Consider the following 52632-nt stretch of genomic DNA (forward strand, 5'->3'; position numbering starts at 1 on the left):
TTCAGTGGGAACCTGTGACCTCGGAGCCGAGTGCCACAGACAGTGGGAAGTCAGACTCAGTGTGAAGTCTTTGGAATTTTCATGGGATTTGTTGAGAAGATTGAAGAATAAAAACACAAAAACACCTGTTTGAGCTGAGGGAGCAGAGTCGGCGTCAGAACCAATCTAATGGGGGGGCATAGGCTCACAGCGAAGGGGCATAAATTCCCATTCAATTGACTGACATAAAACGAATTTTCCGCAAACCAGCACACAAAACACACTAACCTCCAATCTCAAAACATGAGTGCATGCAAGACAGTCTCTCTCTCTCACTCACACACGCATCGGCGAAACCACACACTGAGTAGCCTACTGTGCACCGTGCGCATCATAGCATCGCCGAAACCACAAGTGACAAGCCTACGAATAATTAAGTAGGTAATGTTACAGTACAACTATCACTGTTACGTTCTCCAAACTGTCTAGGGTGGGGGAACAAACAGTTATAAAATAAAACAGAGCACCAAACAAGGAAGCAGGGAACTTAGGTTTAACACGGATCAAATATTTATTAAACAAACGGTTAGTTAACAAAAAACACCCTTCCCACACCGGAAGGGGAAAAAGAACAATGCAAAACACTACTATAGGTCAACCACCAGCCCGTCTGCGCAGCCCGTCTGCGCAGCCCGTCATCACACAGCCCGTCTGCACACCACGTCTGGTCCAACTGTTGCACACTCCGCTCTCTGGTCCACTGACTCTCTAGTTCACGGGCTCTCTGGTTCACTGGCGTTTCCCCTGACGCTCACCCCAGAGTTCTAATGGCCACACGCTAATGGCAGAGTGGCCTCAGCTGCGCCAGTGAAGGTGCCTCTCGCACACACACACACCTGGTGGAGACGAGAGAGAGGGGGAGAGAGAGAAGAAAAACACGGCACGTAACAATCACCATTGGATCAATAAATATATGATCACAGTCAATGCATCATTTTGTGTTTTAACGTCCCTGACCCTCGTTGCTTATGCTTATCGCTCTAACTTCCGCTCTGACTACAGCCGTCAACTCAACCGTGACGCAATTGTAATAATAAATTCAAACACACCAATCAACAATCACACACACACACACTTCTTTTAAGATTATTTTTGTTTGATTTCGTTTAATAATAGCCTATATAGCCTATTTATAAAGGAAAACGTCTGACTTTTACTATAATAAAAATAATTAATTAATACAACACAGGGCATGACTTGGGGGGGCACAGTAAGGCTGTCGGGGGGGCGTGGCCCGCGAATGCCCCCCCCCCATAGCGCCGATACTGAGGGAGTGACAGAGAGCAGAGGAGCAGTGGGGTGATCGGTGACACAGCAGCAGCAGCAGAGTGAAACTAAAGTGATGGAAACACTGATTCAAAGCAGCAACTTTAACATGTATTGATCTTATGACTGAAAAAGGTGAGAACATCTGAACATAAACGTTAACTTGTGACCTCAGTGGTTCACTGACATTTGCAAAACTCAGAATGTGAGCAACTAAAGACATTCTTACACCTGTGCACAGTGAATCTTCAAATATTTACAACAACACGAGGAACAGAGAGGAAGCCTGAAAACAAATGAGTCACTTCAAAAGTAAGCATTTAAGAATATATGACCTATAATAATAAATAAACACAAAACCCCTTCCTGGTCTGAGTTAAATCCAACGTGTTGAGCTCTGATATGTTAAAGAAAAATAAAATGAAGTTTCCTCCAAAAACCACGTTGTGCTGGTGTGAAACAGTCGTGAAGCTTCCTGTGATGTGCAGGAGATGAAGTTGCTTTAAAATCATATACATGAGAGCAAGTTTTATAAATGTATCCAAAGCAAGGTTTTTTTTAATTAAAAGAGAAGCACAGACACCGTAACGGTTTGGTATTTACAATAGCAAAAAGGTAACGTTATGCAAATATTACAAAAAATTATAATCAAAAGCAGAGAGTCTGAATTTTCTGTTTGTCTGGTATTTGCTGAGCTTACAAAGTAATGCACACTACTGTAGTACCATGGAAACCGGGTGTTGTTTTGAATTGTAATGTTGACTGATTTGTAGAACAGACTCGTGTTTGGTGGCAAACGGATGAGTAAGAGATACTTTTAGACGCATTTGTGAAGGTCGTGGGCGTCCTTCACAAATGTTGTTATTCAGGCATATCGAAACCTTTTTTGGTCGTTCCATGGTATTTAACATGATGGCCCACGACGTAAAAAAAACGATCATCATTTCATTTGTAAACTGATTCCTGGAAGACAATTTCTGCGACTGTCAGGAAGAAAATAAAAACCTTGTATCTCATAATTAAGATTTAACATCTCATTATTATGACTTAGTATCTCATAATTATAAAATACTGACTGTGGACGGAGTGCACAGAATAAAATAACTCATTCATGTTTTGTGCTACGTTCATTGTCTTAGCGATGTGCTGCTGCTGCATAATTATAGGCAGCGGTTCTCCAGGATCAGAACAGACGCTCATTCAAGATCCGGTCGTCCTGGATACTGGAGATGATGCTGTTCAGGGTGCAGGGTCCAGGGTCCGATGCAGACTCACCTGGAAGTTGGCGACCATGCAGATCCCGAGGAAGCGCGACGCGGTTCAGTCTGTGGAGCGTGATCTTGTCTCCACCCGTCAGAGCCTCCACCTGTTTGTAACGCACGTAGACCGTGGCCATACGTTTTGCAGGGCATGTGTCGCGATATTGATCAAGATGTGGCATCTGTTTGCTTATTTTACAGTGTGTTTGCGTCTCTCGGCCACCGTGTCTTCTATTGCCCCCCCAAACTCAAATATCACACTTATTATGAAATCACGTCACTGCTGTCACTTTTCTCTGCTGTGAACCTCTCAATATCAGTTATTTCCCAGCATTCTTCTCTTCTCAGACGCCTGCTATTGGTTGTTCTGTAGGTGGTCGAGAACATACAAACACAGATTTGCATCATTGTTTTAGAAAATAAACCATTTAAAAACTGGACAGCAAAATAATCTTCATCCACGTTTGTGTAAAACTTTCTTGGGTAAGTTTTCTATTAAATATCGTAAAATATGTATTGAACAGACTCCTCTGACTTAAAAATGCTCTGATCTTTATAGACTCTTCTTCATACAGTAAATATCACAATTCTGTTTCTACTGGTTGTTTCCACTATGTCCAGTAGTGCTAATTGTTAATTTACCTTCACCAAGGAGGAGAGGTTTTCACCTGTTTGTTGGTTTGTTTGCAAGATTAAAGAAAAACAAGAGTAATGATTTGCAGCAGGTCGGTGGAAGGATGTTTATTGTGCATTAAAGCAGAGATAAGTAGAAACAACAGAACTTTTATTTTACTGTTATGTTACATCTGGTTTTTGTCACAGAGGAAATGATCCATGTATTTGACTCATAGACTGAAAATAAAGACTTTGACTGGGATGATCTACTGTTATACAACAGCGCCACCTGTGGGTCAAAAAGAAGAAAAGCAACCACTCTCTTCACCTGATACAGAAATAAAAACGTCAAATTTTAAGTCCAGAGTTTTGATCTTTTGTCAAAAACAAAAATCTGATTTTTAACTCGAAGTGATTAAAATGTGTTTAACTTTGTGTTGAACTAAATAAATTTGTGACGTGAATCCAGGAACCTTAAGCACATAAACAATCAGATACACAGAATGTGGTTATACACACATAGAGATATACTGAGAAAGGTGAGAATAATAAAGGCAAACTAAAAAACACTATGTGAGTGTTTATATATTCTGCCTGGTGTTATATCATTTCAATAAACTGATTCTTCATGAATGAACACAATCAGTAGCAAGAGGAAAGATTCTGCGGCTGCGTGGTGGTTTGCAATGTTGCCTCACAGCCAGGGGGTTACTGGTTTGAATCCTGGTTCAGATGGGGTCTTTCTGTGGGGAGTTTACATTTTCTCCCTTGTTTTCTCCAGGTGCTCTGGCTTCATCTCACTACGGTGGCCCTGATGGCACAATGCACTGCAACTTAATAAAACACATGCAGGTGGACAAAACACAGGCAAAGTGAGAGCACAATGCACTGCAACTTAATAAAACACATGCCCAAATAGACAAAACACAAGCAAAGCAAGAAAACATCTTCATCAATTTAAAAACACAACACATTACAGAAACGCTCTGCAATTACAGAAAAAGACAACAGAAGTGGTTCCAGGGGACAACTGAAAGTGATGGACACGTCCGGTGGTTTAATTGTGTGTATTTCGTTGTATTGCATTTTTGAATTGGCAGGCTAATAATAGTAAGCAAAACATCAATGGGAACACACAGGGAGGATGGTGGACTGGACACTTTGTGACGGTGGAGCTGATCTCAGAGCAGTGCACCTCCTCTGATTCTTCTGGAGCTCCGTCTCCTCTCTTCCTCCCAGCAACAAGGCCCAGTCAGAGCTGCTCTACACACAAGCTGCTGCTGCTTCAGCCTCTGGACAAAGATCACTCAATCTGTTGAGAAAAGAAGTGTTTACAGATGCAGCACATCCAGTAGAAAGAGCAGCAGGGTGAGGCTGTCAGCTGTGGTCCAGCATCATTTCCTGTTCACAAGAAAACAACAACAACTGTTGTCTTCACATCAACTCAATCAAATGATCACAAGCAGCTTCTGGCTACTGTGATTGGCCGACTGTTCTCTCTCTTTGTTTCTGTCCAATCCTGACGTCTGTCCTCATTGTCCTCTCACAGCTTCACTGAGGAAACACTGAGGCCTGAACTACGAAGACACTTCAACATAGCCAGGAGATCTTTCTGAGATCCAGATCAACTTGACCTGACAAACACAGTCAGGCTAAGTGGTCACATGACGCTGGTTATCAACTCGTTAAGTTAACTCAGGTTTTCCTGAACAAGGTCTGAGCGTACACATAAAAGGGGCGGAGTTTACTGTGCATGACCAGTCACAGACATCGACAGTTTGACTGACAGCAGAGCCTCATATTTCACAACGAGGATCAAACTGTTCTATAATAAAAATCAGAGGAGAACAAACTGTCTCTAAGGACACACACCGTCTCTAAAGACACTGTGGTGGGAACCTCAGTGTCCTCAGAGACATTTGATGTTTTGGTGACAGGATGAGTCAGGAGAGATTGAGATGTTCTGGGTGAGTTAGAGATCAACTTTACCAACCAGAAGTTGATTTCCCTTATCCTTCCCTTTAAGGAGAGTGTGCACCACACAACAGTGTAGAGTCACTGTGGTCAGTGGGCGGAGCTTTTATACGGGTTGATCTCCGACTTAAAAAAACTATACCTGAAATTAACCTGATAACCACAAATCATGCTTCTTAGTACAAACCCCTTGATTTGTATTGTGATACTGACTGTTTAGTAAAATACTGATGAAAGCAGCGTGGACTGACTCCAACCATCTACTGACCTCACAGTCTCCAGTCGACAAGTTGGAATCTGCTTTAGATAAAGCAGCTCCATCACTCCTGAGTCCTGCAGGTCATTTCCTCTCAGATCCAGTTCTCTCAGATGAGAGGGGTTTGAACTCAGGGCTGAAGCCAGAGAAGAACAGCTGATCTCTGACAGACTGCAGCTCTCCAACCTGAATAAAGAATAAAACTTAACTGTAAATTAAACTGAGTTCATGTGTGAAAATAAACGACTAAAAACGAGTCCTGATTCAGTAGAAATTGATTATTTGGACCCGGTCTGTCCTGCAAATCAGTTTAGGAAGTCCAGAACTTAACTCACACGTGTTTAAACAAGTAGGTGAATATTTAAAATGTCACAGATTAGTTAATTAAGCAATTCAGGCTTTGTATGAAGGATAATTATGTTAAATTAGAATTAAATTAGATAAATTGAGTATGAATGCTGTATTATAGATATGAGATCTACAAAAGTCAGTTAATGAACTGACCTCAGAGTCACCAGTTGACAAGTTGGACTCTGTAGAAAACCACACAGCTCCTTCACTCCTGAGTCCAGCAGGTCGTTGTTAGTCAGATCCAGTTCTCTCAGATGAGAGGGGTTTGACCTCAGAGCTGAAGCCAGAGAAGAACAGCTGATCTCTGACAGTCTGCAGCTCTTCAACCTGAATAAAGAATACAACTTAACTGTAATTCAAACTGAGTTCATGTGTGAAAGTAAAGGACTTTGACTAAACATCACTATCGCTGTTTTCCGACCTGAAGTGTGAGTGAAGTTGTTCTGAACATGTTCAACAGTTCATGTGTGAGAAGAGCAGTTATATGATCCTGTTTTCTTCAAGTGGAGTTGATCTGAGAAGCAGTTTTTTTTTGCCAGTTGAAAGTTGTGCAGGGAGCCTGAGTAACACAAGTACAGGGCAGTACAGAGATCTATTGGTGAAAAGATAAAGGCATGGACTCCATGTAAGTCCTGTAACCATAGGACCATGGTCACGCTGTCATGTGGTCAGTCCACAGGACCACCAGGACAGATCCTGGTTAGCTTCCACAGAAACATCTCTCAGCTCAGTATCAGAGTTCACTGTCAGGAACACATGTTCTGCACTTTGACCTGGAAGCTCCAGTGTGGAAGATTCAGGTGAAAGGATCCATTGTTAGAAACTGAATATAAAATAATCCTGGAGATGTTTTCTCCTGTTTCATCTAAATGTACAAATTGTTGTTTTCTTTACTTTAGAATGAGCCTTTTATATTTACATACTTTATATTTACATACTCTATATTTATATACTTTAGATGTACATACTTTATATATAAATACTTCACATCTCTACAGAAGCAGCCGTGTTTTTTTACAGTAGTCCAGACTGGACATACTAAACCTTTTGAATTTCTATGACAACTGAAGCTACAATAGGTTCTCTTTCGTGTTTGGAAGGGGAGGGTGAGGTGGGGGGTGTTCAACTGCAACATGAAACTTCACCACTATATGTCCCTAAATTCTACACACTTAACCTTAAACATTAAAACATGATATCTGACCTCAGAGTCTCCAGTAGACAGGTTGGACACTGTAGAAAACCACACAGCTTCTTAACTCCTGAGTCCTGCAGCTTGTTTAAACTCAGATCCAGTTCTCTCAGATGAGAGGAGTTTGAGCTCAGAGCTGAAGCCAGAGAAGAACAGCTGATCTCTGACAGACTGCAGTGATACAACCTGGATAAAGAAATATGAATATTTGAATGTGTCCTCTTGTTGTTATGGTCATCATGTCAACACAGACTCTCAACATGCTGCTGACCTCAGTCCAGTCTTGACCTGAAGATAAATATCAGATCAGACATGTTGGACCATTGTTTCATTCATCACCTTCTTCTCTGTATGTTTGGTCACTGAGCAGGTTTGTGTAATTGAACAATGTTTAAAGTAAAGATGGCTCCTGACAGTGACTTTCTGTTTGTTTCCATATCTATCAACTGTCCAACGTGTTTCAATATGAATGTGTTTTATTTTGAAAACCTAAGGAGGACGAGTGCTCGGCCTCAGTCCACATGTTATTTACTGACACTTTCTCAGTGATCAGGAGCAGGTGAGTGCAGGTGAATGGAGTTGATGAGGTGGACGTGACTGACAGGCTGGGTGAGACAGTTGACTAAGGGACAGTGAGCAGAGCGGAACTGTGACAATTTATATAAATAATGACAAGATAAGAAAGAAAGTTTTAAAATTGAACAAGGATTTAAGGACCTCAGAGTCTCCAGTTGACAGTTTGGACTCTCCAGTCTAGAACACAGCAGCTTCACTCCTGAATCCTGCAGCTTGTTTCCTCTCAGATCCAGTTCTCTCAGATGTGAGGGGTCTGACTTCAGAGCTGAGGCCACGACTTCACAGTGAGTCTCTGAGAGTCGACAACCACCGAGTCTGTAATTAAAAAAAATGTAGACAAACAGATGATCTCATTAGATTCGAGTGGTCAAGATCAAACTCAAACTACCACACAATGATCACATTGGATTTCACTCTTCACATCTGATTTAATTGATCTTATGAGAAAAATGAAAATGTATAAATATGTGTATATATGTAGACATACATTTAAGTATCTACTCTCGCTCTCTCTCTCGCGAGTAGCCACATATCCTTTAGCTGTCACAGTTGATTTGAGCCAATCTCAGCTGACACTGAGTCTCCAATCAACCTAACTCTGATCTTCATGTGTTTGGGTTTGTGGAGGAAGCTGGAGAACCCAGAGAAAACCCTGCAGACACAAGGAGAACCTCCTCCTCACAGAAAGGCTGCACTAACAGAGTTGACCACTGCAACACCATGCTTCCCAAAACAATGAGAACCATTTAACACTGAGTGTATTGGAAGAACGACTCATCTCCACTGACTGAACATGTTATTGATCATGTCTGTACTCACCGAGCCTTTCTACAGTTCCTCACAGCTGGGATCAGTAGCCTTCGACCCTGGTCTGATGTGTTGAACTTCTTCAGGTCCAACTCATCCAGAACCTTCTCTGACATCTGCAGCATATAGGCCAGAGATGAGCAGTGGATCTCAGAGAGTTCCTCCTCTGATCTGTTCTCTGATGTCAGGAACTGTTTCATCTGCTCATGAACTGAGTGGTCGTTCATCTCAGTCAGACAGTGGAAGATGTTGATGCTTCTGTCAGGAGAAATATCATCAGTATTCATCTCCTTCAGGTTGTTGATGACTCTCTGGATGATCTTTGGATTGTTCCTTGTCCAACCCAGCAGGCCTCCTAAGACTCTCTGGTTGGGCTCCAGACTGAGGCCATGAAGGAAGCGAACAAACAGGTCCAGATGACCATTTGTACTGGTGAAGGATTTCTCCATGGTTCTCTTCAGGAGGTCATCAAGGAAGAAGGTACTCCTTGTGTTCCTATATGTTCCCAAGAAGTTGTTAAGTTCTTTTGTGTTCCTCTTGGTGTAACAGTGGAACATGTAGACTGCAGCCAGAAACTCCTGAACGCTCAGATGAACAAAGCAGTAGACTGATTTCTGGAAGATCACACACTCTCTTCTGAAGATCTCAGTACAAACTCCTGAGTACACTGAGGCCTCTGTGACATTAAGACCACACCGCTCCAGGTCTTCTTGGTAGAACATGATGCTTCCTTCCTCCATATGTTTAAGCGCCAGCCTCCCCAGCTTCAGGAGAACGTCCCTGTCAGCCTCCGTCAGCTGCTGTGGAGTCGTCTCATGTCCCTCACCGTACTTGTTGTTCTTCCTCTTTGTCTGAACCAGCAGGAAGTGTGAGTACAGGTCAGTCAGGGTCTTGGGCAGCTCTCCTCTCTGGTCTGTGGTCAGCATGTGCTCCAGAACTGTAGCAGTGATCCAGCAGAAGACTGGGATTTGACACATGATGTGGAGGCTCCTGGACGTCTTGATGTGGGAGATGATTCTGCTGCACAGCTTTTCATCACTGAATCTCCTCCTGAAGTAATCCTCCTTCTGGGCGTCAGTGAAGCCTCGTACTTCTGTGACCCTGTCAACACATGCAGGAGGGATCTGATTGGCCGCCGCAGGTCTGGAGGTTATCCAGACGAGAGCAGAGGGAAGCAGATTCCCCCGGATGAGGTTTGTCAGCAGCACGTTGACTGATGACCTCTGTGTGACCTCAGACACAAGCTCCCTGTGGTTGAAGTCCAGAGAAGGTCTGCTTTCATCCAGGCCGTCAAAGATGAACAAAGGTTTACAGACAGCGAGCGTCTCTGCCGTGAGCTTCTGTAACGCTGGATGGAAAACACGGAGCAGCGTGAGGAGACTGTGCTGCTGGTCCTTCACCAGGTTCAGCTCCCTGAACGAAAGCACAGTCAGCAGACCCACATCCTGGTTCTCTAAACCCTCTGCCCAGTCCAGAGTGAACTTCTGCACCGAGAAGGTTTTTCCGACACCAGCGACTCCGTTGGTCAGGACGACTCTGATGCTGCTCTGCTGGTCAGGTGAGGCTTTAAAGATGTCGTGGCACTTGATGGGAGTGTCGTGGAGGATCTTCCTCTTGGAAGCCGTCTCAAGCTGCCTCACCTCATGTTGAGAATTAACCTCTTCACTCTGTCCCTCTGTGATGTAGAGCTCAGTGTAGATCCTGCTGAGGAGGGTTCTACTTCCTGTTTCATCACTTCCTTCAGTCACATGTCCACATCTCCTCCTCAGACTTAGCTTATGTTCATCTGAAACCTCCTGCAGACCAGGATCTGCTGAAAGACAAGAAACAATGTCAGAGATAGAGAATCTGAGAATCTGCTGATTGTTTTCATCAGATACAGAAAAACTACATAAAATAAAAGCTTTTTAACTTTGTGCTTTTATAACGATGTTGAATGTTGATGCTGTATGAAGGAACAAAATAAAATTGCTGATGTCAGATGTGAAGACATCAGCAGACACATGTACAGTGCTGCTCTGACCGGCTGTCTGAGCTTCATCTCCTGTTATCGATCTTTGTCCACACTGGGGACAGGAGGAGTCTCCTGAAGAGCCAGACTGGTCCCAGTATGAGGTGATGCACTGTCTGCAGAACCAGTGTCCACAGCTGGTGGAGACTGGATCCTTCAGGACGTTCTGACACGAAGCACAGCAGGACGACTGCTCCTCCTCAGAAACATGCCTCCTCTTCCTCTCCCTGTGAAGACATTTCCTGTTAAGTCAAATGTCACAGTCACAGGTTGTCATTACTTCTGTCAAGGAGGTTTTGTTGTCAGCTTGTATGTTTCTGTTTGGTTGGTTCGTTAGTGGGATTATAAAAAACTACAGATTACGGATAAATTTGGTGGAAGGTTGTGGTCTGTGAACCAGATCAGGGAGATTAAAAAGAGTCATAGGGGAGAAAAGGGTAATAACGTTAGATGTAAAAAGTCTTGTGAAAGAGGTTCAAATGTTTTAAAACGCGGTAACCAGGTCAAAACTCATTACAAAGAATAAGGATACGCTCCCGACAGTGAAGTTAATCTACGATGTACTGATTGAGTCTTTTTCGAAAGATGAGTCTTGTGATTGTTTAGTCATGCCTGCTGAGTCAGAAGGGGGAGCTCTTAGCCATGACGCACTATTCTCAATGAAGCTGCCTGAGAGAAAGCGTCTTTATTGCTATCTCCCCTTTTCAGGTACGAAATTAGTATTTATGCTCTTAAACTTTGGAATGTGTTTGTTAAGTCGTTGTGTTAGTGTTCTTTCTTAAGTTGCACACTAAATATTAAGTGTTTTGGAAGCTATGATTATGTGTGTAACGAATTACTAATACATTTGTGTGTTCATTACTAAAGTAACTGCCTATGATAAGGAGCAAGGAATATAACAAATAGAAGACACAAATGGTTACTTATGTTTTACCCAATGTCTTAATGTATCACCTTACCTGTACATTTAAGTTTGATCTCTTAAGGTTAAGTTTATATTGATAGACAATTTTCATAAATATTCACCTGTTACATCTGATTTGACATGTTTAAGAAAGAGTGAGAAATTATACTATACTTCCTCTTTTACTTGCCTGTAAAACAAAAGTGAAAGAAAACTATATCGGAAAGTTGATATTGAAATTGAGAGCAAATACTGCTGGAAATAATATGATTCTCAATGAGGCTGCCTGAGAGAAAGCATCGTGTCTGAGCGTCTTTATTGATATCTTCCCTCTTCGGGGGCGTAACAGTTTCATAAGGAGCGTGTTGGTTTCTTGGTGGAGGTCTGAGCTCTTTGAATGATTCTGAGGGATCAGTCACCAACTTCACTGAAGCTGTGTCTAATGTAGGGGCCACACTAGAGCAGGGGTTCCCAAAGCCGGAGGGTCGCGAGACACAGAGGGGAGGTCGCGAGATGAAAAATGGTCAACTACATAAAAACACGTCCACTCAATATTAGACTTGCTCTTGCGGGGAAATGTGCTGAGCCGCCTGTATGAGCTGCGGGACGAGGTGCGCACATTTCAGATGGAGCATGGATCCCAGCTCGCTCACCACCTCACTGACCCTGACTGGTGAACAAGGCTGGCGGACTTGTGCGAAAAGACTTCCTCAGCCCTGACGTACATAAAGAATAAATACAGAGCGCAGCTAAACGTGGAGATGATCTCCGAGTCGACGTCTCCAAAATAAAGCCAAGAATGGACTTGCTCTGCTCCATGCATATTGCCCACCTATCTCATTAGTGAGTTTCAGAAAAATAAGTAATGTGTAGGCTAAATAAATAACCCTAAAGTTTTTGCACATGGCAGCAATAAGGTGTCTGCTGCTCGTTATGCACACAGACGCACACATACATCACCTGCGAACTTTTTTATACTTACAGTATATGCTCACTCAGCCCTGCTGTTTATACAGGGAGATTCCCTTTATTCTGGTTATATTCTATTTCTTAAATTACTATAAAATAATATCATGGCTGTAAGGCTGTTGTTCTTTTGTGTTGTAGTAATGCCCATGTTTGCAGAGGCCTAAAAGTGCGTGTGTGTGTGGCTGTGCGCAACATTATATAACACATCCAGGGTCGGTGGGGGCTGCCAGTATCTGGCAACGTTATTTTGGGAGTCGCAGGCTTTTTGGGAACCCCTGCACTAGAGGGAACTAGATCCTCTTCAGATCAGTTCACAGTAGAAACAGTCTCTTACTTTGTGTGTGAGGGTCCAGGTTCATTACTGAAGAGTATAGGAGGTTCCATGGACATGTCACTCTTCAGAGACACACAGCTGGACCCTGGAGACTCTGCTCTCAGGCTGTGGTCCTGACCTCTGCAAACACAAACATGTTTTTATTCAGAACACATCATTCACTGGTTCATTATATGAGGATCACTGGAGGTATAACAGGTCTTTTACTTTGTGTGTGAGGGTCCAGGTTCATTACTGAAGAGTATAGGAGGTTCCATGGACATGTCACTCTTCAGAGACACACAGCTGAACACTGGAGACTCTGCTCTGTCCTCTTCTTCCTTATAACCACTCATCTTCAGTCTGAGAGGAAAGACGCTGACACAGACTGTGAGCTGAAACACACACACACACACGCACACACGCACACACACACACAGCCTCATTTACTAACAGTGCAGACACACAACTATGTGCCTTAAATCAATCCATAAGTTCGTACCTAAATTTGTTCGTACTCTGAGAACAAATTAGAACTTCCTCCGATCATGTGTACAAGGCAAGGCTGCCCTAGAAAATGTAAACATACCCTTTGACTAAATGCATAGTATATTGAAACTCCATTTATTTAAATAAAATTGTAGATAGACAGCAATAATTACATTTTCTGATGAATTTACCAAAATAACTAAAAAACTGTCAAATTGACGCCCTTTCATCCTCATCAACTTTATAAAAAACCTTCAGAATTCATATGAATGTTTCTGGATAAACGGGGCGTCGCTTATTCTGCAACAATGAAGTTAAAACACCGCGTTAAGTCGTAATCTGCGGGAGGAACTCTTCTGTCTGCGGGAGCCTGAGTGCGTATTCGTCTCTGTCCCTCTTCACACGAATTGATGAGCACATGTCTTCAGGTATTAATCATGATGTCGGATCATGACTCTGGATCTTTCCGGTCACTTTAACCCTGATGTCCTGACCGTGCACGTCACGTCATGTCTCGCAGGTTTAAACATGTGTCTCATAAACTCTAAAGCGAATCAAACAAATACAGAGTAAACGTCAGTCCTGTACGTGTCCTAATAACTTGTGATCAGAGTTTACTGTTGAAGTGTAAAGTGAGCGCAGGTCAGAGGAGGAGTGAGGAGGACGAGCGGACAGTTAAGGTTCGTCTGTCCTGAAGCAACGGCGGATAAACTCCGACCAATGAGAGCAGCTATACGTTAATTCAGTGTTTCTTCAAATATAACAAAGTCAACCTCCTACATTGTTTCCCTTTTGTCACATTAACCTGAGACTCAGGATTTGAACTCAGCCGACCACAGTAAAATGATATTAAAGTTGTTCAAACACTTACCAGCCTCTGACTTCCCCTTTGCTCCGGCTGCTCTGAACACTGATGACGGATAAATAGATTATTCTCCAGCGGGAAAAACACGGGCTGAGCGATGATGTTAATGCGGAAGTGCAAAAAGCTGCAGTTCTGTGGGTGGCCACATTGACTCCCATGTTAAAAAGCCCCACTTTAGAGCAGAATTAAACCTGTTGACAGCCTGGTTCAAAAAACGCTTTTAGTCTCAATCACTAAGTTCCTCCCTCATGAATACTCTGAGGGGGGTACATTTTTTTCATTTTTCTCATTTCACTTGACTACGTTATTGTAAGTTACTTCAGTATTAATGTCATATTAGATTATTGTACAATGAATAACTTTAGTGCAGCTGCTGCAGTGGGAAACTGAAGCTATTATGATCTGATGACCTTTGAAGTAATACACTTTTATTTTTAAAGTGTAAAAAAAATTCTGTTAAGGAGTTAACCTGACATATGTATGACTTTACATATCTGTGTATTTGTGTTGAATGTTCCTTTAGGATGTCCAACATGAGACACAACTGGAATCCAACCAGACTGAACACTAAGTCATCACTTCAGCACTGACTCCAGGTACAGACCTGTTTTCATAACTTACAAACAATCAAAGCAAAGTATTGCACATAATACATAATGCATTAAATTATATATGCAATACCATTAATGTGGAAGAACTCCATACTGTACATTCATTGTCTTGGTAGTGCACTGTTTAATCCAAAACCATATTCAAATACAAAGTTGAATATCCACAGAAAATAAGGATACAAACTTGGTTCATAACTAACACTTCCTCTACAATAATGCCATACTTTTATGTTTCCTGTCATTTTATTAGGGACGGATGGGCCTGAAGGACACAGCTGTGCTGACCGTGTTCTGTCTCTTATGGCAAAGAAGAAAAATAAAACACTGGGGTCTTATCTAAACTGTATCAATTCAGAAAGTAAAGGATGAACATGGTTGTGATAACCATGTTCATTGTTTTTAATAAACATAATGAATATATAGAAATTAACCTTATTATCCATGACACTTAGTAATGACTGCCAACTCTAAACATTTGCAGGCCATCTTTAGTTAAGAGAGGAAAACATGAAGTGTTGTGCAGATGAAGCTGCATTAGTATGACTTAGTATGTCTTAATTATGAAATACTGACTGTGGGCGGGGCGCACAGAATAACATAACTGACTCATGTTTTGTGCTACGTTCATTGTCTTAGCGATGTGCTGCCGCTGCTCCGGGATCAGAACAGACGCTCATCAAAGATCCGGTCGTCCTGGATACTGGAGATGATGCTGGTCAAGGTCCAGACTCCGATGCAGAGGTGGATCAGGTAGATGCTCCTGCTGTGGACGTGAGGTTGCATCTTGAGCGTCAGCAGCGTCTGAACCTCCACCTGTTTGTAACGCACGTAGACCGTGGCCATACTTTTTGCATCGCATGTGTCGTATATTGATCAAGATGCTGCATCCGTTTTCTTAATTTGCAGTGTGTTTGCGTCTCTCGGCCACCGTACCTTCTACTGTTCCCTGTTCCCTCCCCAAACTCAAATATCACACTAATTATAAAATCACTTCACTGCTGCTACTTTTCTCTGCTGTGAACCTCCCATCATAAGTTAGTTATTTACCAGCATGTTGCTGTTCCCAGAGGCCTGCTAGTCCTACCTTGTGGTTGTTCTGTTGGTGGTCGATAACATACACTGATTTGCGTCATTGTGTTGCAAACAAATAATCTTCATCTACGTTTGTATTAAAGGGTTCTTGGGTCAGTTTTCTATTAAATATCGTAGAATATTTATTGAACAGTGTCTGATCTTTATCGGCTCTTCTTCATACTGTAAATATGACAGTTCAGTTTCCACTGGTTGTTTCCACTGTGTCAAATAGTGTAAATTGTTCATTTACCTTCACCAAGGACGAGATGTTTTCACCTGTTTGTTGGTTTGTTTGCAAGATTAAAGTAAAACAAGAGGAATGATTTCCAGCAAAGTCAGTGGAAGGATGTTTATTGTGAATTAAAGCAGAGCTAAGTAGAAACAACATAACTTGTCTTTTACTTTTTTGTTACATCTGGTTTGTCACAGAGGAATTTATCCATGTATTTGACTCATAGACTGAATATAAAGGCTTTGACTGGGATGATCTACTGTTATACTCTACTGACACCTGTGGGTCAAAAAGAAGGAAAGCAACCACTGCTCTGCACCTGATGCAGAAATAAAAACGTCAAATTTTTAAGTCCAGAGTTTGGATCTTTTGTGTCAAAGACAAAACTCAGATTTTTAACTCTAAGTGATTTAAATGTGTTTAACTTTGTGTTGAACTAAATCCATTTGTGACGTGAATACAGGAACTTTAAGCACATAAACAATCAGATACACAGAATGTGGTTATACACACATGGAGATATACTGAGAAAGGTTAGAATAATAAAGGCAAACTTAAAAAGTTTAGAGTGTTTATATATTCTGCCTGGTGTTATATCGTTCCAATAAACTGATTCTTCATGAATGAACACAATCTGTAGCGAGAGGAAAGACTTTGCGTCTGCGTGGTGGCTTGCACTGTTGCCTCACAGCTAGGGGGTTACTGGTTTGAATCCCAGTTCAGATGGGGTCTTTCTGTGGGGAGTTTACATTTTCTCCCTTGTTTTCTCCAGGTGGTCTGGCTTCATCTCACTACGGTGGCCCTGATAGCTCAATGCACTACAACTTAAGAAAACACATGCAGGTGGACAAAACACAGGCAAAGTGAGAGCACAACACACTGCAACTTAATAAAACACATGCAAGTAGACAAAACACAAGCAAAGTAAGAAAACATCTTCATCAATTTGAAAACACAACACATTACGCACAACACAACACAACACAACACATTACAGAAAAGCTCTGCAATTACAGAAAACGACACCGGAAGTGTTTCCAGGGGACAACTGAAAGTGATGGACACGTCCGGTTGTTTAATTGTGTGTATTTCGTTGTATTTCGCATTTTTGAATTGGCAGACTAATAGTAAGCAAAACATCAACCTTGGTTAAAATTAGACATCTGCAGTAATATCTGAATCATACGATCACAATGTTAAAATAAACCAAAAACACTTAAAGTTCAGCTAATTTTCCAATATCAGAAGGACACCGACTTTACCAACTCCGAACTGCCACCGTGTCTCTCAGTCCAAACACATGCAGATTAAGGGTTGGGTAAATTGAGCGTTGGTGTTAATGTGAGTGTGAATGGTTGTTTGTCGGCCCTGTTGTTTGTCGGCCCCCCCCCCTATCACCCAATGTCAGCTGGGATTGGCTCCAGCTTCCCCTGCTACCCTCAAGAGGACAAGCGGTAAAGATCATGAATGAAGGGAAGAGGTCGAAAAAGATGCTGCAAAGTCACTCAAAACAGATTTGGAAAAGTTTTGATCTGCAGTTATGTGGTGTTAAACAGAAATAATCTGCTGCATGTGTTTGTGTTCAGAATATATGACTGAATCGAAGAGTTAGTTTGTCTGCAGCCACTGAGTCAAAGGACAGAGCAGCAGCAGCTCCACTGATGAAGCTGTGTCACATCCACATGAACACACAGGGAGGATGGTGGACTGGACACTGTGTGACAGCTGATCTCAGAGCAGCGCACCTCCTCTGATTCCTCTGGAGCTCCGTCTCCTCTCTGCCTCCCAGCAACAAGGCCCAGTCAGAGCCGCACTACACACGAGCTGCTGCTGCTTCAGCCTCTGTACAAGGATCACTCCATCTGTTGAGAGAAGAAGACATCAGTGTTTACAGATTCAGCACATCCGGTAGAAAGAGCAGCAGGGTGAGGCTGTCAGCTGTGATCCAGCTTCATTTCCTGTTCACATGAAAACAACAACTTTCGTCTTCACATCAACTCAATCAAATGATCACAAGCAGCTTGCGGCTCGTCTGATTGGCCGATTGTTGTCTCTCTGTGTTTCTGTCCAATCCTGACGTCTGTCCTCATTGTCCTCTCACAGCTTCACTGAGGAAACACTGTTTGAAACAGATTGAGATGTTCTGGGTGAGTTAGAGATCAACTGAACCAACCAGACGTTGATTTAAACTTCCCTTATCCGTCCCTTTAAGGAGAGTGTGCACTACACACCAGTGTAGAGTCACTGTGGTCAGTGGGCGGAGCTTTTATACGGGTTGAAAGTGAACAAGCTTCGAGGGACTTCAAAAACTAAACCTGAAGTTAAACTGATGACCATGAATCCTGCTTCTTAGTACAGACCCTGGATCTGTACTGTGATACTGACTGTTTAGTAAAATACTGATGGAAGCAGCATGGACTGACTCCAACCATCTACTGACCTCACAGTCTCCAGTCGACAGGTTGGACTCTGCTTTAGATCAAGCAGCTCCTTCACTGCTGAGTCCTGCAGGTCGTTGTATCTCAGATCCAGCTCTCTCAGATGAGAGGGGTTTAACCTCAGAGCTGAAGCCAGAGAAGAACAGCTGATCTCTGTCAGACTGCTGTGATACAACCTGGATAAGGAATAAAACTGAACTGTAAATTAAACAGAGATCATGTGTGAAAATAACCAACAAACATTCATGTCACACAGACTCTATATGGAAGATAAATATGAAATCAGACATGTTGGACTAAAAACATGTCCTGATTCAGTAAAAATGTATTATTTGGACCTGGTCTCTGTCCTGCAGATCAGTTTAGGAAATCCAGAACTTAACTCAGATGTGTTTTAACAAATAGCTGAATATCTCAAATGTCCCAGATTAGTTAACAAATGGATTCATGTTATGTAAGAAGAAACATTTTGTTAAATTATAATTAAATTAGATTAATTTTGTATAAATGCTGTGTTATAGATATGAAATCTACAAAAGTCAGTCAGTGATCTGACCTCAGAGTCTCCAGTTGACAAGTTGGACTCTGTAGAAAACCACACAGCTCCTTCACTGCTGAGTCCTGCAAGATGTTGTCACTCAGACCCAGTTCTCTCAGATGAGAGGGGTTTGACCTCAGAGCTGAAGCCAGAGAAGAACAGCTGATCTCTGACAGTCTGCAGCTCTGCAACCTGAAGAAAGGATCAAACTTAAATTAAACTGAGTTCATGTGTGAAATTAAAGGACTTTGACTAAACATCACTGTCACTGTTTGCAGACTTGAAGTCTTAGTAAAGTTGTGGTGAACATGTTCCACAGTTCATGTGTGAAAATAGTAGTTATATGATCCTGTTTTTTATTTCAAGTGGCAATGATCTGAGAAGCAGTATTTTTTGACCATCTGAAAGTGGTGAGTAACACGAGTACAGGGCTGTACAGAGATCTAGTGGTGAAAAGATAAAGGCATGGACTCCATGTAAGTCCTGTAAACATAGGACCTTGGTCTAGCTGTCATGTAGTCAGTCCACAGGACCACCAGGACAGATGCTGGTTAGCTTCCACAGAAACATCTCTCAGCTCAGTATCAGAGTTCACTGTCAGGAACACATGTTCTGCTCTCTGACCTTGAAGCTCCAGTGTGGAAGATTCAGGTGAAAGGATCCATTGTTAGAAACTGAATATAAAATAATCCTGGAGATGTTTTCACCTGTTTCATCTAAATTGTACGAATTGTTGTTTCCTTTACTTTAGAATGAGCCTTTCATATTTACATACTTTATATTTACATACTCTATATTTATATACTTCAGATCTACATACTTTATATTTATATACTTCACATCAGGAGCGGGTCCTCTCTACAGAGGCAGCCGTGTTTTTTACAGTAGCCCAGACTTGACAAACTAAACCTTTTGAATTTCTATGTCAACTGAAGCTTCCACAGGTTCTCTCTCATGTTTGGATGGGAATGGTGAAGTGAGGGGTGTTCAGCTGCAACATGCCACTTCACCACTAGATATCACTAAATTCTACACATTGAACCTTTAACATTAAAACATGATGTCTGACCTCAGAGTCTCCAGTCGACAGGTTGGACTCTGTAGAAAACCACACAGCTCCTTCACTCCTGAGTCCTGCAGCTTGTTCAGACTCAGATCCAGTTCTCTCAGATGAGAGGGGTTTGATCTCAGAGCTGAAGCCAGAGAAGAACAGCTGATCTCTGACAGACTGCAGTCCCACAACCTGGATAAAGAAACATGAATATTAGAATGTGTCCTCCTGTTGTTGTGTTGTCATCGTGTCAACACAGATTCTCAACATGCTGCTGACCTCAGTCCAGTCTTTGACCTGAAGATAAATATCAGATCAGACATGTTGGACCATTGTTTCATTCATCAGCTTCTTCTCTGTGTGTTGGTCACTGAGCAGGTTTGTGTAATTAAACAATGTTTAAAGTAGAGATGGCTAACGACAGTCACTTCCTGTATGTTTCTACACTTATCAACTTTCCCACGTGTTTCCATAAGAATGTGTCTTATTTTGAAAACCTGAGGAGAACGAGTGCTCGGCCTCAGTCCACATGTTATTTACTGACACTTTCTTAGTGATCAGGAGCAGGTGAATGGAGTTGATGAGGTGGACACTGGGTGAGTGACAGATGACTGAGGGAGTGAGCAGAGCAGAACTGTGACAAATCAAAAGAATAATGACAGAATAAGAAAGAAAGTTGGAAAAGTAAACAAAGATTTAAGGACCTCAGAGTCTCCAGTCGACAGTTTGGACTCTCCAGTCCCGAACACAGCAGCTTCACTCCTGAATCCTGCAGCTTGTACTCTCTCAGATCCACTTCTCTCAAATGTGAGGGGTCTGACTTCAGAGCTGAGGCCACGACTTCACAGTGAGTCTCTGAGATTCCACAACCAATGAGTCTGTAATAAAAGAAAAATTTAGACTAACAGATGAACTCATTAGATTTGGGTGGTCAAGGTCACTAAACATGTTTTTGGCCTCTTGAACATGATATCTCAGGTCTGTCTTTAGGTCATTTCTTCACATTTTGACCAGTTTTACTCAAGATGAACTTTTATAGATAAGTTAGATTTCAGTGGTCAAAGGTCACAGTGACCTCATATTATTGTGAATGCAGCATGTCAGGAACCTGGAGGGACTGACACTGCACTGGTTGCTGGTGGCGTACAACACAGGGTGATATTTCTAGTTTGGCAAGAAAGAATAATAAACAATATTTCCTGTTCTGCTTTAAAGGAACAGTCAGTGATTCTCATCCAAAACACTTCTTCTCCTCACACTATGCTAGCTGTACGCTTAGAAAAAAACTATCCACATATATACATATATATGGGGGGGAGTTTTTTATATATATATACATACTTTTATGTATATACAGTATATCTGTATAATAATCTCTCTTGCACCTGTGGTGTATTTTAGCTGATAACTCTTTTGAACATGGTCATAAACCACGATGACATGTTACCATCTTCAGTGTTGATTCTCAAACTCTCACACTCGTTAAACACTTTCCCAGAGGGTATGGAATGTATGCGTTAACTCTCTCCCCCAGAGAATACTTTCGACCTGTACAATGAAGACGCCTTACACTACAAGATGCTAAACATGTCCTTATTTAGGCTGAAGACCCTGTTGTGTGATGTAATGTTATCTCTAGGTTTGGGGTCCACCTCCCATGTATAAAACTTCTTGCTCTGCAGGGAGACTTCAGACTTCACCATTTGGCTGTGTGATTTCTCCGAGTCTCTAGAGCTCGTCCTGACCTGTACTACTTTGTTTAATAAACATCATTTTACTTGTAAGTACTGGGTCCGCGGTCCTTCCCTTCATCATCAACTTCTACAACAACACGGCGACCTCTCGGCCGACCAGAATATACGTCACACCCCACATGGTGGTATGTCTGAATCCTCAAACTCCCACACAGTGATCACATTTGATTTCTCTCTCCACATCCGCTCTAGTTGTTCTCATATGTACATGAGTTGTGAGAATGTATACATATGTATATATACACATACATCTATGTACATGCAAGCACACAGAGTTTGTGGAGGAAGCTGGAGAACCCAGAGAAAACCCTGAAGACACAAGGAGAAGCTCCTCCTCACAGAAAGGCTGCACTAACAGAGTTGAGCACTACAACACCATGCTGCCCAAAACAATGAGAACCATTTAACACTGAGTGTATTTGAAGAACGACTCATCTACACTGATTGAACATATTAGGGATCATGTCTGGACTCACAGAACCTTCCTGCAGTTCCTCACAGCTGGGATCAGTCTCAGTCGACCCTGGTCTGATGTTCTGAACTTCACCAGGTCCAACTCATCCAGAACCTCCTCTGACATCTGCAGCATGTAGGCCAGAGCTGAGCAGTGGATCTGAGAGAGTTTCTCCATTGATTTGTTCTTGGACGTCAGGAACTGTTGCATCTCCTGATGAACTGAGTGGTCGTTCATCTCAGTCAGACAGTGGAAGATGTTGATGCTTCTGTCAGGAGAAATGTTAACACCCTCCATCTTCTTCAGGTTTTTGATGATTCTCTGAATGATCTTTGGATTGTTCTCTGTCTGACCCAGCAGGCCTCCTAAGACTCTCTGGTTGGACTCCAGACTGAGGCCGTGAAGGAAGCGAACAAACAGGTCCAGATGACCATTTGTACTGGTAAGGGATTTCTCCATGGTTCTCTTCAGGAGGTCATCAAGGGAGACTTTACTCCATGTGTTCCTATATGTTCCCAAGAAGTTGTTGAGTTCTTCTGTGTTCCTTGTGGTGTAACAGTCGAACATATATACTGCAGCCAGAAACTCCTGAACGCTCAGATGAACAAAGCAGTAGATTGATTTCTGGAAGATCACACACTCTCTTCTGAAGATCTCAGTACAAACTCCTGAATACACAGAGGCCTCTGTGACATTGAGACCACACCGCTCCAGGTCTTCTTGGTAGAACATGATGTTTCCTTCCTCCAGATGTTTAAGTGCCAGCCTCCCCAGCTTCAGGAGAACGTCCCTGTCAGCCTCCATCAGCTGCTGTGGAGTCGTCTCATGTCCCTCACCGTACTTCTCATTCTTCCTCCTTGTCTGAACCAGCAGAAAGTGTGAGTACAGGTCAGTCAGGGTCTTGGGCAGCTCTCCTCTCTGGTCTGTGGTCAACATGTGCTCCAGAACTGTAGCAGTGATCCAGCAGAAGACTGGGATTTGACACATGATGTGGAGGCTCCTGGACGTCTTGATGTGTGAGATGATTCTGCTGCACAGCTCTTCATCACTGAATCTCCTCCTGAAGTACTCCTCCTTCTGGGCGTCAGTGAAGCCTCGTACTTCTGTGACCCTGTCAACACATGCAGGAGGAATCTGATTGGCCGCCGCAGGTCTGGAGGTTATCCAGACGAGAGCCGAGGGAAGCAGACTCCCCCGGATGAGGTTTGTCAGCAGCACGTTGACTGATGACCTCTGTGTGACCTCAGACACAAGCTCCCTGTGGTTGAAGTACAGAGAAGGTCTGCTTTCATCCAGGCCGTCCAAGATGAACAAAGGTTTACAGACAGCGAGCGTCTCTGCCGTGAGCTTCTGTAACGCTGGATGGAAAACACGGAGCAGCGTGAGGAGACTGTGCTGCTGGTCCTTCACCAGGTTCAGCTCCCTGAACGAAAGCACAGTCAGCAGATCCACATCTTGGTTTTCTAAACCCTCTGCCCAGTCCAGAGTGAACTTCTGCACCGAGAAGGTTTTTCCAACGCCAGCAACGCCGTTGGTCAGGACGACTCTGATGCTGCTCTGCTGGTCAGTGGAGGCTTTAAAGATGTCGTGGCACTTGATGGGAGTGTCGTGGAGGCTCTTCCTCTTGGAAGCCGTCTCAAGCTGCCTCACCTCATGTTGAGTATTAACCTCTTCACTCTGTCCCTCTGTGATGTAGAGCTCAGTGTAGATCCTGTTGAGGAGGGTTCTACTTCCTGTTTCATCACTTCCTTCAGTCACATGTTCACATCTCCTTCTCACACTGAGCTTATGTTCATCTAAATCCTCCTGCAGACCATGATCTGCTGAAAGACAAGAAACAATGTCAGAGACAGAGAATCTGAGAATCTGCTGATTGATTTCATCAGATACAGAAAAATGTTGATGCTGTATGAAGGAACAAAATAAAACAACCGCAGACAGTGCTGCTCTGACCGGTTGTCTGAGCTCCAGCTCCTGTTCGGGATCTTTGTCCACACTGGGGACAGGAGAAGTCTCCTGAAGAACCAGAGTGGTCCCAGTATGAGGTGATGCACTGTCTGCAGAACCTGTGTCCACAGCTGGTGGAGACTGGATCCTTCAGGACGTCCTGACACGAAGCACAGCAGGAAGACTGCTCCTCCTCAGAAACATGACTCCTCTTCCTCTCTCTGTGAAGACATTTCCTGATAAGTCAAATGTCACAGTCGCAGGTTGTCATTACTTCTGTCAAGGAGGTTTTGCTTTCACCATGTATGTGTGAGTGTTGGTTGGTTGGTTTGTTCGTCAGTAAACTTGGTGGAAGGATGTGGTTTGTGAACCACATCTGGGAGAGGGGAGTATGCGTGTGCTATATTAGGAAAACTTGCGATATCGATAACGTTGTTTAATATCGCGATGGAGATATGACTAGCAAATAAATAAACATAACCAGTCTCTGACTATGGACTGGACGCAGAGACCACAGACAGCTCCCCAGGCGGGAGAAGGCGCAGAGCCCGGTCACAGCGCCATCAAGTCCGGGGCAGTTAATTTGCTGGTGCTCTGTGTGTCTGTCATTCAGTCAAACCAAACCTCCTCCAGCTCCATACTTATGCAATATAAACAACATATGTTTCCTCAATGATCTTATTGTCTTTCATTTATCATCTAAAGCTGCCAAATATATTGACATGGAGAGTCTGAATGTGTGGAGCATGGATCATTATCGATAATACTCAATAACGTGAGCTCACACATCGTTAAAACCACAATTAAGATATTAATTACTTATCGCACACCCATAGAGGGGAGGGTTTCTTTCTACTTCCACAGACATGTTCAGAGGACTGATGTTTATGAGTGTGCTGAATTTGGAGCAGATCAAAATAAAATATAGGGTTACGTTGTAGCACTAACGGGCCCGAGCAAATGCGCGTTTCAAGTCTGTTGCAGTCGGGGAAGAGACAGCGTTCAATGACCAAGCGCTCGTCTCCGCGTTGCATGCGTTTTCACTTCCTGTAGCCAGCAGGTGGCGCTGTGATTTTAAGTCATGGTGTCTCTGTAGATGTCATCGGGTCGTGACTCTTGTCTTACATGTCTAGTTTGGACTTGATTGAACCAAATATGCCTGAGATACAGAAGCTCGTGTTTCGATAGCGTGTAATCAAACTTTGACGCCAAGCCACGGTCACATGGTATGACGAAATATTAAAATTCAAATAACTTTAGATCTCCATCTTGTTGTGAAGACACTCATCTAAATTTTATGTTGATCTGATGAAGACCCTACGACAAGTATGTCAAAGTAGATCTGCGGAATATTGCCAAAATGGCCCCTAAATCCAAAATGGCGGGCTTCCTGTTTACTGTAGCATATCTATCCAAGAGACTTATTTCTTTGTCATGAAAAGACACATGTCCCCGTCGATTTTCGTAGCTGTAGGCCAATCATAGTAGCAGGGCTGCCTTTTAGGGGGCGCTAGTCAGTTATTTTGCCACGCCCATTCCTTAAATCCGTCTGACAGCTTTCAGGGGGGGGCTGTTGACACACACATGTAGTTTGAGGGAGATTGAACCTTGAACACCGAAGTAATAGCAATTTCGTGTGTCATTGCGAGTTGATGAACTTTGATGCCACCCCATTAATATGGCGTTTGATGAAAAGTCACAGTAATCTTGTATCTTCATTATCAATGCCTTGAGACCCATTCGCCACAGTTTGACATGGTTGCGCAAAGTGGATGAGGAGAAATACTTCCAAGTGCAAGATGTACCAAAAACAAGACATTTCCTGCTGCCACCAGGGGGCACTGTGATTTTAAGTCACGATTTCTGTGTTGATGTCATCAGGTCGCAACTCTTGTCTTATGTGTCTAGTTTGGACTCAATTGGACAAAATATGTCCGAGATACAGACGCCCGTGTTTTGATGGCGTTTAATCAAACTTTGACGCAACGCCACGGTCACAGGCTCTGACGAAAAGTAGATTTTTTTTGATAACTTTAGATCTCCATATTGTTTTGATGACACTCGTCTAAATTTAAGTTGATCCGATGAAAGCTGTACGACAAGTACATCAAAGTAAAAACGTGGAGTATGGGCAAAATGGCCACTAAATCCAAAATGGCGGACTTCCTGTTACGTTTTTCATAATGCTCCAAGAGGCTTTTTTCTATGATTTGTCACGATACACCTTTCCCTTGATTTTGGTGAAAATCGGTTATGTGGAAACCTAGGGGCTGCGTGGAGCTTATCCGTAGGTGGCGCTGTTGAGCTATTTTGCCACGCCTATTTCCAAATACTCCAGAATACGTAAATTTTCACCACTTCCTAGATCCCTGCAAAGTTAAGCAACTTTTTGAGCATGTTAAAGCCCTCAAAAAGCCAAATCATTTAAGCGGAGAACAAGTAAGTCAAAGTAAATATGCGGAAAATGGCCAAATTGGCCACCAAATCCAAAATGGCGGGCTTCCTGTTTACTTTAACATATATATCCAAGAGACTTATTTCTTTGTCATGAAAAGACAGATGTCCCCATCGATTTTCGTAGCTGCAGGACAATTGTAGTGGCGGGGCTGCCCTTTAGGGGGCGCTAGTCAGTTATTCTGCCACGCCCATTCCTTAAAACTATCTGACAGTCTTCAGGGGGGGCTGTTGATACACACATGTAGTTTGAGGGTGATGGACCCATGAACATTGAAGTTACAGCGATTTCGTGTGTCATGGCGAGTTGATGAACTTTGATGCCACGCCATTAATATGGCGTTTGACGAAAAGTCACAGTAATCTTATATCTTCATTATCAATGCCTTGAGACCCATTCGCCACAGTTTGACATGGTTGCGCAAAGTGGATGAGGAGAAATACTTCTAAGTGTAAGACGTACAAAAAACAAGACATTTCCTGCTACCACCAGGGGGCGCTGTAATTTTAAATCACGATTTCTGTGTTGATGTCTTCAGGTCGTGACTCTTGTCTAATGTGTGTAGTTTGGACTCGATTGAACCAAATATGTCCGAGATACAGACGCCCGTGTTTTGATGGCGTTTAATCACACTTTGACGCAACGCCACGGTCACACGCTCTGATGAAAAGTTGATCTTTTGATAACTTTAATACTCCATATTGTTGTGATGACACTCATCTAAATTTTAAGTTGATCCGATGAAAGCTCTACGACAAGTACATCAAAGTAAATGTGGAATATGGCAAAAATGGCCACTAAATCCAAAATGGCGGACTTCCTGTTGCTTTTTTCATAATGCTCCCAGAGGCTTTCTTGTGCGTCTGGTCATGATACACAATTGTCTTTATTTTCGTGAGGATCGGTTAATGCTAACTGAGGGGGCTTTCCGTAGGTGGCGCTGTTGAGATATTTTGCAACGCCCATTTCAAATTACTCCAGAATACGTCAATTTCCACCACTCTCTAGTTTACTGCAAACTTTAGAAAGTTTTTGAGCATTTTTGAGCACACTACGCTCAGAATAATCCTTTCAATTTCAATAGGGCCTCCCACCGGAGGTGCTCGGGCCCTAATGAGTCTCTAGTGGATTTCAAAGTGGTTTCATAAGGAGCATGTTGGTTCTTGGTGGAGGTCTGAGCTCTTTGAGTGATTCTGAGAGATCAGTCAACTTCAATTAAGCTGTGTCCTAATGCAGGGGCCACACTAGAGGAAACTAGATCCTCTTCAGAGCAGGTCACAGTAGAAACAGTCTCTTACTCTGGATGTGAGGGTCCAGGTTCATTACTGAAGTTTAGAGGAGCTCCCATGGACCGGTCACTCTTCAGAGATAGACAGCTGGACCCTGGAGACTCTGCTCTCAGTCTGTGGTCCTGACCTCTGCAAACACAACATGTTTTTATTCAGAACACATCATTCACTGGTTCATTTTCTGAGGATTCAGTTTGGAGGTTCACATGTTTGTAGCAGGTCTCTTACTTTGATTGTGAGGGTCCAGGTTCATTACTGAAGTTTAGAGGAGCTCCCATGGACCGGTCACTCTTCAGAGATAGACAGCTGGACCCTGGAGACTCTGCTCTCAGTCTGTGGTCCTGACCTCTGCAAACACAACATGTTTTTATTCAGAACACATCATTCACTGGTTCATTTTCTGAGGATTCAGTTTGGAGGTTCACATGTTTGTAGCAGGTCTCTTACTTTGATTGTGAGGGTCCAGGTTCATTACTGAAGTTTAGAGGAGCTCCCATGGACCGGTCACTCTTCAGAGACACACAGCTGAACCCTGGAGACTCTGCTCTCAGTCTGTGGTCCTGACCTCTGCAAACACAACATGTTTTTATTCAGAACACATCATTCACTGGTTCATTTTCTGAGGATTCAGTTTGGAGGTTCACATGTTTGTAGCAGGTCTCTTACTTTGAGTGTGAGGGTCCAGGTTCATTACTGAAGTTTAGAGGAGCTCCCATGGACCGGTCACTCTTGAGAGACACACAGCTGAACCCTGGAGACTCTGCTCTGTCCTCCTCTTCCTCCTCATAACTACTCATCTTCAGTCTGAGAGGAAAAACACCGACACTGACTGTGAGCTGAAAACAAACACACACACACACACACACACACACACACACACACACACACACACACACACACACACACACACACACACACACACACACACACACACACACACACACACACACACACACACACACACACACACACACACACACACACACACACACACACACACACACACACACATTTACTAACAGTGACGCACACATCTGGGATTCATCAATATGTACCTTAATTTGTTCGTACTTAGAGAACACATTAGAACTTCCTCAGATCATGCGTACGCACAAATGATGCAGTCCCGGCTGCCCCAGAAAGTGTAAACATACCCGTTGACTAAATGCATGGTATATAAAACCTCTATTTATTTCAATAAACGGGGCGTCGCTTCTTCTGCAACAATGAAGTTAAAACACCGCGTTAAGTCGTAATCTGCGGGAGGAACTCTAATATATTAAATCAGGGGTCTTCAACGTTTTTCAGGCCAAGGACCCCCAAACAGGTGGAGAGATGGAGCAGGGACCCCCTACTATATATATTGCATAAAATTGTATTTTATATTAAACTGCGCCTAGTGCCATGTATAAAAATAACTACCCTGATATTGTACATTCAATACTAAGCTATTCAAATATTACACGGGTTCATATGTTCATGTTTTTAATTTAAACATGTGCAAGGTACAGGGTGGCCATGCCACTGCCATTTATAAACATACAGTGGGTACGGAAAGTATTCAGACCCCTTTAAATTTTTCACTCTGTTTCATTGCAGCCATTTGCTAAAATCAAAAAATTTCATGTTATTTCTCATCAATGTACACTCAGCACCCCATCTTGACAGAAAAAAACTAAAATTTTTGCAAATTTATTAAAAAAGAAAAACTGAAATATCACATGGTCATAAGTATTCAGACCCTTTGCTCAGTATTGAGTAGAAGCACCCTTTTGAGCTAGTACAGCCATGAGTCTTCTTGGGAATGATGCAACTAGTTTTTCACACCTGGATTTGGGGATCTTCTGCCATTCTTCCTTGCAGATCCTCTCCAGTTCCGTCAGGTTGCTTGGAGGGTGAACGTTGGTGGACAGCCATGTTCAGGTCTCTCCAGAGATGCTCAATTGGGTTTAGGTCAGGGCTCTGGCTGGGCCAGTCAAGAATGGTCACAGAGTTGTTCCGAAGCCACTCCTTTGTTATTTTAGCTGTCTGCTTAGGGTCATTGTCTTGTTGGAAGGTGAACCTTCGGCCCAGTCTGAGGTCCAGAGCACTCTGGAAGAGGTTTTCTTCCAGGATATCTCTGTGATTGGCCGCATTCATCGTTCCTTCAATTGCAACCAGTCGTCCTGTCCCTGCAGCTGAGAAACACCCCCATAGCATGATGCTGCCACCACCATGTTTCACTGTTGGGATTGTATTGGGAAGGTGATGAGCAGTGCCTGGTTTTCTCCACACATACCTCTTAGAATTAACGCCAACAAGTTCAATGTTGGTCTCATCAGACCAGAGAATCTTATTTCTCATAGTCTGGGAATCCTTCATGTGTTTTCTGGCAAACTCTATGCGGGCTTTCATATGTCTTGCACTGAGGAGAGGCTTCTGTCGGGCCACTCTGCCATAAAGCCCCGACTGGTGGAGGGCTGCAGTGATAGTTGATTTTGTGGAACTTTCTCCCATCTCCCTACTGCATCTCTGGAGCTCAGCCACAGTGATCTTTGGGTTCTTCTTTACCTCTCTCAAAAAGGCTCTTCTCCCACGATTGCTCAGTTTGGCTGGACGGCCAGGTCTAGGAAGAGTTCTGGTCGTCCCAAACTTCTTCCATTTAAGGATTATGGAGGCCACTGTGTTCTTAGGAACCGTGAGTGCTGCAGAAATTATTTTGTAACCTTGGCCAGATCTGTCCATTGCCACAATTCTGTCTCTGAGCTCCTTGGGCAGTTCCTTCGACCTTATGATCCTCATTTGCTCTGACATGCACTGTGAGCTGTAAGGTCTTATATAGACAGGTGTGTGCCTTTCCTAATCAAGTCCAATCAGTTTAATTAAACACAGCTGGACTCCAATAAAGGAGTAGAACCATCTCAAGGAGGATCAGAAGAAATGGACAGCATGTGAGTTAAATATGAGTGTCACAGCAAAGGGTCTGAATACTTATGACCATGTGATATTTCAGTTTTTCTTTTTTAATAAATTTGAAAAAATGTCTACATTTCTGTTTTTTTTCTGTCAAGATGCGGTGCTGAGTGTACATTAAGGAGAAATACAATAAACTTTTTTGATTTTTGAAAATTCCTGCAATAAAACAAAGAGTGAAATATTTAAAGGGGTCGGAATACTTTCCGTACCCACTGTACATCTTGCATATAACACTGAGCTATTAAAGTAATTCACAGATTCATGTTTTAATTTTTAACATACATGTAGAAGAGACAGTGAATCCTCAAGCTATCTGTGGATGGCACACATACTCCCACATTAGTGAGATGTTGGACCCTTATGGGCAGCACACAACTTATCTAATCTTGGATGGATGGAGGTTGTCAGGCAGAGGGTCAAATCAGCCTCACAATATGTTGGATGCATGTTAATGTCTATTGAAAGATATTTAAATTCGTTAAAAACAAAAATTAAAAAAAAAAAAAAATTAAAAAAATTGTCTTATCAGCCAAAGATTTCGCGGCCCCCCTGCAGTACCTCCGCGGACCCCCTAGGGGTCGCGGACCCCCTGTTGAAGACCTCTGTATTAAATGATCACAACATAACGCGTCGGAACAGGTGGTAAATGTGATATTTCCTTGGGCTTTTACTCTGAAAATCTTCATCAGACTGCTCTGATATTGTCACACTCTGAGGTGATGAACTGTCATTAGGTGAAATAAGTCTGTGGAAACAGGAAGTTTCATCATTGACATGCAGTCTCTTGTTTTGTAGCTTGAAATTCAGATCTTCCTTCTTTATAAGGTTTTACTTATTATCCAGGCCGATTATGTAAATGTGATCTGAGCTGTTGAGCTCCCCCATGTGGACACAGGTCGTCACTGCAGGTTCACTTCCGGACAGACTTCCTTCCCCAATATTCAGTTCAGTCCTTCTCCGCCCTCGGCTGCTTTCTGCTCGTGAATCGTAAGCTCTCAGATTTCTCCTCTGCCCTTGGATTATTTAGTGGAACAACCCTGTATAAATCCCCCCCCCCCATGAACCACTTATACGTAAATTCAGTGTTTCTTCAAATATAACAAAGTCAACCCTCCTACATTGTTTCCCTTTGTCAAAGTAACCTGAGACAATTGCAGGTTTAATGTGCTGGACTCAGCCGATTACAGTAAAATACGAATATTGTTCACATACTCACCAGCCTCTGACTTCACGTTTGCCTCCTCTGCTCTTGACCAGTTTACTTTCACTTTCCTCGCTCTTTGCATTTACTGGAAATCACATGACTATGTGTGCGGTTGGGCGTGTGCGTGTTTTGTGGCCAGTGTTCATTGGCTGATGTTCAAGGTCCCCTTTGTGGACACAGGTCGTCACTGCAGGTTCAGTTCAGGAGCAGCAGTAAACACCTCCACACGTCAAATTAACAGGTTTTTATTAACAGGAACAAAGTTTGATCCGATTCTCCTCAGTCACCAACTTAAAAACTGTGATGTCATTTCACCTCATCTCCTGCTCATTCAGTGTTCAGCCTCAGCAGATGTGGTTTGTGGGGGAAACTTTGTGTCAATCATACAAAAACAAAAATATAAAGTGGTTCTGTAAAGTAGAATAATCAGTCACCAACACGGCAAGGAGTGAAAAACTCACATTATTAACTCATTGCAGCAAAGTGGTCGTTTAAAGATATCTTGTATTTTATCATCATCAGCAAATCCGATGAAAAAACAAAAACTGAAAACCTCTTGTTCCTGAAGCTATATAAAAGTTACACTTCACATTCACAAGGCTTTTCTAAACTTGTGTCTTCAGTGGGAACCTGTGACCTTGGAGCCGAGTGCCACAGACAGTGGGAAGTCAGACTCAGTTGGAAGTCTTTCATGGGATTTGTTGAGAAGATTGAACAATAAAAACATAAAAACACCAGGTTGAGCTGAGGGAGTGACAGAGAGCAGAGGAGCAGTGGAGTGATCGCTGACACAGCAGCAGCAGCAGAGTGAAAACAAAAGTGAAGGAAACACTGATTCAAAGCAGTAACTTTAACATGTATTGATCTTATGACTGAAAAAGGTGAGAACATCTGAACATAAACGTTAACTTGTGACCTCAGTGGTTCACTTGCATTTGCAAAACTCAGACTGTGAGCAACTAAAGACATTCTTACACGTGTGCACAGTGAATCTTCAAATATTTACAACAACAAGAGTAACAGAGAGGAAGACTTAAAACAAATGAGTCACTTCAAAAGTAAGCATTTAAGAATATATGACCTATAATAATAAATAAACACAAAACCCCTCCCTGGTCTGAGTTAAATCCAACGTGTTGAGCTCTGATATGTTAAAGAAAAATAAAATGAAGTTTCCTCCAAAAACCACGTTGTGCTGGTGTGAAACAGTCGTGAAGCTTCCTGTGATGTGCAGGAGATGAAGTTACTTTAAAATCATATACATGAGAGCAAGTTTTATAAATTTATCCAAAGCAGGATTTTTTTAAATTAAAAGAGAAGCACAGACACCGTAACAGTTTGGTATTTACAATAGCAAAAAGGTAAAGTTATGCAAATATTACAAAAAATTATAATCAAAAGCAGAGAGTCTGATTCGTTTCCTATACATTTTTCTTGTACGTGAACAGTTACAACACACACGAGTTTCTCTCCTCGGACACGATGAGTAGCACCTGTACTCTCCTGAAGTATTTGCCCTGTGAAACCATGAGTTTGTCAGAAGGAGATTTATCGTTACTGGGGCAGAAGAACATACAAATTCACTTCTGCACTGGTGGAAAGAGAAAAAGAAACCATGACAGTAATACTCCAGTATCTTAATATATATTATTTGTCCACACATTCAGTTGGCAGAAGCACTTACTGTACACAACAAATCGTCCCCTGCATCTCTACGTGGACAACAGAGGGAAGGAAAGACGAGTCGACTAACGGGGGGGAGGGACAGAGTCAGTTAATGGCCGGCGTGTCCTCAGTGAGGAGCTGAGCTGAGCACTGAGCAAGGCTTGATTTTGAAAACGAAAATGTGAAGATGGCAGGCAATCTGGTTGCAAACACTGACACAGTAACGCACCAAGTCGAAGAAGGAAATGAACTGTAGGAGAGAGAGAGAGAGAGAGAGAGAGAGAGAGAGAAATCAAACAGTGGAGAATCAGAAGCTCTGCACAACAACTGGTTGAACACAAACTTAACGGACTGGAATTTACCTTTATTAAATGAACGTAACCATGACTGACAACTCTGATGTAAAGCTTCATGTGTACTCACCAAAGCAATCCACAACACCAGGTACTCGTCAATAAAACTATTGAAATACTGATCCAGGAACAGCAGGCCCGGCCCCAGGAAGGCTAGGTCGTAAAGGTGCATCTCACTTTTTGTCATATGTGCAACCTGTGGACACACAAACGCCAGTCAGCTGCAAACACAACTCTGCTCACTTCAAATAAGAACTTCAAGATGTTGGAAGGGACATCAAGCTCCAGTTTAGCACAAACATCTTCTGTCACACTTTCATATTACTTTACAATATAAACAATGATGTTTTCAGTGGAATAACGGTAGATTTGGCTTTAAAATTATCTTTGATATTTATGTTATTCAACATGTTGTGTTTATAGTCTTTTGTGTATTTTCACATTGTCTTTAACATGCCAGTGTTATCAGTGCTTTTGTAAATATTTTCTCTGGAGAGGAAACGTCGGGTGGAGTCCCAGCTACAAACTGAAAGTAAATATATACGAGATCAAGGATGACTCATTTCAGACGTTTCACTTTCTCTATCAACTGTAAACCGTCTCATATTTTCTATGAATGTCCAAGTGACTAAACCAGTCAAACAAGTCTAAATTGTTTAATTAAGTCAGAATTTTTTTTTGTTTAGCTTAATTTAAAATACCTCATTAAAATTGTCATTTTAACTGAATGTTGTCGTCACTATTTGAACATCACACCCTCTTGTTTGAACTCGCTCTCATAAAAAAAAAGGTTGTTCGACTTACAACTAATTTATTGGTGATTTTGGCCGAGACAAAACCAAACGCCAGGATATAAAGACACGGATGCTTCTCGAAGAGCTGGACAGCCGACTTCTTGTATATCATCACCGCCAAAATTATAACGGAACCAATGTGTAGGACTGGAGAGAGGACGCTGGTTCCCTGAGGACAGACAAGGCACAAAGACAGAGACAGACAGAGACAGTCAGAGGAGCTGCTCTGACGTCATCCGCAGAACAAACTGACACTGATGCAACAACAATCTGCTTAATCTGATCAGAAACTGTGTCCAAATGTTTTATAAACAATAAACATGATGTATTTTTTATCCTGTCACCGTGATTTACACAAACAATCCCTCACTACATGTTAACAGGAAAGGAAATCGGAGGTTTCCAGACTTACTGCTATTGTGGATCCGTTTTTGCCGACACCTCCTGTGAAAATAACTCTGAAGTAATTGGTGCAGGAGAAGATGGCTCCTAAAAAAGTGCAGATGGCGGGAATCATTTTCATCTGGATATTTAGGACTGGAATCTGGGAAACAGGACATTAAAACACAGAAATTAGGAAATGATCAAACAGTTATACATATAGCGTAAACGTTCCTGCTAAAGGATTTAATCTGAGTACATTGTGGTTCACATCCACACTGAAAGCATCATGAGTACGTCAGAGACATTCAGAGACATCCTTTGTATTTCTGGTAACAATTAAAGTAAAACATTTAAATATAATATTGTCGCTGTATCACAATTACATCAGAATTACCAACATATAAATGATTCCATTAATGCAGCAGGATTCTCCTTAATCTGTAGGAATTAAAAAACCATCACAATTACCAGTGACTGCCACAGAGCAGATCCTCCCACGGCGGCGAGCAAATACATGATGATTATGAAGAGTTGCACCTCGGTCACATCAATGCTGAGGAGAGAGCAGAACATTAATAAAATGTTGCTGATGGGACGCTGCTTCGTTCTTCTGCACAAAGCAGGTTGAGCTTGGTGGTTGAAGAGGTTACATCAGTAATATCTCACTGGCTCTTTTTTAAGAAAACCAAAACCTAACAGCACAAATGGAATGGTGGAGTATCGGCCAAGTGTTTAAATTGCAACAAGTAATATTCTACAGTAGGGATGGGCATAATTAATCGACGATCGATTAATTGATCATTAAGAATTTCGTCGATGACATTATTTTGTCATCGACGAAATTCTGTTGCGTTCACTGCCAACACTGCGAAGCTATACGTCTCCATGAGCGCATGAGGAGTCCACTGCTCTTCTTCAAGTAGGAGGTCGGGATATCCAAGTTGCCTGAACGCAGCACAGTGAGGATGTTAGCAGCTGTAGGAAGCAGCCCGGAGTTACACTCTACAAGCCCCGCTGAAAGACCCGCAGCTAGCCGCTGAGAGCTAGATGGATTTGACGGTTCTCGACCTCTCAGTCCGGTTGTTGCTACGTTCTCAATCCCGGAATTAACTGCCACAAGAGTTTTCTATTTTCACTGCATTTTAACAGTCTATAAATAGTGAATTTTAATATAAAAATATTAATGATTAATCGAAAATTTGTCATTAACTCTCCCGACGATCGATTAAGACAATTTAATCGAATGCCCATCCCTATTCTACAGTCTGTCACAGTTTTCCTAGCGACTAAGGTGGTAACTTCAAAAGACTTGTTTTGTTCCACCAACACGTATAAATAAATAAAAACACTTTGCAATGACGTGGAAAAACAAAAAAGCAACAAATCCTGCTGTCATGATAGGGGGCGTACTAACTATGTGATAAATCTTATGTCAAATTTTACATTTTACAATCATCCAGTAAGTCGCTCATTGTTTTATAAATTAAATATATATGCCTATTAGTTCTAACCTAAATAAGAGGTTTACCAGCATGTTCCACAGGCTGTGAGCATCTGTAATCCTGTTAGACAGATCTGCACCTCTGTTATGTCAAATCTACACACAGATACATCCACATTTACACCACACGGAACCACTACAGTCTATCAGACCTACGCTAGAGGTGATTAACGTCTTCAATGATATGGACTTCACAACCATTACAATAGTGTGTAAGTACCGTAGTTCAGTGTGTATTCAGCTAAAGCTTTTAGTTTATCTTCACTCTGTTTATGTCAAGGTCACAGTGACCTCAGGTTTCTTGTAAACGTGATGCATCAGGAACACTATAGGGAACTTCATGACTTCTGGCATAAAACACTTGGACTCAAGGATGACCTGTTTACTTTTCAACAAACAAATCAAAGAGACTCACATGCCGAACCGCAGCGTTCCGGACACGTAGGTTTGCCAGTGTGCACAGTAGAACATGAACATCCCAGCGAAGCAGCAGAAGAACATCCAGTCCGGGTTGGTGCCCATTTGCACGGCTATACTGGTTCCCAGCACCACAAACACTGTGGGGATGACAACAAGAGAGTTTTAGCAGAGCTCCAGGTTTACTGAGACACAACAGAGTTCAACAGGAGAAGCCAACTGACCAGTGGAGAGGGAGTCGCAGCCGTGGTCAAACAGCTCACCCAGCGGAGAGCTGCTATTGGTGCGTCTGGCCTGTTTCCCGTCTATGGCGTCTAATGACTGGTAGATGAACAGACCCACGGCACACAGCAGGTAGGCCCACAGCGGAGCCTGAAACAACACAAACACACATTCACATGGAGCTGGGGTCACTCTGCCTCACACCCACAGACATCTGACTCAAATGATCAGCTTCACTTCAGTGTTTAACGTCTATATTGAAACTCAACACTCGAACACATGAGGTTTAGGTTCTGTCGAGACACAAGATGCATTCATGAGGCAACAATATTTTCATTCATGGTTGAATTTAACATCCTTCCAGCAGCTTGACATGATCTTTTCTGGTGAGATTTCGTTGTGAAACATCCAGAGGAGGTTGAGATTTATCTGAGTAGTTTAAATACAAATAGAAATCCACCAACAGGGATAAACTGATAGAAAACGGAACTTGCATTTAATTCTAGCTTGTTATATATATATGTTATATATATATTTCAAAGTGAAGACTGTGCAGTGTAGGGTTGTTCCCTCACCTGCTCAGTGGCCGTTGGGCAGTAGTAGACGAGCACAAGGGTGGTGAAGACATTGGTGGCGAGGCCGATGATGGTGATTAGGTTTGGGGCGATCCAGGACGGGACTCGTCCCACCAGCCACTCCCAGTAACACTGCATCAGAGGCTCCAGCAGGGAGCGTCCTGCACTGCTGTACCTGGAGGGACGGACAACAGCAGGATGAAGACATGAAGACACAAACTCACCACCCAACTACTGGTGATGATGTAATACTGGCATCGCGTCTGTCAAAACTAGGGTTGCAAAGGGGCGGAAAGTTTGCGGTAAATTTCCGGAAACTTTCCACGGGAATATAAAGCTCTGGAATTTTGAAAAAAAAAAAAAAAAATGCAAATTAAACGCTGAGCAATAAAAACATCCTTCAAAACTCTATTTTAAAGATGTATGGAACGTTGAGTTTCAACCCTCCACTGTGCATTCTTCCATCACATGCACAGATAACTCCCAGCATCCATCACTCTACAGCAGGGCTATTGAGGCCTGCTGTAGAGTGCAGGACTAGTCAGGTAAGTTTCTATGATATTACTGGGAAAAGATATTAGCATGCTGATTGAGGATTGTTCATCTGTTCATCTAGCCTATTTCCATACATTTATCCATCAATTGTAAAATATTTTCACAGACAATTCCAATTGTTTGGCTAACTATTTATATCTCTGGCATTGCATTAGTGGTTTTTTACAAACTTTTTTCTCATCTTATTCTACAGAACAATGCCACGTGCACTATCTCATGTGTGGAGACATTTCACCCCATCCAATGTAGAAGGAAAGGCTGTGTACATTTGCAAATACTGTGTAAAGACCTATGTTAAGAATGCCACAACGATGCAGAAGCATATAGTCAAGTGCCCAAAGTTTCCTCAGGGCTCAAATCAGCCTATGACACAACAAAATGTTTATATTTATGTCTGTATATGACAAGGTAAATACAGTTAGTATAAATTACCCACAACATTTCCAGTTTATTCCCGTTAATTCCCATGGAAAGTTTCCAACTTTGAATATTCCCGGAATTTTGCAACCCTAGTCAAAACACACCAAACATACAGGAGAGCCATGTTACAAACATTGGCCTGGTCCGTCTATCATTAGTTCCAAACGTATCACTAAACTAAACAACAGGACTACACCGTTCTACCTGTGCTCCTCCAGTCTCTTGAGCTGGTGTCGGGACAGGGGGGGCGCGGGCAGCTCGATCAGCCTGCGCAGCACTCCAGGGGCAAGCCAGCAGGCCGCCTCCATGCCAACGCCCGGCCCAGGGTCCTTGTCCCGGCCAAGGCTTCGGCGAGAACGCAGGCCCCCCCCTTGCTGCTGCCCCGTGGTGCTCATGGAGCCCTGCTGCCTGCTGGTCTGGTCCCTGAAGGCTCCGGCTCTGCCACTGTCCTGACGGAGGGGGTTAGAGATCCACAGTGGGGCTGGATGGGGCTGGATGATACCTAGGAACAAAAACAACACAATCACAACACTACACGGTACATGTTTCACACATCCATGTAGCACCTGCACCCAACACAAGGGATTCTGCTGGAAGAGAACTTCAGGATTTTGTTCAGGTCGAGCAGAGTCTCTCAAGTCTAAACCTTACACTGACAGTAAGTTATAAGATATATAATAGAAATACATTTAAATATGCGATTTTATCTTAACAAACAAGGGCGAGAGGTCAAATCAATGACGTCACAAACACTAGGACGTCCCTCAGTAGAGAACGTGCCACTGTCAATCAACCGTCCCGTTAAATCCAATCAAGTTGAACCAAATTCGTACCAACTCACAAATAAATCCGTAGCCTCAATATCCCAGAGTTTTCTTCCACCAAGATCTGGGAATTATTCTGTGAGATATTAAGGAAAATGTTGAGAAACTCTCCATCGGACAATGATAAAGAAAGAAAAGTAAAATGGTGGATTTCCCCCCTGATCTGGATCCGCACTAAGACTGAAAACTAACTGACAGCAATAAAACTACAACAAATACAACTGACACCAAACGGAGCAGGCGATGGAAACACTCAGGACTTTTGTTATTAAATGTTTCTATTATTATTATTTATGAAGTACCAACTAGGGGTGTCACGATACCAAAAATTCAGTAGTCGGTGCCAATACCAGTAAAATAACACGATTCTCGATGCCAATTTCGATACCACGGTAAAAAAAAAGTGCATTATTTGGATGTTGTTAATGTCATATACGGTAATTCAATGTGCTTGCGCTGCGCATATACTGAGGGTTATACGGTAGTTGCGGTCGCATGTGAGTGACGCTTTGTTGTGAGACACGTTATGCATTAAATGATACATCTGCCTCACGCCGGGTTTACACCGGACGCTGAAGCGACGCCAAAGCGACTCGTCAGCGCAGCACCAAGCCTTAGATAACAGCTGGCTCCCATCCACTCCCATGCGCCGCTTCAGCTTCCGGTGTAAACAACCATGTGCCGGCGCGCTAAGGATTAGCGCGGAGCGGCGGCGTTGCTTCCGTGTCCGGTGTAAACCCGGCGTCAAACGCAAAATACTTCCATACACGACTCTTTGTGCCTTTTTAATAAACAAGTCGAGGTGGGGCGAACACTGCAGCCGCAGTTGCCGTCTTGGTTTTCAGAATGTAAACGTCGACTGGTGCAGCACCGATGCTAATGCTAAGTTGCTAACAGCTGCTGGCATCGAAGCTGACGGTGCCTACGGTACTTCAAAAACTTGGGCATCGGCATCGTTTTGTTATGTTAGTATCGAAAGGTATCGTAGGTATCGGTTCTCGTGACATCCCTAGTACCAACTCATAAATAAATCCGTAGCCTCAATATCCCGGAGTTTTCTTCCACCAAGATCTGTGAATTATGATAAAGAAAGAAAAGTAAAATGGTGGATTTCCCTCCTGATCTGGATCCGCACTAAGATTTAGTTTCCCCGACCCACAGCAGGACCACGCTACAGTAGCCCGGAGCGGACAAACTAAACACACTTTGTGTTTCATTTTTACGACAACTGAAGCTACCACAGGTTCTCTGTCGTGTCTTTAAGGGGAGGGTGGGGTGGGTTCAGCTGCAACACGACACTTCACCACTAGATGTCACTAAACTCCACACACTGAACCTTTAAGAAGGTCGGTTGTAGAAACTGAAATTAACTGACAGCAATAAAACTACAACAAATACAACTGACACCAAACGGAGCAGGCGATGGAAACACTCAGGACTTTTGTTGATTAAATGTTTCTATTATTATTATTATTATTATTTATGACGTAAGTCCTGTGTTTGGATTCAAAGCTTCTTCTCAGTTTGGATCACAGCTCAGTTTCTCTCGGGCTCTGATGGTCACACGTGTTGTTGTCACATGTGTTGTTGTGTGTGTGTGTGTGTGTGTGTGTGTGTGTGTGTGTGTGTGTGTGTGTTGCTACTGAACATGAGAGTAACACACATGTCTGACGTGTTACAGCTCAGTTTCTCTCGGGCTCTGATGGTCACACGTGTTGTTGTCACATGTGTTGTTGTGTGTGTGTGTGTGTGTGTTGCTACTGAACATGAGAGTAACACACATGTCTGACGTGTGTCACAGCTTCCTCTGCAGACAAGGGTCAGCTACTGACCGGTAAGACAATCAGACACACTCAGACACACGATGCCCTGGGAACGAACCATCACGAAACACTGTCAGTGTCAACCGGGTTAGGGTTAGCTAGCTAGCTTAGCTGCTGTTAGCGTTCTCCCCAGGACCACCGACACCACCGACACGACCGACGTCGACCACCGGCAGCGTTGGGTCGGTTCCTCGCGTCCTCACACCGACGTCAACCGACACGTCCCGGTTGAGTTTACCCCGACCCGACGCCTCCCTGCCCGTTAGCCGGAAGTAGCCGACATGCTAACCGACGGGTGTAGCATCGACTGACCTGACCGCCGAGAGGACGAGAGCCGCGGGCAGTCGGTCGCTGCGTGGCCGGCAGACAGCGCCTCCCTGCCGGTGCTCGGTGTCTGGTTTCTCCGGTGTGAATTCAGACAGATACCGAAGGCTGGTCCGCGGCGGCAGGAGGATCCACGACCGGCGTCACGGTGGCTGACACACGGGGAGCTAGCTCGCGTTAGCCGCTCCGGAAGTATCGCGATGCTGGCGGTAGTCTTTGCCCCGAGTGCGGTGTTTCAGGCAGGCAGACCGAGCAGAGGGCAAACAGGCTCAGGCCGGGTTGAGACCGGTTAAAAAGTATATATAAGGTAGAAAGTAGGATTGCAAAGGGGCGGAAAGTTTCCGGGGAAGTTTAGCTCGGGAATTTTGGGAATTCTGAAAAAACGAACATACGCAAATTAAAGGCTGAGCAATAAAAACATCATTCAAAACACTATTTTAAAGATGTATGAAACGTTGACTTTCAACCCTCCACTGTGCATTCTTCCATCACATGCACAGATAACTCCCAGCATCCTTCACTCTACAGCAGGGCTATTGAGGCCTGCTGTAGAGTGCAGGACTAGTCAGGTAAGTTTCCATGATATTACTGGGAAAATATATTAGCATGCTGATTGAGGACTGTTCATCTGTTCATCTAGCCTATTTCCATTATAATTTATCCATCAATTGTAAAACATGTTTACAGACGATTCCAATTGTTTGGCTAACTATATCTCTGGCATTGCATTAGTGTTTTTTTACAAACTTTTTTATCATCTTATTCTACAGAACAATGCCACGTGCACTCTCTCATGTGTGGAGACATTTCACCTCATCCAATGTAGAAGGAAAGGCTGTGTACATTTGCAAATACTGTGCAAAGACCTATGTTAAGAATGACACAACGATGCAGAAGCATATAGTCAAGTGCCCAAAGTTTCCTCAGGGCTCAAATCAGCCTATGACACAACAAAATGTTTATATTTATGTCTGTATATGACAAGGTAAATACAGTTAGTATAAATTACCCACAACATTTCCAGTTTATTCCCGTTAATTCCCGTATATTCCCGTTTATACTGTTAATTCCCATATATTCCCATTAATTCCTGTTAATTCCCATGGAAAGTTTCCAACTTTGAATATTACCGGGATTTTGCAACCCTAGTAGAAAATAAATTTAAAAGCAAAAAATAAAGTCAAAAATAGAATTAACGCGTTCCAACTTCTGAAATGGGACGATTTGCTCGTTTCCTGATATCTGAGTTTTTCTTTTTTGGTGCTAACACAAGATATTTAATGTATTAATGTGAACGTGAGGGAAACATCCATCTCTACTCTACTCTTCTCATCTCATTATTATATACCAACCAACTGTTCATCCCTTTACTGGCTATACTAGCCCCATGCACGGACTTTACCACTACATATTCTTATATATTTATATATGTATATATTTTTGTTGTTTTATATTTTATTGTACTTTCCACTCCAGCAGCACAACAACACTTCCCTACTGGACACTGACACTATCACATCATTGCATCCCATTCTTGTATCTGTATATATAACTGTATAAGCTACTGGATGATCTGAATTTCCCTCGGGATTAATAGAGTATCTATCTATCTATCTATCTATCTATCTATCTATCTATCTATCTATCTATCTATCTATCTATCCATCCATCCATCCATCCATCCATCCATCCATCCATCCATCCATCCATCCATCTATCCATCTATCCATCTATCCATCTATCCATCTATCTATCTATCTATCTATCTATCTATCTATCTATCTATCTATCTATCTATCTATCTATCTATCTATCTATCTATCTATCTATCTATCTATTTATCTATCTATAATGTATATTCAATTCAGTTTATTTGGGGATTGAGCTCCTATTGTATTTCAAAGGCTTTGTATTTCCCTTTTAGGCTTTTTCAGGGCCGAGACAGGCTCAAATTCTTACCAAAGTTTGTAGGAAATTCAAAAAGTTATTGTATTCTGGAGTTATTTAAAATGGGCGTGGCAAAATGGCTCAACAGCGCCATCTAAGGGAAAGCCCCTCGGTTAGCTTTCACCGATCTTCACAAAAATCGTAGCCCAGGTGTATCATGACTAGACAAAAAAGTCTAGAGGTGCAATGGGAAAAACGCAACAGGAAGCCCGCCATTTTGGATTGAATGTCCTTTTTGGCAGATTTCTACATTTTCTCTTTGACGTACTTGTCCCAGGGTTTTCATCAGATCAACTTCATATGGACACGAGTGTGTTCACAACAAGATGGAGATATAAACTACCTAAAATCTCGAGTTTTCATCACACGGTGTGATCGTGGTGTGGTGTCAATGTTTGATTACACGCCATCAAAACACAATGTTCTGTATCTCGGACATGCACGGTGCAATCGAGTCCAAACTAGACATGTAAGACAAGAGTCCCGGCCTGATGACATCTAAACAGATATTATGAATTAAAATCACAGCGCCCCCTGGTGGCAACAGGAAATGTCTTGTTTTTGGAACATCTTACACTGGAAAGTATTCCTCCTGATCACTGACTGCAAGCATGGCAAACTGTGTCTCAAGACATTGATAATGGCATAAGATTACTGGGACTTTTCGTCAAATACCATATTAGTGGCGTATTCATATTTCAGTCTCCCTCAAAATACATTTGTGTAAAAACAGCACCCCGCTGAAGATATTTATATGGTTTTAAGGAATGGGCGTGACAAAATAACTGACTAGCGCCCCCTAAAGTGCACCCTCCGAACTAAGATTTGCCGACGTGTACAAAAATCGATAGGGACATTTGTCTTTTCATGACAAACAAATAAGACTGATGAACTTGTCCTTTAGCTTTCATTAGATCAACTTCAACTTCTGTGAATGTCATCTTAACAAGATGGAGATATAAACTACCTTGGTATAAATTATTTCATCACATGATGTGACCGTGGCGTGGCGTGACATTTTGATGATTCGCCAAAAAAGAGGGATTTATTGTTGTGCATTGTTCTTTCAATCTCAAACCTCATTCACACATTCATAGTCCCGCCCTGATCAGATCCATGTGTCAATATTGACTCATCATTATAGCGCCACCTGCTGGCTACAGGAAGGGACATGTTTTAAACTGTGATGAACTGCTCTTGGCTGCTAAAGAACACTTCAGAGGATTCATTAAGCAAATAATTATTTGTTGTCAGTTTGCTTCAATGTCACAGAGTCAGTGGTGTTAGATTCCTTTGATGTACTAGATGCAAAGGTGAAAGATTTATAAAATCTGAAGAGAGAAAAGAGTGTTTTTGACCTGAACTGATTTATTAGTCTAGTGTAGTGATAAGGATTGCACCACCTACTGCCATCGGCACAGTGGGGAGTAGGTAAGGAGTGAATTTACATTTTTGTGTTAACTATACCTTTAAGTTTGAGAACTTAAAATTAGAAACCTCATTACAAAAGATCCCACGGTGATCAGGGGCCTGTTTAAATACATATTCTGACATTTTATGACCTCAAAAATCAAGTATTTATTAAAGACAATAAAGTTCAGCGTTATGGCAATGGAATTAACGATTGATGCAGATTTAATCCTGCGGTGAAGTATTGTTCACGAGTGTTTTGCGTCACGTTAGCAGACGCTCGGTTAGTGAACAAACAAGATGCAGAATTCAAGCAGAGATTTGATGCACAAACACAGACCAGAACCGTGCAGCCACAGAGTTTAATAGAAATGTTCATGAGATAAAATGACAGCCACTCAAATCTTTGTCGTACAGCCACACGTCTCTTCACGGAGAATCGAGCATCAGTTTCATTCAGATGGCACCGTGTACAGTGTGTGTTCAATTCTAAGAAGAGGAGAGAACAGTAGTGGTTCAGGGCTCTTTATAATTTATCTCTTTTTTAGTTTTCTGGAAACAAAGGAAACAGCTGTAGCAAGTATTTCAGTTTCAGTTATCATCTGAAAGTGTGACGACAAACAGCAGCAGTGTGTTTGTTGAATTTTTTGCACGTCAAAGTTTGCTGCTGCTGCAGGAGGTTGATCTGCAAACAGGAAAAACATGTTTGTCTTTGTCTTTGGTTGAGAATAATTAAGAGGTAAAGCAAACGGACTTAAGTCGGCGTAAGTTCACACATTCTTAAACGTGTGGACTTTAAATGTTGTTCCTGTCGTGTTTGCATCTGAGGACGTCGGTGTAAATATGACGAGACTGAACATTGAGACATTTGTGTCTCTGCCGCTCAACAGACGACTTTCATTCAGCTTTAACTCAAACACTCTCTCAACTGAAACTTAAAATTCTTGCAACATGTGGATGCATCTGCAGCCAAATGTGTGTTTTGGCACTAAAGACAAATGTGTTGTTGTGCTTTATGTGTTTCATTGTTCAAATGATGGAGACAATAGATATTTCTCATGTGTCAGTGGACAGAGCGGCGTTAAGCCTCTGTGTCGGACAGCTGAGTCAGGTAGGGGTTGTTAAAGAAGTCCCTCAGGAGGCTCTGCACCCGGGCGGGTTGGGGGTCCGGAGCATCAGGGACCAACTCCGGGTTCAGGTCCAGGTTCAGGACCTTCGCTGGGCTGAGGGCGGCGGAGCGGGTCTGGGCGGTGTGGAGCCCCTCCATGGCGCTCGACAGCCAGATGAGCCTCTTCAGACTCTGGATGTTTCGACCACGGTCGTGCATCAGCTGGTGTTCGCTCACAGCTCGGCGGCTGCAAGGAGACGGAGGAGAGATCAATCAGTCAGGATCAGGATCAGGATCCGTTCATAACTCAATCAACATCCAATGATCAATATGTGAAACACGACGGAGAAAGAAAAATACAAGAATACGATTAAAACACTGAATTTATCACACTGAAATATTTCAATTTGAAAACTGTCAATGTGAAAAAATCACCAGACAAATATCAAAGATCCACGTTCGTGCAGGATGATATTTCCTGAGATAACATCGACATTTTTTATATGACAAATGTTTGACAACAAATCCTTCGATTTCCCTCCTGTGCAAATCTGGACACTTCAACCCTACTGCCAAATTTCAGGAAAGGAAACTTTTTTATTTGTTTGTGATTCTGAATATTTTCAAAAAATTATTTCCAGTTGAGTTCTTCATCTTATGAACATCAAATATTTTGCTGCTTTGATTTTTCTTTTTAAATTCTCCCTTTTTCAGGGCTCGTGACTCAAAACTGTGAATATTGAGCTAAATTTGTGTCAAATCATTCACGGCTTCTTTTATATTCTATGTTTATTCTCCAGTCTAATCTCTCTAATAATCTGTCTATGATTCATCTGCACTTTGACCCTGTGGAGCTGTGGTTTACCTCTCGCTCTGCTCACACTGTGCCGCTGCAAAGACGACGAGCAGCGTGACCACGAGCCACTGCACGGATCTGTGGGACATCGGCATCTTCTGCAGCAGAACAGCAAGAAACACACATCACGACTCGTCATTAGAGGGAGAAAGAACAAGTAGCGTCGCACAAATGTCACACAACGAGCTGACAACTGTGACCCTTCAAATGTAGAGACGTCTTATTTCAGTTCATTCATCTCGAGGCTGTGACCAGTTTGAATTCAAGGTTTTCTTTGCTTTTGTTCAGTGAAATCATATGAAAAGAGTAAAATAGATATAACTGTGAATATAAACATTGCATCAGATTCATCTTTAAGCTTTGTGCCTCAGCTCTTAGACATTTTAAATAAACTAACCAATAACAGAAGTAACTTGAAATAGAAATAAACATGTTGCATTAGTGTAAAATAAGAAAATTAAAGAAAGAAAATTTGTTGAAAAAAAGAATTCCCATATTTCACTTTTAGCTGACTCTATAAAAAAATAATTGTTTAAACAGCAACATGAACATTGTAGAAATAAACTTTAAGATGTTTGATCTTTTCTTCTTCTCCTTAACTTTTGTTAAATAAAATGATAAATTAAAAAAATAAAGAGCAAACTAAAAATGAAATTAAAACATTCAACGTTCAGCTTTTGATAAATGAGGAATATTGAAGGTACTCACGTCGTCTGTGTGTCGGTGACAACAGCTCCTCTAATGATCACGACTCACGAGTCTGAACTGACTTCAGGTTCGACCTCAGGACCTTTTATAAAGCCACCTGACACACACACATACATAAACACACACACACACACACTCACACAGAGCGGCTTATACGAGTCACAACAGATTCAAAGTGGGGCCTTTGAGTTGCTAATGAAACAGACGTCTGCGTCCTCATCTCTCTGACATGTGAGTTTTGTGTCTGTGCAGAGGAAATATCAAATGTTTCTCAGGTTATTTGTGTTTGGTACAAAAGGCCCGACAGCCCGGTGCGTCTCCGTGTGACGGCGGAGACTCTTTACATAATCAGGTGCTTTTAAAACTCAGGAAGGAAATTCAATTGAGGGATTATCATTTCTCCGTTTTCGGCTCTAATCCGCCAGCGTTTCCTCTCGGGAAGATCCGAGCGTTTTGGACAAAGAGGAGTTTAGAGAAATGGAGCTGAATGGTTTTACTGATGTTGAGGACACAGACTCAGGGATGAGTCAGTGTTTGGAGAAGTTGAAACTTTTGCTTGTAGTTAAGATGCCTGTTGCCTGGAGCTGTCCTCCAGCTTCTTGACATCACAACCAACCCCCCCCCCCTCTCGACACCAATCAACCCAAACAAACGGGAGTCTGCAGGTTGCCGCGGTGCCGCCACAGTCACCGGGAGACACGCACAGTTGTCTTGACAACACTTTCCTGGACGAGTTTCTATCAGTGAGAAATGTAGGACACGTCAGAGGCTGGTGGGCAGAGGATGAAGTGATTGTGTCCATTAAGGATAAACTGATAGTGGTGTGAAGATATCCTTCACTTGGACAGAAAAGAAAGGAAGAAGAGGAAGCTCATATGTAGATATAGAGATATACTGTATATGTAGATAGAGATATTGCACCTTGAATGCAGCTCATATGACTCTGGTCCGAGAATCAGGCCTAAAGTCTAAAGAGCCGGAGCCTTCACGCTTCTCTGCAGTGGAACCAGCTCCCAGTTTCACTCCTGGAGGCAGATGTGAATGTGGGCTGAACAAATAAGATGGAGAAAACTTTTACATGCAGCAGGAAGCACAAGGGCCAATCGGACAGTTCAGGGTCTGTGTTTATCAAACTGCAGTTGCACGTGTGGAATCCTTCACCAAGCAAATGATCATCGACACTGAAAGCGTTTTTTAGACATTAATCACAGGAAAATGTCCATAAAAATTGTGTCCTGACATTTTTCTCTCACGAGTTTCCTTCACATATGAGAGAGGCAGCAGGAGATTACTCATCAGCTTAATCAAAGGTGTCACGTTTTCCCCATTTCATTGTCTTTCATGTACTTCTTCACTAATCACATGACATCATACAACTCTCATCACGACTCATCATTAAAAGGAGAAAGAACAAGTAGCCTCATGTGATGATAAGTCATTTTCAATTCAACCAATTCTCTTGTATTATATTTTAGAATTTTGTTGACCTTCAATTTGACCTTTAGCAGATCAGCTCCTCAAGAGTTAATTGTAATAGCTGAGTGAGTTCCACACACACGCACACATGCACACACACACACCTCCGACTTCAACCTTTATAGTGAAATAGAAACCTAGTAAGGTTATAAATAACAAACTAATACAATTTAAACACAAGGAGCTATATTAAGAAACATATACAATGTAAAGAGAATATTTACAGTGTGACATCATTGCATGTGTATGAAATGATTATTGCACATATCTACTGCAGCTTTCCATACACAGCTTTGATTTATAAATCTGGTGTCTTACAGCCTGTGTCCACATGGTGACAGTGTTGCACTGAGCATCTGAGAGCAGCTGAGGAAGAGGAGGAGGAGGAGGAAGAAGAAGAGGAAGAAGAAGTGTTGTTTCATCATAGCAGGAGCTGCAGAGTCAGAGGGAGCCTGAAAACACTGCGGCTGATAAACTGTCAGAGAACCGCAGCATCACACTGAGACAAATAACACACATTTACAGTAGATGACAGATGTGTGTGGTTGTTTCCAAAAGATACGTTACAAGTCTATTTCAGACATTTGATGCAATATTTGCAACATGATTAGAGGTTTTATTGTATTTCTGAGAGAATCTGTCATCATGCGCTGGAGAGAAAAGAGGAAAAAAGCACCGGGGAGATTTAATGAAAGCTGATTCAAGATCAGACGAAAGCTTTTCATGTGTCTTCACTTTTAGTTTTTATCACTGGTGGGTAAAATCCAGATTTTTGACTCATGATGAAAGAGGTTGTAATTTTCTTTAAACATCCTCTTCTTTCTTCAAGTACGAGAGAAAAGATCATATATTTATTATAGACTTCAGATCTGACGTCTCCTTGTGACCTCCACCGAGGATTTGTTCTGTTTTCACTACCGTCTGTTTGCTTGTTTGATTGTTTGTGAGCAGAATTACACTTGCTTTAACCTTGAGGATGTTTTTTTCTACATTTTCATCAATTTCTAAGATCTTTTCATCAGATCTTTAATGAAAGATTCAACACAGTTTGGTGCAGATCTCAATGATCATTCAGATCTATCGAATTTAATGTTTCAGAATAAACTCTTTCCTGTGGCAGATGCATGAAGACGGCCCTGAGGGGATATTCTGTTCAGGTATCATATTCATATTATATTCAGTGAATGTGAACGTGTGTTTTTACCTGTGAGGAAAAAGATAGCAAATTAAATATAAAAGGGCTTTTAAGAGAAACTGCCTTGTACAAAAAACTATTTTTGATCATTGGTGGTTTCGGGATCAGGATCAGAAAGTTCATTGTAGATTTACTTTGTTTGTTCAAGCGACAGAAAGTAAATCTTGTGTTTAAAGTTGAGTGAATGAAACACTGAGACCTGAGTATATTATTATATTACTATATAATACACTGGATATTCTTTACCTGGATACTGCTCAGAGCTGAACAGAATTAATTACCACTTGTGGCTGCAGAGGGCGATGTTGCTCAAGAAAGGTTTTCTCTTGAATGACCAGCAGAGGGCGACTCCACCAAGTCAGTTTCTGTAGAATTCTATGAGAAAACTACCTCTCACTTGATTTATAAAGTCAGTAAACATTTTATTGAGGAGTTCATGGTCTCAATCTCTAGTTTCTTTATTACAGCTCAGTGTTCATTTTGAACATTTTGGTGTGACAGACAGCCAAAACCATCCAATGGCTGCAGGTCGCAGATGTAGGTGGGCGTGCAGTCAGGCTCCTCCCCTTGCCCTTTCAAATATGGTAACGTCTGGTTACGATAAACCAAGATGGCGCTGGAGAAAATGTTTGATGTCTCGGTGCATTGCCACTTGGTCAAGATACAGTTTGGATCCCACATCAATATTTGGAACAAAAAGAAAATTGAGAATAAATTAAATTGTAAATATATGAATATGAATGTATGTGTATTAAAAGAAAATCACAAATGGACACAGATATATTTCAAATCCCAATGGCTTTATTTTATGTATATAGATTTGTATATATTTATATACTATATATACTGTATATACTTTTGTAACAACTTTTACTCAGTTGCTTGATTATCATCTTTTGTTCAGCGTAAGTTCAAAGGACATGACACTAAGACCAAGGCATTCCACATGATCATATCTTACAAAAGAGTAAAGAAAACGTGTGCATGTGCACCTGTCGTGCACAAACACACACACATACATACATACATCAATGTACAGGTATCGTGGTTCTGTTTGTAGAAAGAACTGAAAAGTAAAGACGGAGACAGAGTGAGAGTGAGAGGAAGCGAGAAAGCCGATGAACCACTGGAGCTGAACTGGAGGATTGTGTTGCATAGATCGAAGCAAACAGGAGGAAGATGATGGACAGGAACCGACGGGATGAAGAAGGTGACGCACACACTGAGGAAACACACCTACACACACACACACACACACACAGGGAAGCACAGGAAGTTTTATTCTCGCTCACACACACTAAACCCAAAGTGAGCTGAGGCTGATGGGAACGTTTTACACGTGTTTTATTATAAACCAAGATTTTGACGATCGAAGCCTCGACTGCTGATGTAATTTTTAACAAATATCTTTCTGTCTACACTTCTTTCGTTTTACAAAATATCTCCTTCCAGACGAGAAACTGAGAGATGTTAGACCAGTAGGTGGCGATAAAGCCGACATCGAACAATCCGGCAAATACCAGAGAAGAGGTCTGTGGTCTGAGTGATGGCGGGTGAGGCTCCTCCCACAAAGTAACACTTCCGTGGGTGTTTGTATGAATCGCAGTTGGAGTGACTGAAGACGACGAGAAACTCAAAAGTTTGTTTTGCTAATTCTCCGCATCAGTGTGGACGTGAATGTGTGAATCAGATGCAAACTTACAACTTGAGAAGTTTCACCAAAACCACATGGTGCCACCAGAGGAAGATTATCTAACATTAAGATCCATCCTCTGGAAACCATGAACGCATGAGTCACATTCAGCCCCGATCCATCAAGTACATGCTGAGATATCTCACTGGAAATGTGAAAAATCTGAAGTTCACCAAAGACACTGAGATTCATCCTCTGGGAACCAAGAATGTTTCTGACAAATGTCGATCCATCCGATGGCTGTAGAGATATGTGATAGTGGGACGAGTGGCAGCGTTTACTGGTTTGTCTGAACTGAAACGCTCATGTTAAACCAATTAAGTTTGTTCAAATGAAAGTGAAAAAAATACACAACACAATTGTTAACTTTGACTTGAACAAACCTTATTGATTTGTATGTTAGCAAATGTTTTTATTTTACAGATCAACATTTTAGGTGAATGTACTTAATGTAAATTTGAATTAATTGTTTTTCATTGTTTGGAAAATACGAC

The 52632-nt window shown here is 42.3% G+C and overlaps 4 protein-coding genes across 8 annotated transcripts; all 4 read right to left on the reverse strand.

The window, feature by feature from the left end:
- Nucleotides 1-3290: 3290 nt before the first annotated feature.
- LOC133000338 (NACHT, LRR and PYD domains-containing protein 12-like) lies at nucleotides 3291-12667 on the reverse strand. 2 transcript variants are annotated; one of them, XM_061070245.1, is made up of 8 exons: nucleotides 12554-12667; nucleotides 10359-10573; nucleotides 8348-10145; nucleotides 7670-7843; nucleotides 6965-7138; nucleotides 5914-6087; nucleotides 5422-5595; nucleotides 3291-4491 (listed from the first exon to the last, which is right to left on the reverse strand). In XM_061070245.1, the coding sequence occupies exons 1-8, from the start codon at nucleotides 12607-12609 to the stop codon at nucleotides 4443-4445; spliced, it is 2814 nt and encodes a 937-aa protein (XP_060926228.1). In that variant the 5' UTR covers nucleotides 12610-12667; the 3' UTR covers nucleotides 3291-4442. The 2 variants fall into 2 exon arrangements, with proteins under 2 accessions (XP_060926228.1, XP_060926227.1); XM_061070244.1 differs by having other exon boundaries at nucleotides 8348-10148.
- A 3239-nt stretch (nucleotides 12668-15906) lies between these two features.
- LOC133000335 (NLR family CARD domain-containing protein 3-like) lies at nucleotides 15907-31957 on the reverse strand. Of its 4 annotated transcripts, none has more exons than XM_061070240.1 (12): nucleotides 31901-31957; nucleotides 28396-28533; nucleotides 28177-28296; nucleotides 27958-28077; nucleotides 27739-27858; nucleotides 23971-24206; nucleotides 22061-23858; nucleotides 20535-20708; nucleotides 19849-20022; nucleotides 18798-18971; nucleotides 18244-18417; nucleotides 15907-17665 (listed from the first exon to the last, which is right to left on the reverse strand). In XM_061070240.1, the coding sequence occupies exons 2-12, from the start codon at nucleotides 28524-28526 to the stop codon at nucleotides 17617-17619; spliced, it is 3270 nt and encodes a 1089-aa protein (XP_060926223.1). In that variant the 5' UTR covers nucleotides 28527-28533; nucleotides 31901-31957; the 3' UTR covers nucleotides 15907-17616. The 4 variants fall into 4 exon arrangements, with proteins under 4 accessions (XP_060926223.1, XP_060926225.1, XP_060926224.1 ...); XM_061070242.1 differs by having other exon boundaries at nucleotides 23992-24206; nucleotides 28396-28565; nucleotides 31901-31951; XM_061070241.1 differs by having other exon boundaries at nucleotides 22061-23861; nucleotides 23992-24206; nucleotides 28396-28565; nucleotides 31901-31951.
- Nucleotides 31958-32117: 160 nt separating this feature from the next.
- On the reverse strand, nucleotides 32118-41921 carry cept1b (choline/ethanolamine phosphotransferase 1b). The gene is made up of 10 exons (XM_061069455.1): nucleotides 41734-41921; nucleotides 38979-39276; nucleotides 37800-37974; nucleotides 37227-37374; nucleotides 37001-37142; nucleotides 35553-35637; nucleotides 35113-35244; nucleotides 34711-34869; nucleotides 33977-34102; nucleotides 32118-33803 (listed from the first exon to the last, which is right to left on the reverse strand). Exons 2-10 carry the CDS (start codon nucleotides 39167-39169, stop codon nucleotides 33681-33683), a joined length of 1281 nt encoding a protein of 426 aa, XP_060925438.1. The 5' UTR covers nucleotides 39170-39276; nucleotides 41734-41921; the 3' UTR covers nucleotides 32118-33680.
- Nucleotides 41922-46183: 4262 nt separating this feature from the next.
- pth4 (parathyroid hormone 4) lies at nucleotides 46184-47161 on the reverse strand. The gene is made up of 2 exons (XM_061069066.1): nucleotides 47076-47161; nucleotides 46184-46457 (listed from the first exon to the last, which is right to left on the reverse strand). Exons 1-2 carry the CDS (start codon nucleotides 47159-47161, stop codon nucleotides 46184-46186), a joined length of 360 nt encoding a protein of 119 aa, XP_060925049.1.
- Nucleotides 47162-52632: the final 5471 nt, after the last annotated feature.

Source organism: Limanda limanda, chromosome 4 (assembly GCF_963576545.1).
Source record: "Limanda limanda chromosome 4, fLimLim1.1, whole genome shotgun sequence".
Lineage (NCBI taxonomy): Eukaryota > Metazoa > Chordata > Actinopteri > Pleuronectiformes > Pleuronectidae > Limanda > Limanda limanda.

Excerpts from the sequence above, each read along its gene's own strand:
- LOC133000335 (XM_061070240.1), bottom strand. The coding sequence starts at position 28,526 with ATGAGTAGTTATGAGGAGGAAGAGGAGGACAGAGCAGAGTCTCCAGGG. Across the intron at positions 18,972-19,848 it reads TGTCGACTGGAGACTCTGAG|GTTGCAGAGCTGCAGACTGT; the intron begins GTCAGACATCAT and ends TCCTTTCTTCAG. Across the intron at positions 18,418-18,797 it reads TGTCAACTGGAGACTCTGAG|GTTGTATCACAGCAGTCTGA; the intron begins GTCAGATCACTG and ends TTCCTTATCCAG.
- cept1b (XM_061069455.1), bottom strand. The coding sequence starts at position 39,169 with ATGAGCACCACGGGGCAGCAGCAAGGGGGGGGCCTGCGTTCTCGCCGA. Across the intron at positions 35,638-37,000 it reads GGAACGCTGCGGTTCGGCAT|CATTGATGTGACCGAGGTGC; the intron begins GTGAGTCTCTTT and ends CTCTCTCCTCAG. Across the intron at positions 35,245-35,552 it reads CTGCTCTGTGGCAGTCACTG|ATTCCAGTCCTAAATATCCA; the intron begins GTAATTGTGATG and ends CCTGTTTCCCAG.
- pth4 (XM_061069066.1), bottom strand. The coding sequence starts at position 47,161 with ATGCCGATGTCCCACAGATCCGTGCAGTGGCTCGTGGTCACGCTGCTC. Across the intron at positions 46,458-47,075 it reads CAGTGTGAGCAGAGCGAGAG|CCGCCGAGCTGTGAGCGAAC; the intron begins GTAAACCACAGC and ends GTCTCCTTGCAG.
- LOC133000338 (XM_061070244.1), bottom strand. The coding sequence starts at position 12,609 with ATGTCCATGGAACCTCCTATACTCTTCAGTAATGAACCTGGACCCTCA. Across the intron at positions 7,844-8,347 it reads AGGAACTGTAGAAAGGCTCG|ACTCGGTGGTTGTCGACTCT; the intron begins GTGAGTACAGAC and ends TTTTAATTACAG. Across the intron at positions 4,492-5,421 it reads TGTCGACTGGAGACTGTGAG|ATTGAGTGATCTTTGTCCAG; the intron begins GTCAGTAGATGG and ends TTTTCTCAACAG.